This window comes from Nicotiana tabacum, chromosome 4 (genome assembly GCF_000715075.1).
Source record: "Nicotiana tabacum cultivar K326 chromosome 4, ASM71507v2, whole genome shotgun sequence".
In the NCBI taxonomy this organism is placed as follows: domain Eukaryota; kingdom Viridiplantae; phylum Streptophyta; class Magnoliopsida; order Solanales; family Solanaceae; genus Nicotiana; species Nicotiana tabacum.
In genome coordinates this window covers 65976715-66048803 of record NC_134083.1, presented here as the reverse complement: position 1 = coordinate 66048803, position 72089 = coordinate 65976715, and the positions used below count along the sequence as shown (strand labels likewise).

Below are 72089 nucleotides of genomic sequence, written 5' to 3'. Positions count from 1 at the left end.
GATATAAGTTCACTACGGAAAGTTCAAAGGGAAACCTACTTATCCAGATGTAATTAATTCTTGCATGTAAAACACACACGCGTCCGTGCATTCCTTTATTTTATAGCCATTCCCCATTCATGTGGGGGATTGTTGGGATTTTAAGTTTGTGTAGCTTAAAGAGGGTGAATGAGAAATGTAGGGAAAATGAAATATTTGAGTTTCCCTTGGGAATTCCCTGGGAAAGGGACATTGTCCCATATCGGAGGAAGAAAAGGCTTTTGATAGGTATATATATAATTGCTCTTCTTCTAGCTCTTAAAGAGTTAAGAAAAAGGCAAGCCTCGCGCCGCCGTCGTCGCTTGCTCGGCTCGGATTCGGATTTGGATTTTGTCAAAGATCGATTGATTGATTAATCTTTTTGGACAAAATTCCTTTCAATTATTTAATTAATTAATTAAATAATTAACGAAAAATTCAATCCGGAATAACCCATGACCCGCGACCCGGTTCGGTCAGGCCCGTTTTCTTTCCCGGATTATTTTAAATATATTTTTTCCCGCAATATTTCCAAACACCCATTTTCCAACAGCCATGGCTATTTCTGAAAGGTTGCAACCCTTTTCAGAAACAATGCTAGCAACTCTATAAATAGAGTTTGAATCCCAGAATCTTTCTTTACGAAATTTTCTGCGCTTCTTCTTCTTCTTCTGCACAATATTTTCTAGTGTGTTTTACGACCATTGAGTGGTTCGCAGTTCATCAGAGTTTGGGTACCAATATACTGGTGAGTTAAATCGTTCTATCCTGGGAGGATATATTCCAGCAACTCGGGTACTTGAGGGGAATAATTTCCTTAAGGACACACTGTGTATTCAGTGGGCTCGATTTATTCCTATACTGTTTTTTTATTTGTTTTCCAGAATCTATTTCGTTAAACAAGTATTACTAACTTTCTGTTTTGTTTTTTCCAGAAAGTTTAATTGTTTATTACAGCAATACAGAATAATAACAGATATATCAATGCTCATTTTTAATAATTTTTTAATTATCCCATGTTCTTTGATATATCAGTGTCAGTTGCTGGAGCTCATTTTTAGAATTTTTACCCATTAAATAATAGTCTTTGAAATGCTGGATTGCCATTACTTTGAATTCTTTTTTTGGACTAGTTCATAGGAGATTATCTTGACTTATGCAGATAATTTGCACGAATGAAGTGATTTACTAATTAATAAAGATAAGCATTGAACAAGCTTTTTTTTTCTTTGTTAAACACTTAGTCGACCGCTGCGGAGACAGCTTGCACAATACTGTTAGTACTTCGATTCAATCAAATACTAATCTCAACAAACAGTAATTGCTTATGATATAATATGAAACCAGTAAGGTAAATGACATCAGGAATTTTATACTGGTTCGGAACCAATTTGGTATCCTACTCCAGTCTCCTTGGGTTGCAAGGATGTTATCTCTTGATCTCTTTGTAATATGAGTTGTGTACAGCTTGTGTGATTTTCAACGTTCACCACCAACGTTTACAAGGTTGGTTTTCACTCACCAACAACGACCAAGGGTTGGTTTTAACACGCTCACCAACAACTCAAAAGGTTGGTTTTTACTCACTCACCAACAACGATTCTTTGGCTTTCACTCGCTCACCAAAGTACTGAATAATGACACAACCTCTAAGGACACACTACCTCTCCAATATTTTTCAGTCTCTCTTCACTCTTTTGTGTACACAGTAAATCTACTAAAAGTAAATTTCAATGCTTGTTAAGAGTAGAATAAAGAGCTTGTAGTTGGATAGACAATTGTATAGAAGGCTGCATATTTAATCCTTGATTTTGCCAATCTTCTTATAGTAGAGTTTTGAGAGCTGTTGTAGATTGATCTTTTTGATTGAGGCCCACAATATTCTAATGATATTTGACCCAAGAGGTGCCTCTGAATCCTTCATGAGAGATGAGTTGGATTCATTTAAGTGCTTGCTTTCCATACCCGAAATCCAGGGAGTGATTTGTGGTTATTGCACTTGATTTGTTTCCCTTTCTTTTTTGATGGCTTTAAGGGAAAAAGGACAACACTCAAATTGTCTTCCTAGAAAAGATTGGACTATTCCCTACCGAGACAACATAAACTCTTCAACGCATCCTCCTTTTTTCAACTAGTAGATCATGTAAAGGATTACTTTTGCATCGGCTCTCTCTCGTTAGGTAATTACCGAGACGAAAGCAGCTCTCTCGGAAGTCAGTTTCCCTGCACCTCATTAAGATCATATTGGCATACTCTCCCAAAAAAGAAAGTTCCTCTTTGCTTAGCTTGGTCTATTCTGGCTAAGCATTCACGGTGCCATCCTCGTCTCTAGCTCACTCCACCTTATTTGCTGGAGGGAGGATACGATTGTCGAAGCTGAAGTCATTCAATTCATATAATTTCGCCGACTACCTAGGTTCCTAAACTTTGAATGGATGGCAGAGCGTAGGTGGCAACTATTATGTTGTGTTTCCCTTCCATTTTGAATCTCCTGATTTACTGCAATCATGTCTATTATATCGTTTCACTTTGTTTTGGATCTCCTGAATTACTTTTCCAACGGTTCATTCTTTGCTTCTGACAGCTTACACCTTTTAAATCTAATGGAGATTAGATTTGACCAAAAAGATATTTCCATAAAGAAGCTTTTCACATGGGCTTTTAAATACTACAAGGAATTGCTTTTGGATCTTTTTCTCCATGTGCTATTCAAGAACCCATGATTGACTTTCCATAATTCTTGTTTATCAAAGATCACTCTTCAATCATCTTTTCTTGTAGTTTTTCAACGTGATTTTCTTTCCTTCTTCACTAGATCAATTTATTTGCTTCTTAAAATATTCCATGTTATCTCCTTCTAATAAAATATTTCTTCCTTTGTGAAAGACTTTTCCTTCTATTGTATCTCAAAACTTTAGTGCTCTATTTGATTGTGATAGTAAAATAATACTAGTGACCCACGTCACATCCGTTTGCCCATTTGAATCTTTTCTCAATTCATCCTTCCTTTATGCTTTCCAGATTCCATCTTGGTTGATGTGCCCATTCAGTCTTGCTAGATTAGGGGTAGAATTCTCCTCCTCATCTTCATTCTTTTTACTTCTATGATGATTTCATAAAAGCTTCTTTTCCATATTTGTCCGGGTCTTCATCAAAATAATCCTTCTTTGTAAATGTCTTCATTCCTGTTTTGTCCAAGTCCTTACACAACTGACAAACCTGCATAAAATAAATTTACCATAAGTAAATGTTCTTTGATTAAGATATGTTGGTTTGATATCGTATGTGAAACCTTGGGGCTAACAGGACAGACACTACCAAATATGTGTTGTCTGTTTATAGGGATGCACTTGATTCAATGACAGAGGATCAGGTAAGTTGTCGTATTAGTCTAAGTTTATTTTTTATGATTTTAATTGTAAACACTTATATGAATTAATTTTTTGTTGTAGTTTATTTGGGAGCCATATTGTGATGACTTAATTGGGAGCCTCCCTGATTTTTGTCGCCTTGGGCGAGACTTATGGCGTGCTAGAGTCACTATTTTTTGTTGGGACGGGGTTGAGGTTCACTTGCCTGATCGAGTTGTGAGGCAGTTTGGGTTTATGCAGCGGATACCGGATCATTTCCAGTTTGATGTTTTACACTTTCACCACGATCGTAGAGGAAGGAAGAATAAGCATTGGGATCAGGAACATGCACAATGGTTACCTTTTTGGAACCAACGACACCAATATGTTTATAATGCACCAGTCAGTCAGGGACCACTCCAATTCGATGACATCTACCTTATTTGGTTCAGACGCATTACCCATCTTCTTATTGGAAATCCAACTCATCGTCCGCAGCGGCATCAAGGTTATGTGCCTAACTCGACAGCATATGAAGCAATGGTAAGTATATGTAATCGTAGTTGAATAGTTAAACTTTATTTAGGAAGGAGGAAGTAGTAATTTTGTATCTTCACTATGAAGAGATCAACTAATGGAACCAGTGGGCATGATTAAAGAGGATTGAGTTTCTTTGTACTGGATCAAATAATGGAACCAGTGGGCATGATTAAACCTGTGTGCCTTTACTAGTGATATATCATGTTAAGATCTTTTTTCTTCTTGTTTTTAACTCTCTTTTCTTTAAGTTTTCCTTTTTCTCATTTCTTGTCCCCTTATTTCTGTACCTATGATACAAGGTATAACAATGTATCCGCTGGGATAATTAGTTTGATATAGTTAAGTGTTTATAAGATCTAGAAGCTGCACGGCATGATTTTACAACTGGAAATAGCTTGTTCCTCTTTGACCTTAAGTTACTCACGATGAATATGTGACCTCTTTTCCATTTTCATTCTTTGGAAAGGGCAGCAAGCTTCTTCCTTTTTGTGGTTAGACACGAATTTACTTGATGTGATGCGATCTTCTTGTTTCCTGTTGCTCTCAAACTCTCATTATAGCTTAATTCTATTTTGTCTCTGCAGAGGAGATCTTTAGCTTCTGGTTAATTTCGAAACTTCTGCTTTTGCATTATAAATGACAAAATTTTCTTTGTACTAGATTTTACTAGTGATTAAATTTTCTTTGTGGGCATGTTAAATCTGCATAGATTAATTTATATAATGAAGAATGATAGAGGTTGCAGTTTTGTTGTATGACGGATGAAAGAATACATTTAGAAGTCTTAGTCAAAGATCACTTTGTTTGACTATAGAGAAGCAAAAGTGGACAGCTAGTTTTGGTAAAGGTGGTAACGAATATGATTGTCATATTGTCAACCATTTGAGTCGGCAGACAATTCCATTGTTGTTACCTTAATTAAGAAGTTCATAGCAAGTTTAGAGCTCTATAATTATTGCTCGTCAATTCATCATAGTATATGTGCTCAATTAAAATTTCCTTTGCATTCTATAGGTGCAGCATATTCATTTAATGGTTGATAGCGCAAAATCCCTGGGTGATCAGCCAACATATGAGGATTTATACATGTTTCGGGCAATGGTACGGGATCAAGGGTATAGTTGCTTGGCATATGTGCATGAGGCTGATAGAATTCAGATACCAGTAGATTATAGAAGGGATACGATACAGACAGAACATTTACACCACCCTGTTCATAGGCGAGGAAAAGGTGGTGTTGCTTGTAGGAGGGTCCGGGCTGTTGAGAGGGGACGAGAGCCTGCTGCAAGGATGGAAGCGGCAGGAAACATTAGATGATCATGAAGCCTATGTTGATCCGACAACCTCTAATGATCAGGCAGCACCTGATTATGATATTGGATCCACTTCAGGGATGCACAATCAGGATGACAGTCAGGCATCAAGTATGACATATCAGAACATAGACACTCAGATTGTGCCATACATGACGCCACAGACTCCTCAATATTCTGCGAATCCGCATTTTTCATCAGTTGCGGATGTCTATGCTAATTTTCGGGCTGAACAATTTGAGCATGCTCCACAATTTAATTCGTCGCCTGTGCCACTATCTATTGAGCTTCCTGGTGTTGTTGGTGAGGGTGGTATAGATGATATTAGTTTGGAAGATGCTAGCGACGATATAGAACGTAACGATTTAGATGATGCCAACGACTATGTAGATGGTAACAATTTGGATGATGCGAACGATGATGGAGATACAAGCCATGCGTCTGTGACTATTTGGCCTGCTGGACTATTGCAGAGGCCGAGGCGTAATATTAAGCATACACGTTGTAGGACTGGTATTTTATTTACTTAAGCACATTTAATCTAATTCTTGTGGTATTGATTAGTACTTGATTATATTACTTTATTATAATAGGAGTCACTATATTTACAAGCACTGACGTAGGAATGGACCATTGATCGCTCCAATTATCATTTCAGGGCATCAGTTTAGTATGGGCAGCCTATATCAAGCTGTTGCAGAAGAATGCCTACATGCCTACAAGCTTCTTCCTGATAGTCCATTTGTTAATCAAGCTGATACAAGGCATATCATTTTTGTTCAAGTATCTAAAACTTTGTGGAGAAACTTATAGACACATCTTGTGCCTTATTATAGGTGTACTCTATTTTGTGTATAGCAACTGAACAAGTGAAGAGCTAGATTATATTCTGTAATTTATTTTGCGTAGAGCACATGAACATAAAATTGTGTTCTGCACTCCATTAGGCATTAGCTATAACAAGTTCAGTTTTTTCCCACTTTAATCCTTCTGCATTTTCTGTTCAGCTGGTAAGATTATCAAAATTACTTAAAGCTTCATTCTTTTTATTATATTTTTTCATTTTGGGTTCTGGATTCTCTAAATGTTCATTTTTAATTCTGGAGTGATTTTAGCATTTGGAATATAGAAAAAATGAGTTTATGAGATAAAGGTGAGTATAACGTGAAAAGAATTTTGTTTACTTCAACTTTTCTACTGATGCCGAGTTAAGAAGCGAAAGTCATGCATAACAACTACAATTTTCTCTTTGTATAACAACTACTGAAAAGTGCAGGTCCCACAACAAAACATAGAGCTTACACTTCGACCTAACACATGGAAAATAAAACAGAAGGCTTTCATTGCAGCTAAAAACTTTCAAATAAAACAAATCCTAATAGATTTGGAAAAGAAAAACCTATAGTCCTTATCAAATTGGGAAATTTTTCTCTTATAGGTTTAGGACTATTTGGGATCCATATATAGGGGTTGTAGTTGGGAATTCTATAGATTGTACTGTGCTTTTCTTCTCATTCATAGTGGAAAACTCTCTTTGATTTTACCCGAAGGGTTAGGCTTAACCGAACCTCGTTAAATCTTTGTGTTGATTTTTCTTCTCTATTTGCTTTGTGTGTGATTGTGTGCTAGTGAACCCACGATCTTCCGCAACAATTGGTATCAGAGCAAGGTTCTGGCTTCTACATATAATCTAGGGTTAAGATGTCTTCATCATCTTCAACAAAATATGAAGTAGAGAAATTTGACGGGGATTCTAGTTTCAGTCTATGAAAGATTAGGATGAAATCGCCCCTGGTGTTACAAGGGTTGTGGAAAGCAATTGATGAGCATTTTCGTGAAGAGATGAAAGAGACAGAGAAGGCAGACCTGAAGGAGAGGGCTTTGAGTGCGATCTTCATGAACGTTACAGATAGCGTTCTTCGGGAAATTGCTGAAGAAACTTCTGCAGCAATGGCATGGAAGAAGCTGGAAGATCTGTATTCTAAGAAATCGTTGACAAATCGCCTCTACTTGAAAAATAGGTTATACAATCTCCGTATGAACAAAGGTACACCTGTTAAAACTCACATTGATGAGTTTAATTCAATTATAATGGACCTGAAGAATGTGAATATCAAAATTGAGAGTGAGGACTAGGCCTTGATTATGTTATGTCCTTTACCGTCATCTTATGATACTTTTGCCGATATGCTGCTATATGGGAAAGACAGCATTTCACTGGAAGATGTTAGTAATGCACCAAAAGCTAAAGAGTTGAAAAAGAGCTTTCCAGACAGCATAATTGAGGGCGAGGGTCTTGTGATTAGAGGAAGAACACAACAAAAGAACTTTAACAGAAAAAAGTCAACCGCCAGATCAAAGTCTAGAGCAAGGAAGCAAAACTGTTATGAGTGTGGGGAGCAAGGTCACTACAAGAGAGATTGTCCTAAGCTGGAGGAGAAAAGAGGGAAGCAAAAAATAGATAATGCGGCAAATATTGTTGCCACTGCAATAATTCTGATGATAGTGACTATGTAGGGGAAGTCTGTATTGTGAGTTCTAGTCATGGGCATAATTCGTGGGTTCTTGATTCTGGTGCTACCTTCCACATGTGTCCACACAAGAATTGGTTTGAAAATTACAAGCAAACGAGTGGGACTGTCTACATGGAAGAAGATAATCCATTACCAGTAGAGGGGATTGGTACCATCAAATTGAGAATGTTCGATAGAATTATCAGAAACATTGAGCGTTGGCATGTTCCTCGGATAAAGAGAAATTTGATTTCTCTTTCGACTTTGGATGATCAAGGGTATAAATTTTACTCCGAAAATGGAATACTTAAAGTGTGTAAAGGCTCCATGGTACTCATGAAGGGTAAACTGCATTCTAAATTGTATCATCTTCAGGCCAGTGTTGTTGAAGGGGAAGTTGTTGTAGCTTCTGGGAAAGTGATCTGAATCAGTATCAGTTGTGGCACTTGCGACTTGGCCATATGAGTGATAATGGATTGTCTTTATTGAGTAAGCAGACTTTACTAAATGGGTACAAAAATCAAGTTTTGAATTTTTGTGAGCATTGTGTGTTTGGTAAACAGACAAGAGTAAAGTTCAGCAAGAAGACCGAGCACAAGACTAGAGACAAACAAAAGATGAGGCATTTCCGACATTTGTTAAATGGAAGACGATGGTTGAGAGGCATACGGAAAGAAAAGTTAAGTGTCTTCGAACTGACAATGGGTTAAAATTTTGCAATTCTGAGTTCTATAATTTCTGCAACAGAGAGGGCATAGTGAGACACCGCACTTGTGTCGGAACACCATAACAAAATGATATTGCAGAACGTATGAACAAAACGCTTTGTGATAGGGCAGGAAGCATGCTTTCACACTCATGTGTTAGCAAGGATGTTTGGGCTGAAGCAATCAATACCGCTTGTTATTTGGTCAACAGATCTCTATCCGCAGCTATTGAGTTCAAAACTTCTTTTGAGGTATGGTCCAGTTCGCTTGCTGATTATTCAAATTTAAGGATATTTGGTTGTCCTACTTATGCTCATGTGAGGGATGGAAAACTTGAGCCGAGGGCAAAGAAGTGCATATTTCTAGGGTATGCAACTGGAGTGAAAGGTTATAGGTTGTGGTGCACAGATCAAAAGACTCCAGGGCTAATTATCAGTAGGGATGTAACATTCAATGAATTTGCCTCACTGGACAGTCAGAGGGAGAAGGCAATAGCAGAAACAGATCGTGGTGTCAGTGATCGCATAGAGTTAGAAATTGAATCTCCACTAGCTCAGCCTAATAGTTCTGGAATACAAGAAATGGAGGAGGTGCAAAATATTGATCAAGATGATAATGTTGATGCACCTGCGCAACAACAACCATATAGCATTGTAACATATAGAGAGAAGAGGGTGATCAACCGATCGCAAAGGTTTGCAAACGTAGTTGATGGGAATCTTCTTGGACATACGAATCCTGTGGGATTTGCTTTAGCAGTTGCAGAGACCGTTGATGTGTTTGAGTGTTATAGCTATCTAGAAGCTATTCCGGGTACAGAACCAAATCGACGGATTAGTTCTATGGCTGAAGAGATTGAGTCTCTTAACAAGTTTAGGTATTGCCTAGACTTGGTTGATGTGTGCTGCATTGGGTAGAGCCCTCGTGAGGACTGAGGGCAAGGTAGAGAGACGTTGTTCCTGTTAATAAAGAGAATTCAAGCCAAGGGGAAGATTTATTATTTTGTGACTTGAATTATTTCCTTGTATTTTTAGGAAATCCATAATCCCTACAGGTTTAGGAAAATTTATTGTCCTAATAGATTTGGGAAAGGAAAACATATAGTCCTTGTCAAATTGGAAAACCTTTCTCTTATAGGTTTGGGACTATTTGGGATCTATATATAGGGGTTGTAGTTGGGAATTCTATAGATTGTATTATACTTTTCTTCTCATTCATAGTGGAAAACTCTCTCTGTTTTTGCCCCGAGCATTACGCTTAGTCGAACCTCGTTAAATCCTTGTGTTAATTTTTCTTCTATATTTGCTTTGTGTGTGATTGTGTACTAGTTAACCTACGATCTTCCGCAACACAACATATCAAACGTTATTTGGACATTGACGCCCATTGTGCCCGATCTGCCTGCATAACGTGCAAGCCTTCCCATATATTGCAGGACCACGATCCATTTCATTGGGAATTCTAGTTGTCCTTTTCCGACCGTGTTTGTTGGGACGACGATAAAATTCATTACTTTTTAATTTAAAACTTGGATCTGGTCAATGCCCCTCGTGCCCAACTGGTCAGAAAGACCCAGAATATGTTGCAACATAACTCTGAACCGTGAAGAGCTCGCTTACAAAGGTCCTAGCTAACTCTCCCATTATTTCTGTAACCTTCATGACATGTGAACATGGGAAGTGTAAATTAGTCCATTTTCCACAATCACAGTTTTTGGCATTCAGTTCAACTCGATGGGCATTACCACCAGTATTGTCCAACATCATTGACTTAACCTCATATACCCCTGTAGCAATATTCCAATCACTAACAAAATGCCTTTTCGAACTTTCATAATTCTTCTCCCAATTGATTTTGAACCTCCTTGTCCATAATTCCTCCTGCTCTTGAAGCTGCACCACCTACGGGTGTACCGTTCAACAGTTTGCTTTAATAAAAGTTTAACCATCACGGTAATTGGTAAACGTCGTGCTTTCTTCAACAGCCCATTGAACGACTCCGAAAGATTAGTTGTTAGTACTCCCCATCTTTTCCCATTATCATGACTAAGGGTCCATTTCTCCAATGGGATGTCCATTATGTTCTTTAATTTGCCACATCAAAACTTCAAATTTTCTTAGTTGATTTGTTGTGTTGTAGCAGCCATCCACATAAGGTGACTGAGGGCCTTATTTGGATAACGAGATAGAAAATTGCTCTTTTGATGTCTAAGGCAGATGAAAGGCCCTAGGCTCCCTCCATCGACGCAACTCCGGCAAACTAGTCGAGATTCCTTTTGCTCGATCAGAAATCACACATATATCTTCTCTGTCCTTTACTACATGAGTGCTCAAGTTTTTAAAAAACAACTTCCACGCCTTTTTCGACTCTCTATGAACAATAGCAAATGCAAGAGGCAGAATGTTATCATTTCCATCAATTCCAACAACAATTAGTAATTTGATGTCATATTTGCCATACATATGTTTCCATCTACGAACCATTGCCTCATCCTGAGTGACTGTGAGGATTGAGTGAAGGTTTTGCCCCATTTACCGTTGTTATACGGGGCATAAGGGTGACATCTCACTATTATTGAATGTACGGAGTGATAAGGGTGGCTATTGTGTTATTGTTCGGATGGAGTAATAAAGGTGGCTATTGTGTTATTGTCTGAGCGGAGTGATAAGGATGGCTATTGATATGGGTGTCTATTGGAGAGATAAGGGTGGCTAATGATATTGTCAAGGCAGAGTGATAGGGGTGGCTATCGGAGAGATAAGGGTGGCAGTGCCAGGATGATGCATGATGGCTTGGGGACATTGTATTGGTGATTTTCGTGTGATGGTGTGCTTTTTCTTGTGTATGCCATACACCTTACGTAACTTCTTGTGTTGTTTCGATGAGTACTCGATGTCTTTGATGTTACTTGTTGACTTGGGCTGCAGTAGTACACTCGCACAAGCATACACCATAGCATGCCACTTATACTAGCTCAGGAGTATGAAATTTTTCACTTATTGATCATACCCATATGTTCTCATATTACATGTTTTCATGTTGATATTGAGCATGTGACCATGCTGGCCAGATTGTGATTGTGAGCCTGTGATCACACCGGATGAATTGTGAATGTGAGCCTGTGATTATGCCGAACGGATTGAAATATTGGCACGTGAGTTGTCCGTATGGTTGTGATTTGAGATATGGGCACTAAGCGCCATGAGTATATGATGGTGGGTTAAGACTCGTGACTTATGACTATGAGATGAAGTATCACGGAGTGATTGCGTTGTGAAACTTGTGTAGAACGGCTTGATTAATTGGTTGTCCCGTATTTCTTAATTGGTTTCAATGATACTTCACGGTGTTCTTATTGCTTTACTGTCTATATCACATGTTGATTTTGTTGCCATTTACTGATTTCTACTTTCCATTATTAGCTTTATACTTCTATACTGCACATGTTATTTTATCTAGTGAGTGTCTTGACTTATACCTCGTCACTACTCCACCGAGGTTAGTCTTGATACTTACTGGTTACCGACCGTGGTATACTCATACTACACTTCTGCATATTTTTGTGCAGAACCAGGTATTGGAGATATCGAACTCGGGCAGAGTTATCTTGTTGATCGCGAGGATTCAAGATAGAGTTGTTTGGTCGTCGCAGACCCTTGGAGCCCTTTCCTTTCATTATAATCTCAGCTTGTATTTGAACAGTAATGCATATCGATCTTTGAGGTATTTACATATATCTAGCTAGAGTTCATGACTTAATATTACCAGTCTTGGGAGGTTGTTATGATTATTGTTGCGTAGGCTCACTTCGCTCTTGTGTCGGTATTCATATTAAACTATGTTTCAAATTATAATTGTTAAAACTGGCTTAATTGTATAGTAATCGGCTTATCTAGTCTTAGAGACTAGGTGTCATCACGACATCCTATGGAGAGAGTTTGGGGTCATGACAAGTTAGTATCAGAGCCATGTGTTCATAAGTTCTACGAGTGACGAGCAAGTTTAGTAGAATCTTATGGATCGGTACAAAAGCATTTGTACTTATCTACGAGAGGCTACGGAACTGTTAGGAAAACTCCACTTCTTTCATTCTTGTTGTGCGGATTTGTTGATTTCAAAGTTTGAGCCTTTGTATCTTTATTCTCTCACAGATGGTAAGGACACGCGCTATCGGATCAGTTGAGCAGACACCCGCGCCCCCATCTAGAGATGCAAGAGGCCGGGATCGAGGTAGAGGCCGAGAAATGGCACGTACTGCAATTAGAGCACCTGCCAGAGCAGCAGCTGAGGAGCCACTAGTAGCTCCGGTTGGGGGATAGGCACCGTAGGTGCCTGTTGTTACCCCCGGACTTCAGGAGACTTTAGCGCAATTTCTGAGCATGTTTGGTACATTGGCTCAGGCAGGATTGATCCCCGTTGCACCAGATACTTCGCAGATTGGGGGAGAAGCTCAGACTCCCACCGCCCGTACTCTAGAGCAGCGGGCCCACATTGGTCAGGTTCCGGGTGTGGTGCCGGTACAGCCTGTTATTCCGGTTCAGCCTGAGGTCAGGCCAAGGGCATCAGAGAAGGAGCAGAAGAGGCTTGAGAGGTTCAAGAGATACAGACCACCTACTTTTAGTGGCACATCTACCGAGGATACACAGGGATTTCTATAGAAGTGTCACTGTATTCTCCGCACCATGGGTATTGTGGAGGTGAGCAGAGTTGCTTTTACTACATTTCAGCTTTCGGGAGTAGCGTATCAGTGGTGGAAGGCTTATAAGGAGGGTAGACCAGTCGATGCAGCACCACCCACTTGGGCTCAGTTTTCAGAGATGTTCTTGAGGGAGTTTGTTCCCCAGATCCTCCGGGATGCGTGGCATACAGAGTTTGAGCAGTTGCGTTAGGGCACCATGATGATATTAGAGTATGCCATTAGGTTCAGTGAATTATCCCGTCCTGTACCTACTTTGGTTCCTACACTCAGAGACTGAGCCTGCAGATTCATTAAGGGGCTCAGTTATGATCTTAGGTTCTGCATGGCTCGGGAGTTACAGACTGATACTCCATTTCAGCATGTTATGGAGATTGCCAGGATGTTAGAGCGTATTCGGGGTGAAAAGAGGGAGGATAAGAAGACCAAGAGGTATCGAAGTTCTAGAGGGTTAGTGAATTCTACTCTTCAGCTATGACTCAGCATGGCGGAGGCTCGGCCAGTCGGCCAGTCCAGTCCGCACTTCAGACTACTCGTGGTGCTCTAGTTAGTCAGGGTACTCATGTGGGGCAGTCATCTTTTAGTGCACCACTGGCACGGGGTTCCTACAACGGTTATTCTAATTATCCGGCACAGATTTAGTACGAGCAACCATGCCTGCATAGGGGTTGTTATGAGTATGGTGATACTAGCCATATCATGAGAGATTGTCCCAAACTCGGGAGGGGCGAATTTCATCGAAGCACCCAGGCTACGGGCCCCATTCCAGTTGTTACTCCACCTACACAGCCAGTTAGGGGTGAAGGACAGGCGGGTAGAGGGTGACCTAGAGGGGGAGGCCCGGCCCGTTGATATGCTTTCTATGATAGGGCTGAGGTTGCTGCACCAGATGGTGTCGTTACAGGTATGATTTCGATTTGTTAACGAGGAACATCATTCTTATTTTGATTTGGTTCTGCTTAACGGGCGAGTCCTCTTATCTTGCTTCACATATGGGTGAGTTTCGTAATTTTGTACTCTACTTATGTGTTTGCCCATGTTGGGAGTTTCTATAGTGGTAGCCCATGTCTATCGTTTTGCTTTGTTCACTATTAAGAGCTATGACACTAGAAGTGACTTTCTGTTACTCATTACGGTAGGTTTTGATGTGATTTATAGATGGTTTGGTTATAATTTGTGATTTAGGTACTCTACCTGTATGGGAAATCTGTTACGTGTTGTGATTTTATTTTGCGAAATTGAGTTAGTGGAAGTTTTCGGTTAGTGTGAGGTGTATTTTACTTGTGATTCATAGCTGAGGATGGGATCCTCGCGTTTTCATGTGGTTTGATATGATTGAATTGGGTTGTGTGCCGCGGTGGGGCTATATTAGGATAAGATCCTTGTGATTAGTTCATATGATTTAATTCTCCCTTGTAGGATTGATTCGTAGTATGGTACTGATAGGGAGTTATGCCTGTCGGGCTTGTTTGATAGTTCTCTCATGTGTTTCTCTTTTCATATTCAGTTATATTCGCGTTGTGCTTATTGGGTTTCAGCTTGTAAGGTGTGTTCCTAGGTGGCATTAGATGTGACTGGTTGATTCGGGTGGATGGTTATGAGATTCTCATGTTTCTTGCATCATTGTCAGCGTTGTGAAGGTTTAGGACAAGGTTTTAGCTGAGATGAGGTTATTTGTGGGTGCCATATTTGATTATGGATAGCTATGGTGGTAAGATATGTTATTATGGGCATATGTGTAATGTGTTATGTCATGTGGTTATACCTTGTGGGTGTATGCAGGAGCTGTTACAGTTGGTTGAGGTTGATACCTTATGTGAGAGAGGGAGCCGGGTCTTTGGGAAATGATCGAATGGTGAAAATTTTGGTTCTAAGGTTTATTAGTGTGTGGAAGGAATAATTCTCAGTTGAGATGGTGTTTTCGGGCCTATGTAGATTGGGGTGACATGGGATCAACCGCGAGTATATGTATGGTGAGTTCATTCAGTGACTTGATGACTTCGGAACGGTTATTAGCATGTTCGAGGATGAACTTTTGTTTAAGAGGGGGAGAATATAACGACCCGACCTGTCTTTTTGAGAATTAATGCCCTGTTCGGTGGCTTAAGGTCTCGAGTAGCTTCGGGTTATGTATTATGACTTGCGTGTGTGATCGAGTTCGGTTTTTCGGATAATTCTGGATTGGTTTAGAAGGATGATTCTTGTTTTAGAGGCTTAAGCGGTAAGAATTGACCGAAGTTTGACTTTTATGTACACGACTCTGGAATAATATTTTGATGATTCCAATAGCTTTGTATGGCGATTTTGGACCTAGGAGTATGTCCGGATTTGGAGGTCCGTAGATTGATTGGATGTATTTTGGCAAAAATTAAAAAGTTGAAGGTTTTGAAGGTTGAGAGGTTTGACCAGGAGTTGGCCTTGTTGATATCGGGCTCGGATTACGACTCCGAGAGTTGTATTAGCTCCATTATGTCATTTGGTACTTGCATGCAAAATTTGACGTCATTCCGAGTTGATTTGATATGTTTCGACGCGAGTTGTAGAAGTTTAAAGCTCATAAGTTCATTCAGTTCGATTTGAGGTGCGATTCATAGTTTTAACATTATTTTATATGATTAGAGGCCTTGAGTAGGTCCGCATTATATTATAGAACTTGTTGATATGTTCGGACGGGGTCCCGGGGGCCCCGGGTGTGTTTCGGACGAGTTTCAGATCATTTTTATTTTTTTGGCAAGTCTGGTTCTGGTGCGTCGCATCTGCACATTTTGGAGCGCAAGAGCAGGGCCGCTTTTGCGTGATTTTTGTCGCTTATGTGAGTTGGTGAATGTCCTATTGTTTCACTTCTGCGGAAGGGGCATCGCAGGTGCGAGATCGCATCTGTGGAATAATGATCGCAGATGCGAAATAGAGGCTCCAGATGGTCGTTCGCTTCTGCAGAGTTTTTGATGCTTCTACGAGATCGCAGATGCGATGGGTCGCTCGCAGGTGCGATTTCTGGGCTGTTAAGTGAAGGTCGCAGATGCGTGATTTTGCTCGCAGGTGCGCTTCGTTGGTCCGCAAATGCAGAAGTTCTGGGCAGAACATATTATAATTCGAGGGTTTGCCCATTTTTATTATATCTTGAGTTGTAGACCTCGGTTTTGGGCGATTTTGGAGGGGTTCTTCATGAGTTGGATTGGAGTAAGTATTCTTTATCCGGATTTTATTATATTTCATGATTCCATAATTATTTGTATCATTAAATTAGTGATTTGAGTTGGGAAAAATGAAATTTTTTGTAAAATCTTTTTAAAATGTAAAATCAGGATTTGAAGGATGATCTATTGTCGGAATTGGATAATTTTGGTATGATTGGACTCGTATCGGAATGGGTGTTCGAATTTTATGAATTTTATCGGGTTCCGAGGTACGAGCCCGTGGTTGACTTTTTGGGTTGACTTTTTAGTTTTCATTAAAGATCGAAGCTTTATTATCCAGAACTGTTTCATATGGCTTTTATTTATAATATTAAGTTATTTTGGTTAGAATTGAGCCGTCCGGAGGTTGTTTAATTTGAGAAAGTCATTTTAGTGTATCGATTTAGCTTCTTTGAGGTAAGTATCTTGCCTAACTTTGTGTGGAGGAACTAAACCCTTAGGATTTGAGTCGTTGTGCTAATTGTGTTATGTGAAAGCCGTGTACGCGAGGTGATGAGTACGTACTCGGGCTTATTTGTGAAAATTGACTGGTCTAGTCTCTTAGGCTTCTTTCATGTGTTTATTTGGAATTGTTAGCACATGTTATATTTTTTTTATTCGCCATGTCTACTATCACATGCTATATTTGAAGTTGTCGTTACATTTCACATCCTTTACTTGTCGAGTTTGCTCTTATATGCTTTATTTGAAGTTATTACCACTTTATCATTTTCCGATCTTTTTTATTATTGAGTTACTCTTAGTTGAAATTATTATTACATGATATCCCTTTGTTGCTGGGTTATTCTCATGCATTTAGACGTAGTACTAGTTTGTGCCATCTCTTTCATTGTTAGCCTAATTCATACACTAGGATCTGGAGTTTGTCATTTCATGGAGATACTTTCTCTATTGAGATTGTCCTTAAACAATTAATTGAAATTGAGATTACCGAAAGTCATTAATCTATTTTAATTGAAGTTGTGTTGAAAAGGGATGTTGTTCCTTGTTGAGTTACTTTCCCGTTCATTTGTTGTTATTGAGATTCTATACACATCGTATTTGAGTCGCGTGCTATTTGTCGTGAAAATATTGATATTGTTGGATCTCTGGAGAGGTTGTGGCTTATGGGCACTTGTGACACGAGTTGATATATCATGTTATTGTGATGCTAGCATTTGTAAATTGTTGTATGGTTTAGTTGTTGTTGTGCGGAGTTTAAGGGTGGCACTTTACCGTTGTTGTTATGCGGGGCATAAGGGTGGCATCTCACTGTTGTTGAATGTATGGAGTAATAAGGGTGGGTATTATGTTATTGTCCGGACAGAGTGATAAGTATGGCTATTGCATTATTGTCTGGGCGAAGCGATAAGGGTGGCTAGTATACGGAATGATACGGGTGGCTATGGGAGAGATAAAGGAGGCTAATGATATTGTCAGGGCGGAATGATACGGGTGGCTATCAAAGAGATAAGGGTGGCAGTGTCAGGGATGATGCATGATGGATTGGGTATATTGTGTTGGTAATTTTCGTGTGATGGTGTGTTTTTCCGTGTGTATGTCATACACCTTACATGACTTATTGTGTTGTTTCGATGAGTACTCGATATCTTTGATATTACTTGTTGACTTGGGTCGCAATAGTACACTCGCACAAGCATACACCATAGCATGCCACTTATACTAGCTCATGAGTATGAAACTTGTCATTTATTGATCATATCTATGTGTTCTCGTATTACCTGTTTTCATGTTGATATTGAGCCTGTGACCATGCCGGGCAGATTGTGATTGTGAGCCTCTAACCATGCCGGGCGGATTGTGAATGTGAGCTTGTGATCATGTTGGGTGGATTGAGAGATTGGCATGTGAGTTGTCGGTGCAGTTGTGATTCGAGATGTGGGCACAAGGTGTCGTGAGTATATGATGGTGGGTTGAGACCCGTGATTTGTGACTATGAGATGAAGTATCACGGAGTGATTGCATTGTGAAACTGGTGTAGAACGGCTTGATTAATTGGTTTTCCCTTGCATTTCTTAATTGGTTTCAATGATACTTTACGATGTTCTTATTGCTTTACTGTCTATATCACATGTTGATTTTGTTGCCATTTATTGATTTCTGTTTTCCATTATTAGCTTTATACTTCTATACTGCACATGTTATTTTGTTTAGTGAGTGTCTTGACTTGTGCCTCGTCACTACTCTACCGAGGTTAGTCTTGATACTTACTTGGTACCCACCGTGGTGTATTCATACTATACTTCTACATATTTTTGTGCAGAGCCAGGTATTAGAGATATCGGACTAGGGCAGAGTTAGCTTGTTGATCGCGAGGATTCAAGGTAGAGCTGCTTGGTCGTCGCAGACCTTTGGAGTCCTTTCCTTTCATTGTACTCTCAGCTTGTATTTGAACAGTATTGCATATCAATCTTTGAGATCTTTCCATGTATCTAGCTAGAGTTCGTGACTATGTATTACGAGTCTTGGAGGTTGTTTTGATTATTGTCGTGTAGGCTTATTTCGCTCTTGTGTCGGTATTCATATTAATCTATGTTTCAAATTATCATTGTTAAAACTGACTTAATTATATAATAATCGGTTTATCTAGTATTAGAGTGTAGGTGTCATCATGACATCATACTAAAAAGAGTTTGTAGTCGTGACAATATATTATGTATTTTGTCTTTTGCTACTAACTTATCAGTTTAGAATTAAATCATTTTACTGAAAATTTAATTTGTGCTATACTACAGATCGATTCTAGAACGTAAAAGATGAGTGAATAGGTGATCTGTGGTTGCTAATATACGCCGGGTATGATTACTTTATCAGCTTGTGTGATAAAAAAAGTCAGAAGACTAAGATGCACCCATATTCTTTTCCTTCAGTTCTTTCACTCTGTTTCTTTTTTTTTTTTGTGTAATTTTACTTTTTATAATGTGATTATTAATAATGATCATTGAAGTGGATTATGCATCCTAGATGTTTGACGATATGCTTGACTCAGCTTATTTAGAGTCATTAAGTCCACAAATTTTATTTCAGCCTTAGTAATAGGAGACCTGTGCTTTTTTAATACTGGCGAACTGATTTAGCTGCTCCGAATGCTTCTTTACTCGGTGAATTTTTATGAATCTATATTTTACTTATGCTAACTAATAGTATTGGATATAAAGAATAGTTTTTTTTACCTAATTACAAGTTTTAAAATATTACTTAATAATAATAATGTGTCGTCACTATGTTGTCTACATTTACTTTACATTATCGTAATATGGAGATAAACAAGTAAAGCAATAAGGTTTGTGTCTTTTGATGTGGAGATGCCTCAGTTTAGACAATTCTATGAAATGAAAATCAATAAGAGGTTTCTTTAGTTTTTCTCAGAGAAGAGTATGACATTTCAAATTAGTCTGAATTTGCTTTAAATGTAATCCAAAAAGAATATATGAAAAATGGTGAAACTTACATAGTGAGGGAAGGATAGTCAATGTTTCATCAGAGGCTCATTGTATTGCATATCGTGAGGGAATTCAGTTTGACAAAATTAATGACCAAGAAAGATAATATAAAAAAGTTTCGGTGTTGAAACAAAAGAATTCCTGATTATAAAATAAACCTCTGTTTGCTTAGTGCTTCAGTCGCTTGATAACTTTTTTCAGCATATTGTTATATTGCAATTGCTATGTAACAACTGAATATGTAGAGAGTTCTAGTATTGCAGAACCCCTAAGTGCTTGAAAGTAAAGTTGTGGAGTGCTGGAAGAGATATTAAAGAATCATATAGCCGACCTAACTATGATTGAGGAGTATAATAGTAGTAGTTGTTGCCATCATTTTTTTTGATAAGGGGGAAACCCACAGTCGCTACAACCTCATCCCCTATGTAATAGCCTGCAAACCACACAGAGGATGTAAATCACACTAGGCAAGCCATGTGCGACAGCCTCAATCCAGAAGGCATTGAGGGGGGATTCGATCTCATATCATCCATATGGATGACCACCCTCCAAACCAATTGGGCAACCCCGAAGGGTGTTGTTGCCATCATTGTAGTGCTATCTTACATCTCCTTAAGTTGTATTTGTAAAAGATATTTCCTAATGTGATCATGCCACGATGAGTAGTTGCAATTTTTGCAAGTTCTTGGTTGACGCCCCGCCTCCCTCTGGTTACCTCTTGGTGTATGATATTTCTGATAAAACCTTGAAGTTTCTTTGGAATATGTTTAGATATGTTGTTGTCACCTGGAGACTTGTTTATATTCTCTGTATTTGATCCTTCCTATGAACTATTATGGTTATCTCTAATTTCAAACTGATCAATGATCTTATTTGGTTTCCCTCAATCTAAGTTCAGTTAATATTCTTCAACTAATTAAAGATGATAAGCTTTTCATGCCCAAAGTTGAGGATTCGTTGTGATTTTTTTGACTTTACACTGCTGACTGCACAACATAAGAACAATTACAAGATAAAACAGATTTGTGATCTATTTCAACTGTCTTTGTTATTTGTGATCTATTTGCAGCTACAACAGGTACTGGGCATACGGCCAATCAAAGCTGGCTAACATACTGTTTACAAATGAGCTCACGAAACGGTTAAAGGTGATCTTCTCATAACTAAATCTCACATGCTGCTTTCCCTTCTGATTTCATCTTGGGTTCTTGTGCAAGTAATATTTTGTTCCATTCCAAGATACAAACTGATATGTTGCTTGGAGTGGATTTTTGGGTATTTCTTTTTTTTTTTTACCTTTCACAAAGCCTGGTTTGCAGTTCCTCGCCCCAATCATAGCTAGGGTTGAAGGGTCCATGCTATGCAATTAGTCCCTTAAGAATTTCAGTTAATCTTCAATTTGAACATATTGATTTATGTACTCCATCAAGGTGCAATACTGTTCCTCTCGTTAACCAACATTTTTAATGAAATTCTCCCACGCAATAAAATCAGTGGCAACTAGCCACAAGTTTGTAAAATTTCCATATATGTATATCTAAAGCAGGTTTTATATGAATACATCTATTTTGATTTATTACATCAACTTGTGTATTTCAACGCATTAATGTGAAAATTAAAATTGGTTTAGAAGCATTTCTAATTGATTGGACACCTTATTCTGTTTTAATTTCTCCGTGACAATAGAAATGCACTATGTGAAAGACAATTGTATACGGGTAGAACCGAGCTCTATGCTTGATCGAGGCATCTAGAACAATAGGTCAAGGCTCGGCACATACGTAAGAGATCGAAGTTACAGATGTAACTGAGCTCGATATCGAGAATCGAAGTTCGAACAAGACCATCATATTTGCCCTCATGTTTATCGGGAGCACGACCGACCCCGCTTCTAACGACCTCGAAGAAAAGATTTCCCAACTCACACGACAAGTATCCGTGATTCTCGCCATTAATCAATCATTATGGCAAAAATTACGGGATTAAGTCAAAAAGGGAACCAACGGTCTACATAATTTCTTATAAAATAATGTCTTAAAGGTTTCATCTCCCCGTATATATAAAGGGAATGGAGTAATCCATGGCACACATTGTAACATACTTAAGACAAGAAGATATTATTTTTTCCATCTTTGTTCATATTATTCTGGCTTCAATAATATCACATCTAGGTTCGATGGAAGTTAACCGTGCGAGGCTTAAGTCGTTCAAACTGCATGATTTGCATTTATTTTTCTACTTATTCTTCCATATTAAATCTGATTCCTCACTTTGTATCGAATTAGATCACATATCCTTAAGACCGCGTATAAATTCAATTGTTATATGATTTTGGGGGTAAACAGTTTGGCGCCCACCGTGGGGCTAAGGATAATAGTGGTTATTTGATACAAATCTTCATGACACACACTACTTTACACTTGCTCTTTGAAGTATCTTTGATTTTAGGCCAAAAATGACAAACTCTCAAATAGCACCTCTACGTATCGACAACGAGGCCGGTCATCAAGGTGAGAATAACAACATGGCGCCCGCTAATGCAAGGCCACCCGTTGATGTCGTTGGAATTCAGACTGCGGATCCAATTGATGTAAATTCACATGTGGCCATCGACGCGAACTTGCTTACCGACCCTGAAAATAGCGTCCCTGGTGGAACCCGATCAGCAGCTCAAAACACACAAAATATTGAAGAAGACGGGATTAATCCACGCATGATCTTCGAAAAGTTGCAAGCTCAATATGTGGTGATAGCTCAGCTACAGAGCCAAGCCCAGGCACCGAGCAGGGTTGAACCCGATCTGCCCCAAGAAATCACCCGTAAAACGGAACCGGTCATGGTAAGGTCGAATGAACAAGAACCGGGGACTAACCCCAAAATTATAAAAATGCTCGAGGAGCTAACAAAGCGGATAGAGTCAGGGAAAAAGAGAATCGAAGCGAACGATAAAAGGGTTGAAACCTATAATTCCAGGATAGATCAAATCCCAGGAGCACCCCCGATATTGAAGGGACTGGATTCCAAGAAGTTCATGTAAAAACCTTTTCCCCCAAGCGCTGCCCCAAAACCGATCCCCAAGAAATTTCGTATGCCCGAAATACCTAAGTACAACAGAATGACCGATCCAAACGAGCATGTAACCTCTTATACATGTGCCATCAATGGGAATGACTTAGAAGACGATGAAATCAAATCTGTTTTGCTGAAAAATTATGGGGAGACTAGGGCTGCTTATCAGGCGGATTGAGCGGTTAATTACTCTTAACGGTTTGGCTTAACGGTTATCGGCTTTTAAATGTATTAATCCGCTAGCCACCCGATAAGATATCGGGCGGATTGGTATCGGTTTAGCTCTTATCGGGCGATTTATCAGCCTAATTAAATCTATATTGCGTGCATTAATTATTTGTTGACCGCCTAGCATACAAATTCATAATAGAAAATTACACATTGAGTCCCGACAAACATGTCTGCTAACGCCTACATAAGAATGATGTAGTGTGTCATGTGTTGTAGAGTAAAAAAAGTAGAACACATTATAGGCTAGATTACATCCCAAAGCAGACTACATATGAGTCCAGACATACATGTATGTTAACGCCTACCATTAAATCCCAAAGCAGACTACATTACATGAGTCCAGACATACATATGTCTGTTAACGCCTAGCATACAAATTCAGAATAGGAAATTCCAGTCTATATTCAAAGTGAGTCCAGGATACATATTTCAAAATGATTAATCCATAAGTGAGCAGAATACACAGAAATGTTTGGCCTGCAGCTAACGCCTAACAGAGCTTGAATTTATGCAGCTTCAAAGTTCAAACAACAACTTCAAATTTCTAACTTAAACTCTCAACCAGGCATTTCATGCTATATCATTAACCATACAAACAACACCGAGCAAAAGGCAGTTATGTATAGAAATAGGGATGGATTATAAGTAGTAAACAATTTACAAGAAACACAGATGCGCTATTTCCCCAGAACATAATTTAAGACAGTACTATCGTCAATATTGTGGGATAAAAGTTGTGGCAACAACACTGTTGTTCTTCTATTAAACATAGACAACAGGCATTAGTTTTAAAAAAACAAAAGCTGAGGTGAACCATAGACAGCAGCTTAAACAATCTTATAGTAGGGTGGGAGAATAAGCTAAGCAAATAGCTGGAAGAAGTGGAAGAGTTTTTTATATTTAATATATATATGGATAAAAACAAATTTTATATATATATATATATATATATATATATATATATATATATATATATATATATATATATATATATATATATATATATATATATATATATATATATATATCTTAACGGGTTAACGGATTATCCGTTAAGAAAATTGAATAATCCGCCCCCAAACCGATAAGTCGTTAATAAAAAAATTTCAATTTGTTCCCCGTCCGTTAAACCGTTAACCCGATACCAATAAGCCATTAAGCTTCGGTTTCGATTCGATTTTCGGTTTCGGTTTGGTTTTGAACACCCCTAGGGGAGACCCTGTCGAAGGGAGCCATGATATGGTATCACAACTTACCTCCTAATTATATTGACTCATTTGCTATTCTTTCAGACTCTTTCGTAAAAGCACATGTCGGTGCCATCAAGGTCGAAACCAGGAAATCGGACCTTTTCAAAGTCAAACAGAAGGAGAACGAGATGCTCAGGGAGTTTGTGTCCCGTTTTCAAATGGAACGAATGGATCTGCCGCCGGTCGCTGATGATTGGGCTGTTCAGGATTTCACTCAGGGACTCAATATTCGAAGCTCGGTGACTTCACAGCAATTAAAGCAAAGCCTGATAGAATACCCTGTCGTTACCTGGACCGATTTACACAATCGGTATCAATCGAAAATCAGAGTCGAAGATGATCAACTCAGGGCACCTTCGAAGTCTATATATCCCACCAGGACTCTCGATAGATCTAAGAGGAACATCGATCGTGAATCAACATCAAACAGGGATCAATATCGGCCTTATAATGGAGATCGAATGAGCAGTGGGTCGGGGTAGAACCCCGTAAGAAATGATAGGAGAATTGATCAAGGTCAAAGCAACCGGGGGCTCATGACCCAAAACGGCTTTGACAGGTCCCTCGAGCCTAAAGAAGCACCGAGGCTATCGGAATACAACCTTAATATCGATGTTGCCGCCATCGTATCTGCTATCGGACACATCAGTGATACCAAATGGCCTCGACCTCTACAATCTGATCCATCTCAAAGGGACCCTAACCAGATGTGCAAATATCATGGCACTCACGGTCATAGAACGGAAGATTGTCGACAACTGAGAGAAGAAGTAGACCATTTATTCAACAATGGGCACCTTCGAGAATTCTTGAGCGACCGAGCCAAGAACCACTTTAGAAACAAGGATTCTAACAAACAGACAGGACAAGAAGATACCGAACCTCAACACGTCATAAATATGATCATCGGTGGAGTCGACATCCCACAAGGGCCAATGTTAAAGCGCACCAGAATCTCCATCACCAGGGAGAAACAAACTCGAGACTACATACCTGAAGGAGCCTTATCCTTCAGCAACGAGGACGCAAAAGGTATCATACAACCTCACAATGATGCAATGGTAATATATGTACTCGTAAATAAAACTAGAATCAAACGTATGTTAATTGATCCAGGTAGCTCGGCCAACATTATTCGATCAAAGGTCGTAGAACAGGTCGGTCTACAAGACAGGATCGTGCCAGCAGTCCGAGTCCTAAACGGGTTCAACATGGCATGTGAAACCACCAAAGGGGAGATAACGTTACCAGTCAATACCGTCGGAATCGTACTAGAGTCCAAGTTTTATGTATCGAAGGGGACATGAGGTACAACGCCCTTCTCGGAAGACCATGGATCCACCACATGAGGGCAGTACCCTCAACTCTTCACCAAGTGTTAAAATTCCCAGTCCCAGGAGGGATCAAGACAATCTACGGGGAACAACCGGCCGCAAAAGAGATATTTGCCATCGAAGAAGTTGTTCAGATATCAACACTCACAATACCAAAAGAAGTGAATTCTGGTGCTGACCCATAGGCCAAATAGCAATTACCAATTCCGATAACGATCCAATTAGATAAGCAAAAGACTTACGAAATCGATGATTACGGGGTTCCCCGATCTTTCATAACCACCGATGACTCTAACCAACCAAATCGATAGTTAAAGAGATGGAACATGTTGTATTAATCGAGCATTTGCCCGATCGAAAGGTATACCTGGGCACGGGACTAACTCCCGAGCTCAGGAAAAAATTTATTCAATTTCTTATAATTAACATAGATTGTTTTGCTTGGTCCCATCTTGATATGACAGGGATCCCACCAGAAATAACCACTCACAAACTAAGCATGGACCCAAAAATTAATCCGGTCAAGCAGAAGAGGAGGCCCCAGTCTGAGGTCAAACGTGCTTTTATCAAAGACGAGGTATCTAAACTCCTAAAAATAATGTCCATTCAGGAGGTTAAATACTCGGATTGGTTAGCAAACATAGTGGTAGTCCCTAAAAGAGGGAATAAACTAAGAATGTGTGTATATTACAAAGATTTGAATAAAGCATGCCCTAAAGACTCTTTTCCTTTGCCCAACATCGATCGTATGATCGATACCACTGCCGGTCACGAGATCCTCAGTTTTCTCGATGCCTATTCCGGGTACAACCAAATACGGATGGATCCGGGTGATCAGGAAAAAAACCTCTTTCATCACCAAAAATGGCGCATACTGTTATGATGTAATGTCGTTTGGATTAAAAAATGCCTGTGCCACATACCAATGCCTAGTAAATCGGATGTTCGAAGAACAAATAGGAAAATCGATGGAAGTTTACATTGACGATATGTTGGTTAAATCCCTGCGAGCAGAGGACCATTTAAAGCATTTGCAGGAAACCTTCACTATATTAAAGAAGTACAACATGAAGTTGAATCTGGAAAAATGTGCGTTCGAAGTTGGATCGAATAAATTCCCCGGGTTCATGGTATCCAACCGAGGAATCGAGATCAACCCCGACAAGATAAAAGCTATAGAGGATATCACGATCGTAGATAACGTAAAGGTCGTGCAAAGGCTAACCGGGCACATAGCCACTCTAGGACGATTTATTTCGAGGTCGTCCGACAAGAGCCACCGATTTTTCGCACTACTGAAAAAGAAGAAAAACTTCTCATGGACCCCGGAATGTCAACGAACTTTGGAGGAGCTCAAAAGATACTTATCGAGCCTACTGCTGCTTCACACTCCAAAGACAGACGAACAACTATACTTGTATTTGGCAGTATCAGAGATAGCGGTAAGTGGAGCCCTAGTCCGGGAAGAACAAGGTACGTAATTTTCGATTTATTATGTTAGCCGGACCTTGGGTGAGGCCAAAACTAGATACCCCCACCTGGAAAAATTGGCGCTCACTTTGCTAAGTGCCTCGAGGAAGCTAAAACCATACTTCCAATGTCACCCCATATGTGTCGTAACTACTTACCCGTTAAGGAATGTTATGCATAAACCCAAACTCTCGGGGCGATTGGCCAAATTAGTCGTGGAAGTAAGTGGGTACGATATTGAATATCGACCTCGGACCACCATTAAGTCCCAAATATTGGCATACTTCGTGGCCGACTTTACACCGACTTTGATACTTGAGGTCGAAAGAGAGTTATTGGTTAACTCAGGGACATCTTCGGGAATCTAGACCCTCTTTACAGACGGGGCCTCAAATGCCAAAGGGTCCGTACTTGGTAGCGTACTAAAGCCATCAATAGGTAATATAATTAGACAATCTATTAAGACTGTGAAATTGACTAACAACGAGGCCGAATATGAGGCCATGATTGCAGGTCTTGAATTAGCCAAAAGCTTGGGAGCAAAGGTGATCGAAGCCAAGTGCGACTCCCTCCTTGTGGTAAACCAAGTTAAGGGAACATTTGAGGTCAGAGAAGAGCGAATGTAGAGATACTTAGATAAGTTACAGGTCACATTATATCGGTTCAAAGAATGGACTTTGCAACACGTACCTCGGGATCAAAACAGCGAGGCTGATGCCCTCGCTAACTTAGGATCGTCGGTCGAAGATAACGAGTTTAATTCAGGAGAAGTTGTGCAGCTTATGAGATAGGTGGTGGAAGAAGGCCACACCAAGATCAACACGACGAGCCTAACTTGGGACTGGAGGAACAAGTACGTCGAGTATCTCAGGATCGGAAATTTGCCATCGAAACCATATGAATCGAGGGTCTTGCGTACAAAAGCAGCCCGATTTAGCCTGGCCGAAGACGGAACCTTGTTTAGAAGAACATTCGATGGTCCACTTGAAAAATGTCTAGGGCCGGGGGATACTGAGTACGTTCTGAGAGAAATCCACGAGGGTACTTGTGGAAATCATTCAGGCGCCGAATCACTGGTTCAAAAATTAATTAGAGCCGGTTATTATTAGATCGACATGGAAAAAGATGCAAAGGAGTTCGTTCAAAGATGTGATGAATGCCAAAGGCACGCTCCAATGATCCAACGACCTGGGGAGCCGCTACATTCGGTTTTGTCACCATAGCCTTTCATGAAATGGGGGATAGAAATTGTCGGCCCCCTCCCTCGGGCACCCGGTAAGGCTTAGTTTATTTTGTTTATGACTGATTATTTTTCTAAATGGGTGGAAGCACAGGCATATGAGAAAATCAGGGAAAAAGAAGTCATTGATTTTATGTGGGACACATCATATGCCGATTCGGGATATCGTCTAAGATTGTGTGTGACAACGGGAAATAATTTATTGGCAGCAAAGTAAGTAAGTTTCTTGAAGAACCATAAGATCAAAAGGATCTTATCCACTCCTTACCACCCCAGTGGGAACGGACAAGCAGAATCCACCAACAAAACCATAATCTAAAACATCATAAAGAGATTGATCGTCGCCAAAGGAAAATGGAAAGAAGTGTTACCTGAGGTCCTATGGGCGTACCGTACAACCTCGAAGTCCAGTACCGGATCCACACCATTTTCTTTGGTTTACGGCACCGAAGCTTTAATACCGGTCGAGGTCGGAGAACCAAGCATCAGATTCTGACATACAACAAGGGAATCGAATGACGAGGCTATGAGTACGAGCCTGGAACTATTAGATGAAAGGCGTGAAGTCGCCCTTGTCCGTTTGGCCGCCCAAAAACAGCGGATCGAGAGATATTATAATCGAAGGTCCAACCTTTGATATTTCAATACTGGGGACTTAGTATTAAGAAATGTTACACTGAACACCCAATACCCGAACGAAGGGAAATTGGGGCCGAACTGGGAAGGACCGTACCAAATTATCAGGATCACCGGAAAAGGATCCTACAAGCTCAGAACAATGAACGGCGAGCAACTACCAAACAACTGGAATATATCTCACTTAAAACGATATTATTGCTAAGGTACGACCCCAATTCTTTCTTCTATTTTTCTTTTTTACATTTCAAATTGATACTTGCAGGCAACTTACAAAGGATGATACGAGATCCTAGGTCTGAAAGCACGCGTTGCACTCTTTTTCTCTTGAACCGGTTTTGTCCCAAATGGATTTTTTGATAACATTTTTAACGAGGCAACAAGTAATCGTGCTAACTTAGAATCAAAGGCAGGCTACGAACTGATGACAATGATCACGACAGCATTCGAGGCCTCTCATCGGTCAACCTCAAACACTTGGGGGCAATATCCTCGGGTATCGGATTTTACAAGGCATTTCGACTTCGTGATTGAAGGGCCTCGATCAATGGGATTTATTGTAAGGGCCAAACGATCAAATGAACCGTGCCCGCTCAAATCACTCGAGCCCTAGCCCAAAACGTGTATACATGTACAACTATTATGCAAAGGAATAAAAAAGGAGAATCTTATTTGCATATAAACATCTCGTCGCCTACGTCACTTGCATTTTTCAAGGAATTTTCTACACCTGAGCCCCTAAAGATATTGAGCCCAAGGGCTACCTTAATCCGAGTTCGAACATTCACTGCACTCGGGGACTGTGGGCATTGCCTAACTTAAAAGGCTAAGGTCATCCCGAGTTAATAAAACTTGAGGTCATAAAGCTTATTTGGCATGCCCGAATCTAAAGGCTAAGGCCATTCCGAGTTAAAGATACTCGAGGGGATAAAACTTATTTGGCATGCCCGAATCTAAAGGCTAAGGCCATTCCGAGTTAAAGATACTCGAGGGCATAAAGATTATTTGGCATTGCCCGAATCTAAAGGCTAAGGACATTCTGAGTTAAAGATACTCGAGGGCATAAATCTTATTTGGCATTGCCCGAACTTAACAGCTAAGGCCATTCCGAGTTAATAACACTCGAGGACATGAAGCTTATTTGGCATGCCCGAACTTAACGGCTAAGGTTGTTCCGAGTTAATAAAACTCGAGGGCAGGAAGCCTATTTGGTATGTCCGAACTTAACGGCTAAGTCCATTCTGAGTTAATTACACTCGAGGGCATGAAGATTATTTGGCATGCCCGAACTTAACGGTTAAGGTCGTTCCGAGTTAATAAAACTCGAGAGCATGAAGCCTATTTGGCATGCCCAAACTTAACGGCTAAGGTCGTTCCGAGTTAATAAAACTCGAGGGCATGAAGCCTATTTTGCATGCCCGAATTTAAAGGCTAAGGCCAGTCCGAGTTAATAAAACTCGAGGGCATGAAGGTTATTTGGCATTGCCCAAATTTAAAGGCTAAGGCCAGTCCGAGTTAATAAAACTCGAGGGCACGAAGTTTATTTGGAATTTTTCGAATTAAAGGCTAAGGCCATTACGAGTTAAAAACACTCGAGGACATGAAGCTTATTTGGCATTGCCCGGTTCTAAAGATTACCCTTGGCAAGGCTATAAACTTAAAATATTTCAGGGAAAAATTATCGGTAACACCGAACCCCTACAAAGCCTTAACAAGGCAATAAAGGCAAGGTTTATTTGAACCTTCGAACACAACCTAATTATTTCATGCTAAGACATCTCGACCTTTGTGAAAATAAATAATAAAGCAAAGAAGAAATTTGAAAGCTATAAAAGAGGCCTTATATATATATATATATATATATATATATATATATATATATATATATATATATATATATATATATATATATATATATATATATATATATACACACACATATAAAGGCTGAATAGCCCCGTTACATGTCATATACAAAGGCCAAATTGCCTCAACAAAAGAAACAGTACAAAATTTGCACGGCCTAATCTTCACCGGGGGCTACGTCATCGCCTTCGGAGTCTCCCTCGCCACCGGACTCGTCCGACTCTTCAGACGTATCAGAATCCTCCTCGGGAAAAGCTAGCCTTCAAGCATTGGCTTCGCATGTCTTGGCATTCTCAATTTCGTTCAATATGTCAAAATTCTGGGCATGGACTCCCTTGAGGGTCTTCCTTCGGGATTCCCACCACGTATGCTTCACCATACTTTTTTCATGCTCATGTATATCCTCGGCATCAACTTTGAGATGGGCCACCCTTTTATCAGCTTCATTTCGAGCCATAATGACTTCTAACTTGGCAGCCTCGAGCTCCTTGACCAGATTCTCTTGGCCAGAATCAGCTAAACTCAGCTGAGATTGGAGTTCCTCGATCATTTTGGCCTACGCTGAGTTCTTCTCCTTTGCAACCCGAAGCTGAACCTCAACAGAAGCCAATTGTGCTCGGGCAGTTTCTTTTCCCGATGCCAGACGGTTCATATTTTTCTTCCATTTTTTGGCCTCGACCTTCACCACGTCCACCTCTACCTGAAGTTGCCCGACGTAGTCAAGTCTCTTTTGAGCCTGTAGTTTTGGGTCGTTAGCCAAAGTATCTGAATCAACATCGCTAAGATCGAATATTCGTATTACCTGCTCGAGCAAACCGACATGCTCCTTCCGAACCGCTTCTAACTCGGCCTGAAGCTTCTTACTAAGAAGCTTGTAAGTATCCTTCTTCTCGGCAAGATCCCGAGTCTCGGCCTCGTGACGCTTGAACTCTTCCCGGTATCGGAGAAAGGCCTCATGATGAAGCACCAAGGCCTGCAAACACGAAGGAAGATGTTAGTATTATTCACTATTAAAGCTAAGTATATAACAAAGGGATATGCGAAATTACCCAATTCGGCGCCTGTTGAGCTTCGTTGAAAAGGAAGAGCGCCTCTACCTCGTTCATTTTTATTTGATCCTCTTCGGTCACCAAGCACCGAAGGTAACTAGCAATTCCCACCGGGGCGGAAAGAATCCGGGCGTCCCCCGGGATGGACATATAAATTTCTCGCCTCCGAGTAGGATCAACACTCGGAGCAGGGAACTGATTCACTAATTTCGGGCTCGAAGAGGACCCGCCAGCTCCCGGGGACGGTATCTTCCTTGGTACCAGTAGGTCGCCCAAACCGGTAGCATCCTCCGAAGCAGTGGAATCAAGGCCATCGAAAAAAATTTAGAAAGAATCGGCTACTCCTTGGGCCCATTCGTCGAGGTTACCTTTCAATGCTTGGGCCTCGTTTATCATAGAAGTTGTAAACGAAAGCGACCCAGAAAGGTCAATCACCCCAAGCGCCTCTTTGGGTACGTTATCTTCTGACCGGGATGTACCGGTCACTTTTTCTTTCCCGACCTCACTGGCTCAGACCAAATCGATCTTGACCCTCTCGGAGACTTCAGCCACTGTTTCTTCTACGGCCTCCATGGCTTGAGGCACTTCGGAGTCGCAGGCCACTAACTCAGAATTTTCTTCTTCCTTGGACTCATCCCTCAAACGATTGAGTAAGTCCGATGAAAGTTCTCGGGCGCTGGTTTTCTTAGGGTTCTGCGCAGGTCGCTTCCTCGGTCTTTTCCTTTCAGGGGCCGAGGGACTCGGGGCTTTTCTTTTCTTCTTCTCTTTGCCCTATTTTGAAGAAGGGGGATCAGTGTGTATATCATCATCAGCTGATGGAGGCCTCATCTCGACGTCCTTTCCTAAACCTACAAAATGAAAATATAACGGATCAGAGACTGATGATGAAAAAATGAGATCAGATGCATTATTAGGAGAAAATCCTTATCATGATTACGGGCCTCCCATCGGACCTTCGAGAGCTCACGCCATAAGCGTTCAGAATAAGGTCTCTGTGTCGCAATGCCCTCGACCCACTCTTTAAGTTCGGGAACGGGGTTCGGCATCTGGGCAACAACTGCATCACATAACATCGATAAGAAACCAAACGGAATGAAAAGCAATAAAAGGAATACCAAAGGCAAAGCTAAACTTACGTTTCATGTTCCATTTCTCAGGGAACGGAATATCTGCAGCCGGGATTAAGTCTGAGGTCCTCACTCGAACAAATCTACCAAACCAGCCCTTGTCTCGATCCTCGTCGATACTCGAGAACAAGGTCTTGGTGGCTCGGCATACAAGCTTAATTAACCCTCATCAGTAAAGTCAAGGGCTATACAGGTGCATGAGATAGTCGATGGTGAATGGACATCCCTCGACCTTGCTCACAAAGAATCGAAGCAGAATAACAATCCTCCAAAATGAAGGATATATCTGCCCGAGCGTCACAACATACCTTTTGCAAAAAGCTATGATAACCCGGTCTAGAGGACCCAACGTGAAAGGGTAAGTGTAAACACTTAAGAAACTCTCGTAGGTGGTAATTGATTCTTCAGGCGTAGGAACAATTACGTGTTTGCCTACCCAGTTGCAATCCTCTTTAACCTTATCGAGGATGATGTCTGTGATCGTACATATGTACCTCGAGACCGGTTCACATTGACCCGATACCATGGGTGTATTCTCAACCTTGAAATCAGCCACAGTAGGGCACCCAGTAGGGATGTATGATTTCAGAGGGGGTTCCTCAGTAGCAGCGTGAGGAGCGTTTTTAGAAGGTTTTGAAGAAGAAAGTGTTTCTTTTTGAGGAATAGACTTTGAAGTTTTTGCCATTTTTATAAAAATAAATGAAGGAAAGAGATTGTTAATAAGGGGAAGCTTTGAGGTTGGCATTGAGAAAACCAGAAGATGAAGTTCTTATAACGCAAGAAGGATTTGAGCGCAAAAGTTCTAACAAACGGATTAAAGGGTATTTATAGGTTCCTCAAGCGGCGGTTCATCTCCCGAGGTAGCCGACCGCCAACTGACATACATTTAATGCCTCGAAGACTGTACTGATGGGACGTTTCCACTATTCTTATCACCTACGTCATGTACCTGTCGTCATGATTTATCAAAGTAAGGACTGAGGGTTCATATCGTTTTTAATCGCTTACTCTCCAAAAAATGAGGGGACTATCGGTATACTGGTAGAACCGAGCTCTATGCTTGATCGAGGCATCTGGAACAATAGGTCAAGGCTCGACACCTACGTAAGAGATCGAAGTTATAGATATAACTTAGCTCGATATCGAGGATCGAAGTTCGAACAAGACCATCAGATTTGCCCTCATGTTTATCGGGGGCACGACCGACCCCGCTTCTAACGACCTCGAAGAAAAGATTTACCAACTCACACGACAAGTATCCGTGATTCTCGCCATTAATCAATCATTATGGCAAAAATTACGGGATTAAGTCAAAAAGGGAACCAACGGTCTACATAATTTCTTATAATATAATGTCTTAAAGGTTTCATCTCCCCGTATATATAAAGGGAATGGAGTAATCCATGGCACACATTGTAACATACTTAAGACAAGAAGATATTATTTTTTCCATCTTTGTTCATATTATTCTGGCTTCAATAATATCACATATAGGTTCGATGGAAGTTAACCGTGCGAGGCTTAAGTCGTTCAAACTGCATGATTTGCATTTATTTTTCTACTTATTCTTCCATATTAAATCTGATTCCTCACTTTGTATCGAATTAGATCACATATCCTTAAAATCGCGTATAAATTCAATTGTTATCCGATTTTGGGGGTAAACAACAATGTTCAAATCTCATAAAAAATTAATCTCAAAATGTCCATCTTAAACAATTGAGCCTCCAGGGCCGTCCACGCATTTCTATTTTCATATTCTTTTTGTACATCACATTTCGAATTTATGCAAAATGGATGTGTCAAGTGATCTCTACAATATCCAATTAATTGTAATATTCTTATTGTACCGAGTATTTATCGAAAATAACATCTCTACCTTCACAAAGTTAGGTTGCATATATCCTGTCCTTTCAGACCCCACTTGTGAGATTCTTACTGGGTTTGTTGTTGTTGTTGATATACAAAAATATTTATAATCATTTTATTTTATAAAAAATTAATTGTGTGTAACTCCCTAGTGTTATAATAAATTTAATCATTAAATTACTTGGTAGTCTAAAAATTATAAATAGGTCACATTTATCTCATTAATTAGGCCAGTAGGCGCCCAGTAAGCCGCACCTGCCCAAAAGCTGGCTAGAGAAAAGAGGATAGCTTAAAATTCTGTTTTTACAGTTTGCTGAGTGTTGTATAGCTTTGAGAAAGAAGAAGAAGAAGAAGAAGAAGAAGAAGCATATACTATGTGGTTTCTAAGCAAAAAGGGTGCTTCTGGGTTCTCTGCAAATTCAACAGCTGAGGAAGTAACTCAAGGAATTGATGGCTCTGCTCTTACTGCCATTGTTACTGGTAACTAACTCTTTCTTTCAATTTTTCCAAACTGAGTTGTGAGCATAGTATTTCTAGGAAAATTCTACCTGCCAACAGAAGTTTCTTGGTTTAGTGTTTAAATAGATTTTGCATAGTTCACTTCTGGTTTCTAATTCTGTTGTTGAGTCAGAAATTAAGTTATTGAAACTAACTTAGGGTGCATAAAATCTGCAGGATTAATAGATTGTTTGTTTGTCCTCAAATCTACAGGCTTGGTGTCATACCATTTATTTGCAGGTAGTAGCTTTTTTGAAGTTTGAATAGACATTCATTTAAATTCGTTTTGAAACACGGACACTGAAATGGGCCTGCAGAAATGCCATCGTCTTGCGTCAAAGCTCCAGTAGAATATAAACTCATTGGCAAAATTATCAGGAGACAATTGAGTTTGGTTCATTTCTATCGGATAGCAACAACACAAAAACTGTCCATCCGGTAGCAGAGAGGATTCTTAAGCTGACTCGAACTAGTCTGGAGTTGAGATGCAATAGTTGTTGTGGTTGTAGTATCTGAAAAGTGGTAATAATCTGTCACTAAATGCTCTCTTTATCTTTGTGGATACTTGCTATCAAAGTACATGCTTATATTTCTGTTGAGGTTAACAGGAGCATCAAGTGGAATTGGTGCTGAAACTGCACGTGTTCTTGCATTGCGAGGTGTGCATGTAATTATGGGGGTCAGGAATATCTCTGCTGGAAAACAAGTTAAAGAGGCAATAATTAGAGATGTTCCACAAGCTAAAATCGATGCCATGGAGTTGGATCTTAGTTCACTTGCATCAGTGAGGAATTTTGCATCAACTTACAATTCCTTCGGCCTTCCTCTAAACCTGCTTATGTAAGACGGAAATGGATAAGTGTAGACTTTCTCTTGTTTTAGTTACTTTCTATACTCTCCGACGTAAATTCATAGCAGAGCAATTTCAAGTATTCCTATTTATGCTTTCTTTTTTTGATTTGAATTTAGTAAACTGTGTTAGGCGAACTAACATACTTATGACCGCTTCATTAGTTTCAACTAGGAGGACGTAGTAATTCGTAAAGATGGAAGTATGTTAACTACTGATGTTGAGAAAGTTAAAGCACCATATTAGAAAGTATGTATATCTGCTGTGGGTCTTATGCGAATTTCTACCCTAAGTCTCATTAAATGTGTGGTGGCCCGGGCATATAAGTATGTATGTATGTATGTAACGATAGAAACAAGAGAAAATAAGAAGTTAAAAGAACATAAAGGGAAGCTAACCATTGTTATGTGTTAGTTTCCAAACACAGCATGCTTTGGTAACCTAATCTAAAGGTTGAAATTGAATGTCTTGAATGATTAAAAAATGTAAAAATGAGATTACTTAATACATTAAGTTCCAAATTGTATTATATACAAGTTTTTTAAGTCAAAATCACTAGACTTTATCACTAAATTGAATAGGTGAGTCAATCTTCATCAAAAGAAGCATCTCCAATGAACTGTAATATTCCATATTTGAATGTGACATATTGGACTTATTTGTTTAATCTCAGGGGGTTTTCTTCTCTGCAGTACATAAGATAAGTTTTATGTTTCAATGTTTCAATATAAACGGAGATCACCGTTTCATTTTCCAATCAATCGACTCAGACAATACAAAATCAACATGCAATTTCTAAAGGTTAGCAATTTATATTACCAAGTAATGTGAAGTTACTAGGAAATTCACAAAATTAATGGGTCAATTCTTGAAAATTAGAAGCTTAACGTAATCATTCATGCTAATTTCAGAGATCAATTCTCAATCCTATCAAAACAACCCCTGATTATTATTTCTTCGCTCAAGAAAGCACCATAGTTCAAGTAATTATGGCTGCATATTCCTTTTAACTTTATACAACTAAAAAGGGTGACAGATTGAATCCAAGGCCATCCGTATTTGGTTGCTGATATAGCGAAGTTCATTGTGCTGGTAAATAATATTCAGATGATATTATCTTGTTAAACCCTCCTCCCACCACCATTAGGGTGAACAAAACTTGCATTCATATTCATGAGTACTTGTGCTTTAACTTGCTTATAGACAGACTTTTGAGCACGGAAATAACTAGATCATTGTAATCTGTGGCAAAGTAACAATGCAGGTATCATGGCAACCCCATTCACACTTTCCAAGGATAAGATTGAGCTGCAATTTGCAACAAACCATGTTGGTAAGATGCAACACATTTCCTACTTAATACTGAAATGAACTAGTCAAGGAAAATGAGAAAAAGACTGGGTATTTTCTATGGTGGCAATATGGTTAATATAGGGTAACATGAATCTCCAGTCTTTGGGCCTTAACACTGGAGTGATGAGGTCAAGTGTTTTGGCTAAGTTTCTATCGTCTAATAATCTACGTCCTGCTTGTTAGACTGTCTGTGATGGCCAATTCTTGGTTTGCTTAAGTTTGGATGATCACCTGGTCTTTACAGCCAAAATTCACTCGGTTTATGTTTACATTATTACTCCCTTGCCGTGCTCATGTCCTTAGTTTGCGAAGTTGTGTGTTCTTAGATTTTTGCATAACTTTATGACATCTTTTCTAGTTTAATTATCATTTAAAGCAGGCACCCTAGTGGGCATTTGTAGTGTTGGATGCTAATTGTTTTAATGCCATACTCCTTCGCTTGGCATGGTTCTGTATTCGTAGATTTCTGCATAACATTATGACATCTTGTATTTACATTATATTTTTGGTGATACTAAGGTCAAATTTCATCACTCTTGAGGGTGATTTCACGGGTATATTTATTTGCAGGCCACTTTCTTTTGACAAATTTATTGCTGAAGACCATGAAAAGAACGGCTAGTCAGAGCAGAAAAGAAGGGAGGATTGTTAATGTCTCCTCACGACGCCACAAATTTTCGTACCATGAAGGGATTCGGCTTGACAAAATCAATGATCAATTAGGGTGAACATGCTATAGTCTGACATATCTGTCATGTGCTAATTCTTTAATTATTGAGTCTTTAATTTTCTCCCCAAAAATTTGATAAGTTGGATTAGTTGGATTAGAGTATCTGCAAAGAACTAAAGTGATAGAAATTTGTTTTTGCCGTTTCTCCCAATCTTTCTCTTATAGGGACTGAGCATCTGTTAGAAACAGGCCCTGATTTCCTTGTTGTGTGTGTTATCACTGACCACATCAAATGAAGAAACATTATAAGGATGCCATTTCCATTGACTACTGCAAAATATTTGTTCCCTACACAAATTTAAAATTTTTGGATAAAAGTTCTTGGTGATGGAGGACAAAAATGTTTTAGCCAAAGGAGTTGATCAATTATTTGCAGTCATAGGAAGTACATATTTTGTTGTTTTCAAAAATAGATGAACTATGCTTATGTCCAGAAAAGTTGAGACCAGGGCTTTGTCTTATGCGGATGAATGATCCTCAGGTATAATGGCCTGTCTGCCTATGGTCAATCAAAGCTTGCCAATGTGCTGCATGCTAATGAACTTGCTAGACGTCTGAAGGTACACAACTGATCTACTAAACAGTTTAATGTGTTTGATGATTGCTCTTTTCTAATACATTTGGTAAAAATATTCCACTAGATCATTGTAAAGGCATGTCATATAAAGATAATAAATCTGAGACTGACACTAGACCTAGTAATTTTCGGATGGATTTACCATGATGAGTAAAATCTCCTCGACGAAGTGGCATACCAAATGGTAGGAGGCTTTTGGCTTTGCGCTTTCTGCTAAACAAGTACTTAAAGCACACCTTTAAATTTCAGCATTTGCTAAAAATGTTCTCACGAAAACATCATCCATTGCAGTCCCTGTGATATTGCATTGCAACACTTTTGAGTTACAATTTTTATCTTAAAAATATATTAAAGCCCATAGTCCCTGAATAGATATTGGCATAAGTATCCTTTCTTCTTTTCTGATTAGGCGTGCTAACCTAACCAGTAGACTTTGAAGTAGTTAGATTGAATTCTCTCTTTAACTAGCATTGTTAGGCTTAAAGAACCTTTTGGTACTCTGCTTGTCAAGAGTAACAGCCTAACAGTAGAAGATAAGCTTTTTATCCATTTTAAGAATAATAATGTGGCCATTTCCTTTAAGAACAATAATGTGGTCATTTCCATGAAAAGGAAGGGGGCGTGGAGATTACAGCGAATTCTCTTCACCCAGGAGCCATTGCCACTGACCTTTTCCGTCAGCACAGCATTATCAGTGGTAATCTCTTTGACTTTTGAGTCATGTATTCTGTCTATCTCTGTTGCTTCATGACTTCATAGGCGAGGATTTAAGTTAAATTTGGTGGTGTTGATATTAGCTAGGTAAGCATCTAATAAGCCAAATCCGTTTTTGGAGCCCTTGTAAACTGTCCATAGTGGATCTGCTCGTTTCTTACATGTGTTGCTTATGTCTTGTTCTTTACTAAAGTTTGTGAACCTGTTACTTACATTTTCTGGAACAATATGATCAGGTCACTGCCTTTGGTCTAAATTATAAGCTTTATATGGCTGCGAGCTTATTTATCTTTCATCTATTTCTCTTTGAGGGCATTTTGAAATTACCTAAAGATTCTCTCTCAGATCTTTCTGCCATGTTGTATTTCGGGTTCTGTACTCTGAGTAACCAATAGTAGAAATGAATTAAATATACTGCAGGTTGGTATGTTCATTAATCTTTGAAAACTTGGACTAATGGATATGTTCTTTGGTCTTGTGACTAGCACCCTTTCTACATGGTTCTTATTCACGTTTTACTCTTTTTTAAACAATGGTTGTGAATTTTTAAGCCATTTTCCCTTTTCGATGTGATGCAGGCATTGTTAATATCCTTGGTAAGCATGTGATGAAAAATGTTCAGCAGGTAATTATGGGAGTAGTGGAAGTTTTATTAAATTCTTTTGTATTAAACTGCAAGAAGAAGAAAAATGGACTGCAGAGAAATGAGACGTCTAAATTACCTTGTTTGTTAGAACTTGAATTTTAACTTCCAAATCACGATTCATTGGGTTATATTCCAAATGGAGTATGATACAAAGAGTCTGCTATTATTTTTCCTTGAACAACCCTTTCTTCTGACTATTATCAAGTAGTACTTAAAAGAAGAAAATGAGGTTTGTCATCATTTGTGTTCAAAGTGGTTTCTTTTCTCCATTTCTACTGTTATAGCTTCAAATCCACAATCTTATAGAAGTAGCTTTGACATGTATGAATAGCTTTCACAAATGAAGTTTCAGGAGCCAAAAGAGAGATCTGGAGACAAAATATTTTCTTTAGTTTTGGCTGTTCCATTCATGCACCTTTTAACTGTTTCATAGGCAAATAATGTTGTCACCATAAGATTCTTGATATAATTCTATATTTGCTGATGTTGCCCTGTGAAAATTGGTCTCAGGGGGCTGCAACAACATGCTATGTGGCTTTGCACCCGGATGTTAAAGGTGTAAGTGGCAAATATTATTCGGACTGCAACATAGCTGAGACAAGCCCACAAGCTAAAGATACTGAATTGGCAAAAAAGTTGTGGGATTTTACCATGAGTTTAGTTGACTAACATAAAGTATACTCTTTTAAACCTTGCTACTAGAGTGAAGAGGAGACTCATAGGCTACCACGCCAAACAAATATCCGATTTTTTTTCAAGAGGAGCTCTAGGTCAAGCTTCTTATCAGCATTATAAGCTTCATTGCAGTTACAGTTCCACCGGGTAACTGCCTCATTTTATGGTATAACCATGTCATTTGACTTCGCTATCTTGTATTGGGATTTAATTTAGTCCCAACCAACTGATACGGTTCCCAACACTCATAAACAATTGGAGCACGCATTAAAAGTCTTTTAAATCAAAACATACTTGAAGTTTGGCTCAGTGAGACACCAGCTGCAGTCGAAGAAGCAAAATATAGAAAAGAAATGTGCTGTCATCTCAGATTGTTTAATCAACAGTATCTGCAATATTTTCAGTTCATTGTTCACTGTACAACAACCTCAACCTCCATCCCCAAAAGGGTGAAAGCGGAGGAGATAAAGGGCCCTAAACCTATTTAATTTGCAAGCTTGCTTCTTTTGTACTCTCTTCTATGGGACAGCATAAATATACATGTTTGGTACCACAAATGTCTTGTTGAAGGATCAGCTATACATTGAATCACTTGAAGCTAGCTTCCACGAACAAATGACTCCTTTCATGGCTCAGGGTTGGTTATAAAATTCGATCTTAGGCACTCAACATTTTACAAACAGCTGTAGTGACCAGAGATGCTATGGTGAAGAAGGCCAAAAGATTCACTGGGAAGTAAGCTTCATCTTTGAAACACTAGACTCGAGGCCGGGCAGAGGTAATATTGATCAGCTGAACGACATCGACAATGGATGAAGTTCTGCTCAATAAGCTATTTTATTTCCCAAGTCCCCAACCCCCACCCTTCCACGGGATCCTTATTGCACAAATCAGCTTCCTTCAAAGTTACAAAGATAAACAGATTTACAAGAAAACCCAGTAAACAATGAAACTGGAAAGTTTCCCGTGAATGTTGTATCTTTTAATTTTTTCAACCTCGAATGTTGTATCTGACAAATACAACATCATGCTTCACCTGTGCGACCTTCCAAAGGAGGGCATGGGTTTAGATCTAGTGAAGGAACCAGTTTCACATGATCCCTTAGGAGTTGCTGAGACACTCGATTGGCCAGCACCGACTGCCCATCGAAAAGCTCTCCTGTCGTAGGCCTCCCGAACTGCTTTCCAAGAGCATCATTTTGAGAGGATGCCAATTCCCGGAAAGCATGAGATCCTGATGGTGTCCCTCGTAAAACATCAGGATCCCAGTACGAAGGCCCATTCATATAAGGACTCTGTGGAAGTGGTGCTGCCTCCTGTAAGTAAACTGACTGATTAAGGTGATGAAATGGGATAGCACCAGTCCCTCCAGAGAGAGGTGTTGATGAGCCAGACATGGTGATAGGACTTGATATGGGTGAAGGAGACATCCTCCCATTTAGGTGTTGAGGTGACCTTGGATGTAAAAGAGGGCTACCAATCGGCGAGACAGGGCATGATATGTTCCTTGTAATGTTGATATCACTGGAGATCAAAGAGGAATATCAGTAATCACAAAGATAAGTACTGCCTCCATTCTTTTTCTCTATTATATTCAGAATTATAACTTGAATGGCAATTGCTTTCTTCAGAAAGAGACTCAATTAAAAATCAAAGAACTAAAGAAATTTGAAATAATCAAGAGAAAAGAACCTGCAGTGAAAATTAGATTTTGAAACTCTGGATGAATGGATTGCAAGTCTTTCTGATTCTGACGTAGGTGAGTTCCTTGCCTGTCCAATGCCCTAAGATTCATAAAGAACACACCCGTAAGTTTAAACCATGCCACATAAGTCCAAGATGAAGATGTATAATGTTTTCGATCTACTGTAAGTTTCACTTGGAATTACTTTTTTGTGCATTCAGACATCATGAATTTAATATGCAGTTATCAATCTTTTGCACTCCCTTTTTTTCGGATATGCTGCACCATGAGCATCCTCCATCTAGATCTCCTTATGGATACCGACACAAGTCAATTTCATTTCCTTTAAGCATAAAAGTTTCACTTCTATTTTCTTTCTGTCTCTCTTCTTTCAAGGGTGAGCAACTTACTCTCAAATGAATCAAGAAGCTAAAAGCAAGTCAATTTTTTTTTTCAAAGTAGAGGTTCACTTCTATTTTCTGTCTCTTTTTTCTAAGAGTGAAGCATCTTACTCTGTTATGAACCAAGAAGCTAACAAGAACTAGGCTCACCAATCTCGATTACCTTCAAGGAAAGCAATGACAAAAGAGATGGCATTCTAACATAAAACACATTTATGCTTAAGAAGGCACATGCACAGACATCAGAGGTAGCTCACTGCTTTTGTTTGAATACAGGGGAAGAGAAGCAAGGATGGGGAATGACAGGACTAAAATTTTTAAGTTTGGTCATCCAAATGAACCTAGCTTGTTAATCTCGTCAAAAGAAGCAGCTTTTAGCCACACGACAGAATGCAATACAACTGGTCAGCAAGTAGAAAGTTTCTCACTGTTCCTCTTTTAACTTGTCTAGTAAATCCATTATCTTTCTCTTTTTAATTTTAAGTACTTCGATTGCTAAAAGATTCCTATCTGAAGGAAAAAGGAAAGGAAAAAAAAAGTTCATGGTTCCAGAAAAGATAACAGAAACTAATTGGTGATACCCAAGGAAAATATATTGTAAGAACCCGTTTCCTCCCCTAGCCACTGTAGAGAAAAGCTACAAACTCTACTACACAGATTATTTAGCACACATCCAACAATATAAACCTTGACCATATTTACATACCAGTTAAATCACATCTACTTTTCCAGAATGAAACGATCTTTTTTCTAAGAACTAGCCATTCTCTGAGTCCTATGTGACAAGTTCATATAACTGAATTATTATCGGCATATGAGATTGATTACTGTATGAACTCCAAATATAGACGCTTGAACTAATCTTAACCAGGAATGAACCTTAACAATATACGCGGTCAACAGATTTAAAATAAAGAAAGCCCGCCTGAATATTGGATACATGTACCCAATCAGTTAATTTTGCCAAAACTAATTGCTGATTCAGAATACATCATATTAATGATCATTTTACTGATAGAAGAATAAATGTGCCAGTGTACTTTTACCGGTACCATCATCACAACTTTCCTGTTTCTGAAAAGCTAAGTTGCTCCGACATGGCAGTTTAGATGCCGCACCCGTGTTGACACGACACTAGTATTGGTGTGAGTATGGGATCCATACCGGATCTGGTCAAATAATTTTGGGTACTTTGACCACGACGGACGGAAATATTCGAGACGAGATACATTTGATTCCCAAAATCAGAACCAAAACTAGGGTAAATTTTTAAAAAATAGCATATCTCATCTAGGAAATCAATCATTTACTTATCTACAACTCGAGAATAAAAAAGAAATCCACATTTTACAAGCTATACATAAGTATCCCACAAAATTTCTCATAATTTAGATTTTTTTTTTTTTTGAATTATTTTAGCCGGATCCCCACACTCGTTTCCGTACTAGGATCCGCATCCCCGAATCTTAGAATTTACATTTCAAAGATCCGCACATGTATCGGACACCCGCACCCCTGTCCGAGCAACTTAGCTGAAAAGAAAGAGAAAGGACTTCCAAAGTCTTATTGATGGGAAGAAAAGAAGACTAAAATAAACAGAAGTGTACCTGAGATTTTACGCCATTTATTCCTGCATATGGAGGATCAGAAGATGCAGGAGAAACATTTGGCTTCTCCAGAGTTGCAGCATTTTTCACAAAAGGATGCTCTAATAGTTGAGCAGCAGTAGGACGATGACGGGGCTCACGCTGCAAGCACTTCCTCACAAAATCTTTTCCTTCATCTGAGAGATGTTCTGGTATAGCTGGGAGTTCTTTACTATTCCCAATCTTAAACATAGCAGCAACCTTTGGGCCCATCAAACACCACATATTAGAGGTTAAGGGAATAAATTGTGTTGTACAACTTGCAATCTCAAATTAAATTACAGCAAAACTCAATCCCCAGACAAATTCCAGAAGAAAAAAAAGACGAAATGCTCAACTAATGTTCTCTAGGCCAAATTACTCACCCCTTCGTACTGGCTAAAAGGAGGCTTGGATGTAGCCATTTCTAAGACGGTGCATCCAAGGCTCCATATATCAACAGCAAGGTTGCACCCACTAGAATTCTTTATAACCTGAAACATTAGCAAACAGGCACTTTGAAGTCAAACTATAAGCAACCAAGGCACATGCAAAAATTTTAAGTACTGCCCAAATCAAATCCTCACCTCGGGGGCCATCCAGTAAGGGCTTCCCTTGAATGATAATGGACATGATTGTCCTGTAATCTGTAAATTTGCGATTGAAAAATTAAAGACATGAGGCTCAGCCTGAAGAGCACACCTACAGAGGGTAAAAGTGTTCCTGATGGTACAGTATTGACAATAACACCAGCGCATGACTTAATGGATTAAGTTACTGTATTTATCACTCCAGAAACAAGAAACAAAGCTAGATGATTAGAAAAAATGTTGTCTATTCCAACAGCAATAATTTAGAGATTGAAGAGCAGATTTGAATAAAAAAAAGCCATATGATGTCTCTAATTGATTATATCATACAGCAAATTGCGATCATCTAACATATAACTCCTTAGAAGTCTATGGGTAAACTTACATGTTTTGCCATTCCAAAGTCTGCTAACTTTATGCGCCCGTTTGGATCAACAAGAATATTTGCTCCTTTAATATCTCTGTGAAAATGCAGAGTTAGGCAATCAGGGTACAAAGGTAAAGACTGCTAAAAGAATGATATTTTACGAAAATGATCCAACCAAAGAACATAATTACCTATGCACTGTGTTTTTAGCATGTAAATATGCAAGCCCTGATAAGATTTGTTGAGTATAACTACGGATCGCTGTTTCTCCAAATGCACCATATTCTTGTAAAAGCTTATAAATGGACCCGCCGGATACATATTCCAAGTAGATATACAGTTTATCGCCAACCTGATAGAGGTAAACAATTCAGAAAAAAATGTCAGCTCAAAAAGATGATAAAATTTCGGAGCTCGAGAAAGTCTCTTCTTTCCTTTCGGTTTATTCACTACTCTGAAACTTAGCACTTGTTTTATTGATTCACAGGACGGAAAAGTATATGGCTCTCATATGATCAGGTTTATAGTTTCTCCAGACTTAAATCTCGCGACTAAGCTTTGGAGTGATAGGATTATGAACCAAATTCTTTAACAGTAATTAACATATCAAGCTCTCAATTGATAAGGCTGCAAACTGTGTCCGAAGCTCACCGTTTCTGTCCCGTAGTACTGAACAATGTTTGGATGCCTCAACCGGCTTAACAATGCAATCTCCTGCAAAGTACTTGAATATAAGAGCATACTCAAACATGAACATATAAATATATTATGACTCGGGAATCAACAACTCTAAGCAGTCCACAAACATTAAACCTTCAATAGACTGCTCCCTATTGGATAAACTTACTTGAGCCAACTGCTTTGCACTTTCTTTTGACTTTGCATCATCTGAAAATAATGTAACCTCCTTCATTGCACACATTTCACCACTATCACTGCAGAATAGACAAGGCCAGGTATTAAACAAAATCTTCAGACGATCAATAGTATAATTGGACATGTCAACATGTTGGATTTGTATTTACTTCAGAAGGCCATGGTCAGTGAATGTACCTGTTAAAACCAACATAAACATGTCCAAATGTGCCTCTACCCAGCAATTTTCCCTTTTTCCAACGAGAGCCAGGGCTAGCAAGGTTCTGGTATATTTGGAGTAGATCTCAATAGAATTAGTCATGTTTGGAATGTGAAAAGGGCGAAGAGTTGGAGATTATCAAAGGAGGAAGAGGCAAAGGGTGACTTTGCGGTTTTCCATCATCAGGCCAACTAGACTGCAATTCAGAGGCTCCACCTACAGCCCTAGGATGAATTGGTGTGACGGCGCCACTGTGAATTCTCGAGCTAGGTCCTGGACTTGTCATCCTAGGACTAGGAATTGGTGAGTACTCTGGACTTCCTCTACAAGGCTGCCAAAACAGTTGTCCTGACATATCTCCTCCCATTGAATTATGCCCAGAATTCTGACCAGACCCTGGGCTTGAACAATGGCCAGATCCAAGTGAAGGAAGATCTGGATAAGCCCTTCCTGCCCATAGAGTAGAACTAGTAACTTGCTCACTTCCAGCAGTTCTCATAGGACTTCTAGAAGGACTTGACATAGAACTATCAGGAGCACTGCAAAAAGCTCCATGAGGAGGGACCTGTATATTGGTCACATGACTACTTAAAGGTCTTCTTTTAGGAGATACAGAGGAAACATTTTTACTTGGCAAAAGACTAACGGGTCCTGTTGTTTCTTTCAAGCTAATTTGTCCAGCCGCAGATTGATCCCTAACAATCAAACTTCAAAACCAACAAGAAAAAGAATTGTGTCAATCAGGGTACTACAATTACATATCAAAAGAAAGCATCAAAGTTTTTAACAAGAAAAAACACTAGCCAAAGCAATTAAGGCCAGCCAAAGGTAAAAGAGATGACTTTTGAAAGAAAGGAATCGATAATGACCAAATTTTCCTCTGAATGACCTTCTACATTTGCTAACCTGGAAGGACTACCAATAGCAGTTCTGCTCCCAGTTTCATAATCAGATGCAAGTGGACTACGTTGACGTGAATCAGTAGGATCATCACTCTCAATAGAGCACTCGCTTGAAACAGATGCAAAGACAAGCTCTCCATCTGTATCTGCAGGGTCCAGTCTGTGCCTGATGCATGCAGGTTTTGGGAGAGGCAGAAACAAGGATGGCCTTGAGCCCTTCTCCACTCTGGACTTTGCGGATGCACTGATTCCAGAGTCTGACCGACCTACATTTGCTGGGCGCAGACCAGGAAGTGGTAGTGGTTGGGCCAGAGGCCTTTCAGCAAAGCTTTGACATCTTGCTACATGTTTGGAAGGTGATGATGCTCTTGATTGTGCTTGGGACAGAGAACCCTTCTCAGAAGCAGTATCACTGCTATGTCTTCGAGAACCTCCTGATTTACTGGGAGATTTAATTTCAGCTGGACTCTTAAACTTGCGATGCAATGTGTCAATAAAACTTTCTTTTGTTGCTTTCTTCTTAGCTTCTTTTGATGATGACTTCCACCATGAAGGCATATTTCCTTTTGCTATAAAATAGCAAAATCAAACAAATTACTACAACATTATTTTCAAATATCCAGCCTTGTATAAGACAATAAACCTGCAAGCAGAAAAAGACTGGCACGATCTAGTTAAGAATAATAGAATCTCAAGCTGTTGCTACAATCCATATGTCAATCCCGCCATATATTTGCAAATCAAGATTTGTGAAGATAAATATTACATAAATGATATTCCAACAAACAGGCATAAAGTTAAACAGGACCAAGGACATACTTATAGGTGATAGAATTAGCCAACTAAAGCAGTCAGCTTCATAATACAACCATGGTAACCAATAGTTATGTCAGTTCATCAAAAAGAACGTGGACAATCAATTAGAGGCCAAGTGGTTAAGACTTTAGACAAGCATAACTAAGGTGACATTATCAAACCTTGTTTCACCTTACTATTGGTAGGCGTAAACAGATAGTTTTGTATCAACAATTTAACTTTCACTTATAAATCATATGCATAATAAAACAGAAATTCCTACCCCATTTCTTTATTTAGTTGATCCTTCGACAGGTAATTAATCATTTTCCACTACGAGAAACTTCCTAGCAAACCGATTAAACACAATATGGCCTGAACATGAAATAGTACACATGATCCAATTCGAAGGAATAACTCCCTTTTATCCTTATACAATTTCAAAGATTGATGGGTCTCCGGATATTAGAGAACCCTTGACTCACTCACGCCAAGCAAAACTGGTGAGAGGAAGTACGACGAAGTCTCCAGTACCCAAATTCTTTTTAGAATCACAACAGAAAAATATTGTTCTATTCACTTCTTGCCATCTCCCGGTGTTTGCATCAAACTAATAGATGCATAACACTTGCATTTTACATATATCTTTTATCACTTATTCACAGTTAATCAATGTTTCAATATGCAACTAGTGCTTGTTCCTCTTAGAAATAAATCAACTACTGATCTCTCAGTGTTGAGTTACAGTAATCAGCATGATCCCAAAAACTCGAAATAGACAGATTTTCCAGGCAGATCTAAAACACTAACAATGCACTTAAACTAGTAAAAAAAAGTACAGATTTTAACAAGTTTAATAGTCAGAAATTTGTTAATAAAATTGAAAACAAAGATCACGAAAATCTCACCTGTAAAGTACTGAGCTGTCACACATCGAGCACGAAACAGCTCGCTTTCAGATTTGGCCTTCTGAATCCAACTCAGATATTATCTCAAACGAAACCCTAGAAAAATCTCGCTACCTCTGTCCCCGCTCCGAGATTTAACTGAGAGGCAGAGATAGAGAGAGAAATGAAGATATAAAAGAGCGTCGAGAATTCGAATCGGAGAAAGTGATTTTAGAAGAGATCGCGTAAGAATGGAGATGACAGTTGAGAGAGAGGAGTGAAAAAAGCCAAGTATAGGAGAGAGAGAGAGAGAGAGAGAGAGATAGTGGAGTGGAAAAAGAGGTGTTACGAGTTAAAGAATTTAATAATAAATGATACTAGTAGTTACTATATTTTTTAAAATAAAATAGTGTATTTTTGACTATTTTATTATGAAACCAATTTGCATCTACAACTCTTTTTAAATCAATTTACGTCTACTATGCATAGCATCTTTTTTATTAAAACAACAACAACAACAACCCACTATAATCTCATTAGTGGGGTCTGGAAAGAGTAGTATTTACGCAGACCTTACCCCTACCATGAGGTAGAGAGACTGTTTCCAATAGACCCTCGGAACTCCCGTGGAGGTTGCTTACCATCTGAGCAACCCCTCTTGTCCATCTTTTTTTTTTTTTATTAACCTTTGCTAAATTATGTCCAAAAATTTGCAGTGAACTATTGAAGCTATAAAAAAGAAAGAGTATTTCAATTGTTGCCGATGACAAAGGTCACTAGATCGAGTGTTGCAGTAAGAATTCGAACTTAGAAATTTAGGGTGTGTTTGGTAGAAGAAAAATATTTTTCCATGTTTGGTTGGCTTAAATGTTTTGGAAAATATTTTTCTCGTAAACTCATTTTCCTCCAATTGGAGGAAAATATTTTCCCGAGAAAATATTTTCCAAAACTCTTTTCCAACATTCCCCTCATTCCCCATCCCCACACCCCACCCCACCCCATCCTCACATAAATAGAAATATTATTAATAGTACTTTCTTTTCATATTATAGATAGAGTACTTTTTTTTATTTCAACAAATAAGTATTTTCTTTTCACGATATAAAAAATATTTTATATATTTTAACAAAAAAAATACTTTCTTTTCGTGATGTAGAAAATATATTTTCTTTCATTTCAACAAAATAATGTAGTAAAAAGTATTTTCTTTTATTTCAACAAAAAGAGTATTTTCTTTTCATGATGTAAAAAAAGTTTTCTTTCATTTCAATAAAATGAATATTTTCTTTTCATGATATAGAAAAAGCATTTTCTTTCATTTCAACAAAATGAGTACTTTATTTTCATGTTGTACAAATAGTACTTTCTTTTTCAACCAAAAAAAGAGTGTTTTTTTAAATTATGGACCACAAGTTCAACGTTGTTTTTGCATAAAATAATAAAGCAACACATTAGTTCCTTTGGGTTTGTGTGAATTTTTTTAAGAATAATTAATTTCTTGAAAAAATAGTCATGAAAATGTTGGGTATTTAGGGGGGGGGGGTGGAGTGGAGGGAGAGCACATGAAATATAGGGACTTGGGGAGGGGATGAAGTGAGTAGCATAAAAAATTATTTTTCTAAAATATTTTCTACTCTTTAACCAAACACTAAAAAATATTTTACGGAAAAAAGCTTTCACTCACCAACCAAACAAGAAAAAATAAGTGATAACACCACTCATTTTCCATTGATACTTTTTCTAGGAAAATATTCTACATGGAATATTTTCCTTCATACCCAACACACCCTTAATTACTCGATCATTTTCAAAAAAACTAATGCATTTGGGACAAGGCGAAAAGAGTTTGGCCAAAAATATTTTCATATTTGCTTGTGTTTGTTTGACAGATTTTGCAAGAAACATTTTTGAGTTTTTGAAAACTTGAAAGAAAAATTGTAGGTATTTTGAAAAAACTTAAAATTTTTGTTTTGTTGCAAAGACTATCAAACAACACAATTTCAAGACTTCTCAAATATTTGGCCAAACATTGTTTCACAGGATTTTCATTAAAAAAACAACATAAATGGTAGTAATATAATGTAAGAATTTAACAATGAATGATAATTAATGTTATAAAGTACGGAGATAATTTTTTTAATTATGAAATAATTAAAGTTGGGATTCCATTGTGTGCTCTTTCTTTAATTTTGTATGGTTTCCTTTATGCTTTTTGGAGGTATGGCTCACGCACGAAGCAATCAACGTCTGCCGTGTACGTGGGATTATGATCCAACGGTCAATTATTTTTTTCATTTTCTCTTTTGGTTGGTATTATATTTATTTTTATTTTCTTGGTTGGTATTAGATTTATAGCTCTGTGAAGAGTAGTCTTTCTTTGATACGGACAATGTAGAGCACCTTAGTACAGTAGTACTTTGAAAGTGACAGACAAGTAAAATAACAAATAATTTCGTTTTATTTCTCTTTTTTCCGTTCTGGAACAATTACACAAACCTCCCCTGAAGTTTGAATTTGTACATGTGCTTGCCTTGTGATTTTATTAGAGTCTACACAAACATCCATTTTTATTGTTTTATTACCAATAAAATGTCTAATAAGATTTGCTTCATATTTCCTACCACAAAATGGCGTCAATTACTCCCTGTAATTAGTTTTAAATTGTATAATATATAGTTAACGAATATAGAACTGTCTTGGCAAGAGAAAATAATTAAAAAAGAAAAGAGGTGCATGAAGTAATTAAATCACAGCGAATTAAATAGTATATTTTGGTCCCTTTTCTGTCGGAATCTGAAAAATTAGTTGTATAAGCTAAATTAATAGGGCATAAAGAAAATTTCCTTTCGGTTTAATTATAATCCACGTGGCAATAATCATTGATAAATTAGTAGGGTCCCTTTCTTTTTTCTAATCTTAAGATTAAGGGCCGTAAAAAGCAAAAGAAAACGGAAGGCTATTAAAAATATTAAGAGGCAATTTCCCTGGAAGATGCAATAAATCCTTTTTTTTTTAAATCAGTTTGTAGAACATCAAATTGACAAGAAAAATGCCCTTAAAATTCAAGGAGAGTATCTAAGCTAAGGACATAATGGCGAATCCAAGTAGATACACTGTTGTATTTTTACCAATTTTTAAGTACGTGAAATAGACATATTTAAGAATCAAAATCAGCAAGATGCCAATATCTTTAGCACAATAGTTAAAGCGATCCAATCTCCTCATTCTTCAGAGTTTTTTAATAAGTAAAGCAGGTGGATATATGCTTTTTACGAACGCCTTATAAAATGATCATGCATATTGGCAAGAAAATACTTGCTCGGTAATTTCATAAAATCGGTATTGATTTGATATAAACGTCAGATATGAATAAGGGTTTTGTCCAATTAATGACTCATGCTAGTCAAGACTTTAGGATGCTTATTACAATTTGTATTAGCTTTATTATATCAATGTACGTGTTGCCTAAGTTTATTAAAAATATAAACTATGTTTAACTTTTTTCTTAATTGGAAAATATTTTAGATATGTAGGAAAGATCTCAATAACAACATGTCAAATGTTATTATGGTTAAGACATTATGCTTAATTTGATAGGATGAAATTTGTTCTAACAATAGATCGAATTACTTCTTTGTTGCAATCCATGTTTTCGTACGTAAGAGTATGTCATAAGTCAATCGATGTAAGCTCAGAAATGAGATCATCCTTGAAAAAAATATAAAAATAAGCTAATCATGTTACCTTGGGGGTTACAAATATTTAAAACTATGAATAACAAGTACCAAGAGGATTGGAAGGCTTAGAAGCTAAATGAATTGAAGAAAATAAGTTTCGTCGAAAGTCGACAAGTTGGGAATGTTATAACATGTACTTTGGGGGTGAGACTAGGGTGTTTAACATGATAAGGTGATTTTGTTATGAGTTATTTTAGTCATATGATGGTCGTGTGTTATGTTTTGAAGTCAAGCGAGTTGTGGAACAAAAGTTGGCAAAGGTCATCACAAGTTACATTCATAAATGTGATAAAAATTAGGTCAAATATAGCAGAGCTTTTCTATAAATATAATAAGAATTATGGGGTGATCAACCTATTAAATTGAAGGTCTATGAGTCTAGTTTCCAGTGCATTAAATTGTTCATCAATACGAGATCAGAATAGAGAGATATTCGCATTTTTGCGAGACTACACAGGCAGCCCCCTATGGGACCCACATAGGCGGTGGATGATTCTCCCACCTTTAAAAATCGGGGCAAGGCTCATTTGTTTTATTTTTCGACCCAATCGGACCTTATACTCTCTCAAATCACTCTCAAAGTAGTCTCCATGACTCTAGAGTGAAGACCAAAGATAAAAATATGAATCCAATGCTAGAAATCTCGTGATGCTTGCTAGATCGTAGTTCTTCATCTTGTGGCTGTTTTGAATAGTTCTTCAAAGTTAAGTAACCTCAAATTTAGTATATTTCTTATTGATTAAGTTAAGAATCAGTCCCTCCTTCATATATATTAGAGTTTTAAGGCGAAATATAAGTGTTTACACACCAACTTGAACACCAAAAGTTAATTCAATAAGAGAATACAACTCATATAGTGTTGTGATGTGATTGAGGGTTGTTGTGAGCTACACCAGCTGGGATTTCAAGTTTTATCTACTTCCTAAGATAGTTAAATCATATTCTTGGTTGTGCTTAAGGTTAATCATATGTTGTTTGAGTAAAAATCTACAAGATAGTAATTGACATGGCATAAGGAATCATTATCTTTTTTTTGTGGGGTGTGTTGAGGCTATATATATAGTTCATTGTGGTTGGAAATTGTTAGGAATAGTTTGATTATGTTATGGCTGTTATTCTTAAGCTTATCTATGTGCTAAATAAGTTGATTGAAGAAGATAACATGAAAAATAAGAGGTTAACGATAAATGTGCTAGGCGTGTGGACTATTTTTGAAGATTATTCTTATGATGTTTTGGGATGAAAATGATATGGTAAGCATAAGTATGATGTTATAGATATGGTAGGCAGATTTATGGAAAAGGAATTGGATTCAAACCATATTTTGTTAATTGTAAATCGAGCTTGCCGTTCAAAATAGTTGTTGAAGTAATCAGAGAGCTTATTGTGAATTATATTATTGTTGTTTGGGCTATTTGATGACTTTTAGTAACTTATGGGATGTAGTACAAATAGGAAAGGTGCTGTCCATTTTCTTGTAGAATATTGGTTTCGAAATATAAGAGTTACAATGCTTATATGATAACGACAAAGTCGGTTTACTCATTGTAGACGTAAGAAGATCATATTAAGCTTTGTTGACGATTGGAGAGAAGATTGCAAAGGTATATTAAGGCTCTTCCTTATTTCTTTTGGCATAATCTAAGGTGTAATGAACGTAAACGATATGCTATTTCATAACGGATCTACTCCTGGAAACTAAGGTTGTTCATGTTGTTCTTTCCTTATAAAGTTATTCTAAGCAAGTATGTATGGTCCTTGAATCCTATTTAGGTTCATATTGATGCAATGGATTTCCATAATGTTAATCGAAGGTGCGACGATCTTACGTCACTCTGAAAAGTTTAGAACGTAATTTCATGAGTCCAGCATACATGCTATAATCGGCCGGGTATGGCACCTATTGTTCAACCACTAATCAGTTGGGTTTTACCGAGCTCCACGTGGTTGGGTACAATTCTACCGAACCTTATGATGGCTGGGTACATTTTTACCGAGTCCTCTTTGATGTCGGGTACGATATGATGATGATGATGCCCACAGAGGCGTATGTTTTTAAAAGTTTATGTATATATATATATTATGCATTTCATGTCAGTATCCCCAAAGTCACTCAGATTTCATACCAGTCGCCCTCAAAGGTACTAAGATGTTACATGTTGTATCTTCTCTATCTCTCTTTACATTAGTGTTCTTATTTATGCTTTTCTGCCTTACATACTCGGTACTTTATTCGAACTGACATCCTTTTTGCCTGGGGATGCTGCGTTTCATGCCCGCAGGTCCCGATAGACAGGTCGACAATCCACATAGTAGGCTATCAGCTCAGCGGAAGGTGTTGGCGCACTCCACTTGCTCCGGAGTTGCCTATTTGGTCAGTATGACTTGGACATGTAATGATTGGTATGTCGGGGCCCTGTCCCGATATTTATGATATTTATGTACTCTTAGATTCTTGTTGATAGATATCATATATAAGGATACTTGTATGGCCTTTTCGGCCTATGTTTTGAGTGTAAAAATGATCATGTCGGCCTTATAGGCCAGTATGTCACATGTATAAGTTTGTATATCACGTTAGGTCGTCCTATGTCGAGTATTCCCTTGTGTTTTATTATCTGGTTATCTCATGACGGCCCTTATGGCCCATTTACCTATGATGGTATGATAAGAAAGATATGTTACGTTGGTACTCATTTGAGTAAGGCACCGGGTGCCCGTCCCGGCCCTCCGATTTGGGTCGTGACAAACTTAGTATCAGAGTAGTTTTGTCTAGGGAGTCTACAAGCCGTGTTTAGTATAGTCTTGTTTATGAGTGTGTTGTACTCCACACTTATAAGCAGGAGGCTACAGGGCATTTAGGACTGTCACTCTTTCTTCTTACTCTTGATCGTGTGGTAGAGCCCAGTTGTAAGAATTCAAAATTCTAAATTCCATTAATATTCGTAACACAACAATACCTACATCCTGAAAGACAGTTGGTAAGAGATTGAATGTGGTTGTGGAAGAGTTGAGTCAGAGGAACTCAATTTTGCATCATGCTTATGATGAGTAAATGTGAGGTATTCAGCAGATCATGTGTGCACTAAGATGTGTAAGCTTCTTGATAAGGAGCCCTAAGGCATAAATATCTATCCACCCATATGGTAAAAAGCAATAAAAGAATCAGAAGATGAATACAAGTTTCAGCAAGTAATAGAAGCAATGTGAAGAAGGGTACGAGGTACCTAGTTAGTAAAGATTATCAATATTTACAACTCATGCAGAGAAATATAAGTATTCTGAGTTACCTTCAACAGTAACAGAGGTATGTACAATTAGCCACACCCATCTCAGTTATGCCATACGGGAGCTAACAAATATAGTTTAAGAGACACATGAGATATTAGTATCCAGATGGGATTAGAGTAACCCAAAATGGTGGATGGATTATTAGCATTAGCTGACATTTCTGAAGGATATTGCAAATGTGATAGTAGTTCTCCTTGTGAGACACTCAGGTAGTGCACTCTAGAATAAGTACAGTCAGGTATGAATACTAGAATGTTCAGAAAATTCAGAAGATAGGCACTAGAATCCTAGAAGGGATAAATATTTACCTTAGTATAACTCTCGTCCCTAGTAAAGAGAGAACGTTAGGCAACCGAAGGGCCATCGGATGGAGAAAGGGGAGTTAAAAGTGAAAGAATTTTTTGTTGAAGTTTTCATAATAAGGTGATAGACAACAATACTAAAAGGAGAATAAGAAGTGAGAAATGAAGCATTATGATTAAGATGTGATAAATGGTTGGTAACGGTAAATCAAAATATGATAGGATGACAAAGTCTATATTCAGTGAATAAAAGTACAAGAGGAGACATGCCTTGAGACAATAAAAGAGTATAAGTCATAAAGTCGTATCCTCATTTTGAAAAATGAGTTGGTAATTCCAACGTGATTACCAAAAGGCTAAGTTAGACCCCATAGTAATAGAAATTTATATGGGCTAGTAGGCAAGATGAAACCGAACATGAGTTAGGGATCAGAGTGTTCGATAATAGTCGGCATCGTGAGAATTTCAGAGATCGCATTCCAGCGATAATAGAATGGACAACAGAAGAATAACCTTTAAAGGTCATTCAGGAAGACGCTTCCCTAAAGAAAGCATTGTGAGCAGAGTTAAGCTTCAGGGACTAAGTGTGTCAGTTACACTACGTGTCACTCTCGTGCGCAAGAAGTTCAGTTATCCTGGGTACATAAGAGTTACTGCAAGGCGAGTAAGAGTCAGTGAAGATGTGAAAAAATGCCAAAAATGAAGAGGTAACTTTAGAATAGTAAAAGATAAATCATGTAAAAAGGCGAAGGTAATGAGATTACATTTATTCAGATCTTACAAATTTGTTACGACTCCAGAACATTATGCAAGCATGACGTCGGGGAGAGAAAGTAAGGGTTCCCGCACATGATGTTATTGATAAATAAGTGTGAATGAACACTCGATACATAAGGAGCCAGTGCGAGAGGTTAGTTAAGACAAATAAAATAAACCAAGAGAGATTACACGAAATATAGATATGAGAATGGACCAACGAGTAGTTAGTAGTTGATTCAGGAAGAGTCTAGTTATGGTTAGTCAATAGGATACGGATAAATCAACAGATCGTGTAAGATAAACGTAGTGAAACCCAACATAGGAAATTCAGTCTTGCAGATATGATGACATCGTGATCCTTGAGAAATATTCAGATAGGAGTTGGGGTAGTTAAATGTACCGTATAAGTGTTACAGAAATAAAAGAGAGTGCCACTGGGGAGACAGTCAAAATTTCAGTTCAGAAGAAACCCTACGAGCACAAGGGCATGGAGGTAAGTAACTAAGGATAATTATAGGCGAGTAAGAACATAAAAAATTCCTTCGGGTATACGATGTAATAAGCTCGCAACATTATAGGAGTTAGAGGGTCCCCCCTAAGTATTACCGCGAAAGACTAGTTGAGGAAATAAGGAAGAAGGCTTCAACCTAAGTATAGTGACCTAGAGAAGAAATGATCTTGTAACAATAGTCTCACTACAACATCGTACGCACACCGTTAGAAAGTGGCGCCTATCATAACTAATGAACGGGAAGTAAAAATCAAAATTAATTTTCGCGATCATATGGGTTGCATGAAATTCCAATACGTGTGGGCACTAAGATAAGCCAAGTATTCATGCAACAAGTGGCAGAACTACCAGGCAAAGTAATTGCTTATATTTAAAGACAACTGAGAAGACACAAAAGAAAATCTATGGTGCTAGCAAGTTAAAGGAAGGTTGCAAGTAGTATAAACAGATACATGTAGGTCGCAAGCTAAAGTATGGTGGAGCGATAAGGTTTTAGGTAGATAGGAGTAAGAATAAAAAAAAGGTGAGTGATAAGGTGACAAGAATAGGTAAGGCCTCGGGATTAAGCCTATCAAAACAAGAGAGCTCATGGTTTTCGTAAGTTATAGAAAGCTCAGTATAGCCTGAATGAACTCGAAGGAATCTAAGACTAGGAGAATTTAGAAGAGATGGAATGCTGCCCTGATAGTTGAATAAGGGTGTAATTATGATAGATAAGAGGATGACGTTTAAGCCTTTGATTGAGTAATGATATAAAAAAAGACATTTCATGAATTGCACGGGACTAGAATACCCTATAAGATGAATCATGTTGGGATGCTATGAAATACAGTTATTGAAGTATAGTATCGTCCATAGGTAGATCAGGCAAATCACTTCATATGTTCCTCGATGAGACGTCAGCCCTAGTGAAAATGTATTACGTAAGAGGTTTCAAGTTATTAATGGTAGATTATAGATCAACATTAAGGTAAATCAAAAATAGATAGATAAAAGTTACAAAGTATGAGACGAGATTAGACTGTTATTCTTAAGATAAACAGTAATGAGGAAGCATTAAAGGACTTGGATTTATACATATAGGATAAGTAGCGAGAGCGTAACCTAGATTTGGGTGGCAAACCTCAGTAATAATAAATCGAAGAAAGTGTTATGGTATAGTATGACCTACCTAGATGCAGTACAGTCATAAGAATATATAACCGAGGCTATAAAACAATATATAGCAATAGTCGTAAGTTAGACAAAGTACCAACCGAAGAACTTCAGTACACCTATAAACGCCCAAAGACACAGTTTGTCATATTTCTGTATATGTTCACAAAGTGAGGCCTAGTGATTGTCTAAAAGCTGGAGGAAAAAGAAGAGAAAATTCACATAGCGCACATATAAGGACAAAGTCATACATGCTGCATGACAGAAGATAGCAATAGTTACGATATTGGAAGAATTCTGACCACAAGTAGTGGTGTGAGAAAGAGGCCTAAATGGGGGAATGTCCTGGCCTTTGGATTGATTCACAGAAAAGTTGCCTAGATGGCAAGGACAATATAAAAGTATTCATAAGATCTATAGGTTATGAAACTGATAAGCGCATTAGTCAACATTCGAGGATGAATGTTCCAACGGGGGGAATGATGTTACACCCCATATTTTCGTACGTAAGAGTACGTCATAAGTCAATTGATGTAAGTTCAGAAATGATATCATCCTTGAAAAAACATAAACTAAGTTAATCATGTTACCTTGGGGGTTGCAAATATTTAAGATTATGAATAACAAGTACCAAGAGGATTGGAAGACAAGCTAAATGAATTGAAGAAAATAAGTTTCGTCAAAAGTCTACAAGTTGGAACGTTATAACATGTAATTTTGGGGTGAGACTAGGGTACTTAACGTGATAATATGGTTTTGTTATGAGTTATTTTAGTCGTATGATAGTCGTGTGTTATGTTTTGAAGTCAAGCGAGTTGTGGAATAAAAGTTGGCAAATATCATCACAAGTTACATTCATAAATATGATGAAAATTAGGTCAAATATAGCAGAGCTTTTATATCAATATAATAAGAATTACGGGGTGGTCAACCTATAAAATTGAAGGTATACGAGTCAAGTTTTTAGCATATAAAATTGTTCATCAATACGATATCGGAATAGAGAGATATTCCCATTTTTACGAGACTGCGCAGCCACCCCTATGGGACCCACTTAGGTGGTGGATGATTCTCCCATCTTAAAAATTTGTGCAAGGCTCCTTTGGGTTTATTATTCGACCCAAAAAGACCCTACACTCTACAAAACACTCTCCATGATTCTAGAGTTAAAACCAAAGATAAAAACATGAATCCAATGCTAGAAATCTTGTGGTGCTTGCTAGATCGTAGTTCTTCGTCTTGTGGCTGTTTTGGATGGTTCTTCAAATGTAAAGTAACCTCAGATTTCGTATATTTCTTATTTATTAAGGTAAGAATCAGTCCCTACTTCATGTATATTAGAATTTCAAGGCGAAATACAAGTGTTTACATACCATCTTGAACACCAAAAGTTGATTCAAGAACAAAATATAACTCCTATAATGGTGTGGTATGATTGAGGGTTGTTGTGAGCTACACCATCTGGGGATTTCAAATTGTATCTACTTCCTAAGGTAATTAAATCATGTTCTTAGTTGTACTTAAAGTTAATGTATTGTTCGAGTAAAAATCTATAAGATAGTAATTAACATGGCATAAGGAATCGTTATCTTTTTTTTTGTGGGCTATATTGAGGCTATATATATAGTTTGTTGTGGCTGAAAATTGTTAGGAATAGTTTTATTATGTTATGGATGTTATTATTAAGCTTGTCTATGTACTAATTAAGTTGATTGAAGAAGATAACATGAAAAACAAGAGTTTGACGATAAAGGTTAAGGTGCTAGGCGTGTGGACTACTTTTGAAGATTATTCTTATGATATTTTGGGTTGAAAATGATATGGTAAACATAAGTATGATGTTATAGATGTGGTAGGCTATATTCATAGAAAAGGAATTGGATTCAAACCATATTTTGGTTAATTTTAAATTTGAGCTTGCCGCTCAAAATAGTTGTTGAAGTAATCAAAGAGCTTATTGTGAATTATATTGTTATTGTTTGGGTTATTTGGTGACTTTTAGTAACTTATGGGATGTAGTACAAATACGGGAGGTGCTATCTTTTTTCTTGTAGAATATTGGTTTCGAAATATGAGAGTTACAACGCTTATATGATGACGACGAAGTCGGTTTACTCACTGTAGATATAAGAAGATCATATTGAGCTTGATTGACGATTGGAGAGAAGATTGAAAAGTATGTTAAGGCACTTCCTTCTTTCTTTTGGCATGATCTAAAGTGAAATGAACATAAACGATACGTTATTTCATTACGGATCTACTCCTAGCAACTAAGGTTGTCCATGTTATTCTTTCCTTATAAAGTTATTCTAAGCAACTATGTATGGTCCTTGAATCCTATTGAGGTTCATATTGATGAAATGGATGTCCATAATGTTAATTAAAGTTGAGACGACCTTACGTCACTCCAAAAGGTTTAGACGTGATTCCATGAGTCCAAGATGGCGTTATATATATATATATATATATATATATATATATATATATATATATATATATATATATATATAGATAGATAGATAGATAGATAGATGGCCGGCCGGGTACGACAGCTATTGTGCAATCACTGATCAATTAGATTTTACCGAGCTCCATATGGCCGGGTACGATTCTACCGAGCCTTATAATGGCCGGGTACGTTTTTACCGAGTCCTCTTTGAGGCCGGGTACGATATGATAATGATGCCCACATCGTCGTATGTTTTTAAAAGTATATGTATCATGCATTTCATGCCAGTCACCCTCAGAGGCACTCAGATGTTAAAGGTTGTATCTTCCCTATCTCTCTTTATATTATTGTTCTTATTTATATTTTCTTGTCTTACATACTCGGTACTTTATTCGTACTGACATCCCTTTTGCATGGGGATGCTGCGTTTCATGCCCGTAGGTCCCGATAGATAGGTTGACAGTCCACCTAGTAGGCTATCAGCTCAGCGGAAGGTGTTGGTGCTCCGGAGTTGCCTATTTAGTCAGTATGCTTTGGACATGTAATTATTGGTATGGCGGGGCTCTGTCCCGACCTTTATGACATTTATATATTCTTAGAGGCTTGTCCCGACCTTAAGGTTAATGTATTGTTTGAGTGAAAATCTATAAGATAGTAATTAACATGGCATAAGGAATCGTTATCTTTTTTTTTTGTGGGCTGTATTGAGGCTATATATATAGTTTGTTGTGGCTGAAAAATTGTTAGGAATAGTTTTATTATGTTATGGATGTTATTATTAAGCTTGTCTATGTGCTAATTAAGTTGATTGAAGAAGATAACATGAAAAACAAGAGTTTGACGATAAAGGTTAAGGTGCTAGGCGTGTGGACTATTTTTGAAAAGATTATTCTTAATGATGTTTTGGGTTGAAAATAATATGGTAAACATAAGTATGATGTTATATATGTGGTAGGCTATATTCATGGAAAAGGAATTGGATTCAAACCATATTTTGGTTAATTTTAAATTTGAGCTTGCCGCTCAAAATAGTTGTTGAAGTAATCAGAGAGCTTATTGTGAATTATATTGTTATTGTTTGGGTTATTTAGTGACTTTTAGTAACTTATGGGATGTAGTACAAATACGGGAGGTGCTATCTTTTTTCTTGTAGAATATTGGTTTCAAAATATGAGAGTTACAACGCTTATATGACGACGACGAAGTCGGTTTACTCACTGTAGATATAAGAAGATCATATTGAGCTTGATTGACGATTGGAGAGAAGATTGCAAAGTATGTTAAGGCACTTCCTTCTTTCTTTTGGCATGATCTAAAGTAAAATGAACATAAACGATACGTTGTTTCATTACGGATCTACTCCTAGCAACTAAGGTTGTCCATGTTGTTCTTTACTTATAAAGTTATTCTAAGCAACTATGTATGGTCCTTGAATCCTATTGAGGTTCATATTGATGAAATGGATGTCCATAATGTTAATTAAAGTTGAGACGACCTTATGTCACTCCAAAAGATTTAGACGTGATTCCATGAGTCCAACATGCATTATATATATATATATATATATATATATATATATATATATATATATATATATATATATATATATATATATATAGATAGATAGATAGATAGATAGGTACGACAGCTATTGTGCAATCACTGATCAATTAGATTTTACCGAGCTCCATGTGACCGGGTACGATTCTACCGAGCCTTATGATGGCCGGGTACATTTTTACCGAGTCCTATTTGAGGCCGAGTACGATATGATGATGATGCCCACATCGTCGTATGTTTTTAAAAGTATATGTATCATGCATTTCATGCCAGTCACCCTCAGAGGCACTCAAATGTTACAGGTTGTATCTTCCCTATCTCTCTTTATATTTCTGTTCTTATTTATATTTTCTTGCCTTACATACTCGGTACTTTATTCCTACTGACATTCCTTTTGCATGGGGATGCTGCGTTTCATGCCCGTAGGTCCCGATAGACAGGTTGACAGTCCACCTAGTAGGCTATCAGCTCAGCGGAAGGTGTTGGTGCTCCGGAGTTGCCTATTTAGTCAGTATGCTTTGGACATGTAATGATTGATATGACGGGGCCCTGTCCCGACCTTTATGATGTTTATGTATTTTAGAGGCTTGTCCCGACCTTAAGGTTAATGTATTGTTTGAGTGAAAATCTATAAGATATTAATTAATATGGCATAAGGAATCGTTATCTTTTTTTGTGTGGGCTGTATTGAGGTTATATATATAGTTTGTTGTGGCTGAAAATTATTAGGAATAGTTTTATTATGTTATGGATGTTATTATTAAGCTTGTCTATATGCTAATTAAGTTGATTGAAGAAGATAACATGAAAAACAAGAGTTTGACGATAAAGGTTAAGGTGCTAGGCGTGTGGACTATTTTTGAAGATTATTCTTATGATGTTTTGGGTTGAAAATGATATGGTAAACATAAGTATGATGTTATAAATGTGGTAGGCTATATTCATGGAAAAGGAATTGGATTCAAACCATATTTTGATTAATTTTAAATTTGAGCTTGCCGCTCAAAATTGTTGTTGAAGTAATCAAAGAGCTTATTGTGAATTATATTGTTATTGTTTGGGTTATTTGGTGACTTTTAGTAACTTATGGGATGTAATACAAATACGGGAGGTGCTATCTTTTTTCTTGTAGAATATTGGTTTCGAAATATGAGAGTTACAACGCTTATATGATGACGACGAAGTCGGTTTACTCACTGTAGATATAAGAAGATCATATTGAGCTTGATTGGCGATTGGAGAGAAGATTGTAAAGTATGTTAAGGCACTTCCTTCTTTCTTTTGGCATGATCTAAAGTGAAATGAACATAAACGATACATTGTTTCATTACGTATCTACTCCTAGCAACTAAGGTTGTCCATGTTGTTCTTTCCTTATAAAGTTATTCTAAGCAACTACGTATGGTCCTTGAATCCTATTGAGGTTCATATTGATGAAATGGATGTCCATAATGTTAATTAAAGTTGAGATGACCTTACGTCACTCCAAAAGGTTTAGACGTGATTCCATGAGTCCAACATGCATTATATATATATATATATATATATATATATATGGCCGGCCGGGTACGAAATCTGTTGTGCAATCACTGATCAATTAGATTTTACCGAGCTCCATGTGGCCGGGTACGATTCTACCGAGCCTTATGATGGCCGGGTACGTTTTTACCGAGTCCTCTTTGAGGTCGAGTATGATATGATGATGATGCCCACATCGTCGTATGTTTTTAAAAGTATATGTATCATGCATTTCATGCCAGTCACCCTCAGAGGTACTTAGATGTTATAGGTTGTATCTTCCCTATCTCTCTTTATATTACTGTTCTTATTTATGTTTTCTTGCCTTACATACTCGGTACTTTATTCGTACTGACATCCCTTTTGCACGGGGACGATGCGTTTCATGCCCGTAGGTCCCGATAGACAGGTTGATAGTCCACCTAGTAGGCTATCAGCTCAGCGGAAGGTGTTGGTGCTCCGGAGTTGCCTATTTAGTCAGTATGCTTTGGACATGTAATGATTGATATGACGGGGCCCTGTCCCGACCTTTATGATGTTTATGTATTTTAGAGGCTTGTCCCGACCTTAAGGTTAATGTATTGTTTGAGTGAAAATCTATAAGATATTAATTAATATGGCATAAGGAATCGTTATCTTTTTTTGTGTGGGCTGTATTGAGGTTATATATATAGTTTGTTGTGGCTGAAAATTATTAGGAATAGTTTTATCCTATGTCGAGTATTCCCTCATGTTTTATTATCTGATTATTTCTGTTGAGGTTTTATTTTAAGATGTAATATTCTTAAAATGAGGGTGAATGGAAAATGGAGGGAAAATGAAATTTTGAGTAAAATTTTAAGTTTCCCCCTCTTAACAATGAGACATTGTCCCATATTGGAAGTGGAAGACATTTTTGGTGGGTATATATATAATTGCTCTTCTTGTAGCTCTTAAAGAGTTAAGAAGAAAGCAAGCCTCGCGCCGTCGTCGTCGTCGCTCGCTCGGCTCGGCTTCGGCCACGGCTTCGGCTTCGGCTTCGGCTTCGGATTCGGATTTGGATTTGGATTTGGATTTGGATTTGGATTTGGTCAAATGATCGATTGATTGATTAATTTTTTGGACCAAATTTATTTGTTAATCCGTATTTGTAAACGGATATTTTCCAATCCGTGTATTGATAATTTGGCAGCCGGATAATGGTCTTCCCACCATGAAGTGCTTGCTCCACAAACATGAAGTGCTTGCTCCACAAACATGTAATGCTTGCTCCACCATGAAGGGTGGACGTTTGGTCTTGCACTCCTTCTTGGCTGCTATATATATGAGCAGCAAATGTTGAAGAAAGATACTCAACTCAACATACAATTCGCTCAACAAATTGGCTATACATTGCACTCCTTCCTCTCAGAACTTCCATACGTTTTTCTGAGTATATACTCCTTCGTTCTGCATTGTTTTTTAACTTCAAACAAAGCAACTGTAAGTGTGATTTGCTACCGAACTTTGTGTTCGCCGAAACACTGGGGTTTGAAGTACCGCTACACCAGTGTGTTATTCGTTCTATCCTGGGAGGAAATAATCCATTACCTTGGGTACTAGGAGGGGATTAAATTCCTTAAGGAAACACTGTGAATTCAGTGGGCTCGAATTTATTATTATTGTTTCATTACGTTAACTTATATTTTGCAGAATTAATATTTACAAATACAGGAATATTGACGGGAATAACAATCTTAAGGAATTTAATATTTATTTCTGTACTTGTGTTATTCTTATTATTCTGCAAACTAAAACCTTTGTGGTTTGTGTACTCCCGTTTTGGAGAGTTAAGCCTTCGTGGCGTTTTGTTGGATATTAAAATCTACGTGATTTTTACTCCAGTTTGAAAACGTGTATTAAACGTTTGTTTGTGTCATTCTTTTCTGAAAAAGATGATGACTGAAAATGAAAACCAATCTGTTCCGATGGCGACTGCCAACGCAACGACAAGCCGAACACCGGCGTTGGCACCGGCAGAAAAACCCGAAAAATTTTCCGGGATTGATTTCAAACGCTGGCAGCAGAAGATGTTCTTCTACTTAACTACGTTATGTCTACAGAAGTTCATCAAGGAAGATGTTCCTGATCTGCCGGATAAAACTCCAGATAATGAACGCTTTCTCGTGATTGAAGCGTGGAAGCATTCTGATTTTTTATGCAAGAATTATATTCTTAGCGGACTGGATGATAATCTGTATAATGTATACAGTAGCATGGAGACATCCAAAGAATTGTGGAATGCGCTTGAAAAGAAATATAAGACTGAAGATGCCGGGATGAAGAAATTCGTTGCCGCAAAATTTCTGGACTACAAAATGATAGATAGCAAGTCTGTTATTACTCAAGTCCAGGAATTGCAAGTGATTATTCATGATCTACTTGCTGAAGGTCTTGTAATCAACGAAGCATTCCAAGTAGCAGCAATGATTGAGAAGTTGCCTCCGTTGTGGAAGGACTTCAAAAATTATTTGAAACACAAACGAAAGGAAATGTCCCTTGAAGATCTCATTGTTCGGTTGAGAATCGAAGAGGACAATAAAGCTGCTGAAAGGAGAGGCCGTGGAAATTCAACAATAATGGGAGCAAATATTGTTGAAGCTAACAAAAAGAGGAAGAAGGCTTCTGGTCCGAAATACAACCCAAGCAAGAAGCGGTTCAGTGGAAACTGCTACAACTGTGGGAAAATCGGACACAAATCTACGGAGTGTCGTACTCCGAAGAAAGACAAGAAAAGGGGTCAAGCAAACATGGTAGTAAACCATGATGATGTTGATAACTTGTGTGCCATGCTCTCTGAATGTAACTTAGTGGGAAATCCTAAACTGTGGTGGTTTGATTCAGGAGCCACTCGCCATGTTTGTGCAGTTAGAGAGGCTTTTGCTACCTATGCTCTTGCTGAACCCGGAGAGACAGTTTATATGGGAAATGTTTCAACAACAAAAGTTGAAGGATATGGGAAGGTATTTCTAAAAATGACTTCTGGCAAGGTCATGACTTTGAACAATGTCCTTCATGTTCCCGAAATGAGAAAGAATTTAGTCTCTACTGGACTTCTTGTTAAGCACGTTTTTAAGTGCGTTTTTGTATCCAACAAGGTTGTAATTAGTAAGAATGAAATATTTGTGGGAAAAGGTTACCTCACCGAGGGCCTTTTCAACCTAAATGTAATGGTTGTTGAAAATAATAATAATATTTCAGCTTCTTCTTACTTACTTGAGTCAAATGATTTATGGCATGTACGTTTGGGTCATGTCAATTATAAAACCTTGCGGAAAATGATTAACTTGGAAGTACTGCCCAAGTTTGAATGCGAAAAATCAAAATGTCAAATATGTGTGGAATCTAAGTATGTTAAACATCCTTATAAGTCAGTTGAAAGGAATTCAAATCCTTTAGACTTAATTCACACAGATATTTGTGACATGAAGTCAATGCCATCTCGCGGTGAAAAGAAGTATTTCATAACTTTTATTGACGATGGTACTCGATATTGCTATGTTTACTTACTGAATAGTAAAGATGAAGCAATAGACGCATTCAGGCAATACAAAAATGAAGTTGAAACGCAACTTAACAAGAAAGTAAAAATGATAAGAAGTGATAGGGGTGGTGAATATGAATCTCCTTTTGAAGAAATATGTTTAGAATATGGAATTATTCATCAAACAACAGCCCCTTACACGCCCCAATCTAATGGGATTGCGGAAAGAAAGAATCGCACATTAAAGGAGATGATGAATGCGTTGTTGATAAGTTCTGGTTTGCCACAGAACTTGTGGGGGAAGCCATTCTTACGGCTAATCGAATATTAAATCGAGTGCCCCATAGCAAAACACAATCCATTCCTTATGAACAATGGAAAGGAAGGAAGCCCAACTTGAATTATTTTAAAGTGTGGGGGTGTTTGGCAAAAGTGCAAGTTCCTAAACCCAAAAGGGTAAAGATAGGACCGAAAACCGTTGATTGTGTTTTCATAGGATATGCGACAAATAGTAAAGCATATCGATTTCTGGTTCATAAATCAGAAAATCCCGACATTCATAATAATACAGTTATAGAATCAGATAATGCTGAGTTTTTTGAAAATATATATCCGTATAAAAAGGAATGTGAGTCGTTTGGTGAAGGATCTAAACGACCTCGGGAAGAAACAAAAGAAAGTACATGTAATCAGGAGAATCCAAGACGTAGTAAACGTCAAAGAACGTCTACTTCATTTGGACCAGATTTTGTGACTTTCTTATTGGAGAATGAGCCTCAAACATTTAAAGAAGCTATGACTTCTTCGGAATCATTGTTTTGGAAAGAGGCAGTCAATAGTGAAATAGAATCCATATTGAACAACCATACATGGGAATTTGTTGATCTTCCTCCTGGAAATAAACCTTTAGGTTCTAAATGAATTTTTAAGAGAAAAATCAAGGATGATGGCACTATTGATAAATTCAAGGCAAGGCTCGTAGTCAAAGGGTATAGACAACGAGAAGGTCTAGACTACTTTGATACATACTCTCCAGTTACAAGAATTACGTCCATACGGATGTTAGTAGCATTAGCTGCAGTGTATGGTCTTGAAATTCATCAAATGGATGTTAAGACGGCCTTCTTAAATGGAGAGTTGGAGGAAGAAATTTACATGGAACAACCTGAAGGGTTTGTGATTCCAGGTAAAGAAAAGAAGGTATGTAGACTTGTTAAGTCTCTTTACGGACTAAAACAAGCACCCAAACAATGGCATGCGAAATTTGACCAAACAATGTTGTCAAATGGTTTTAAGATAAATGAATGTGATAAATGCGTGTACATTAAAAATGTTCCAAATCACATAGTCATTGTTTGCCTATATGTGGATGATATGTTGATAATGAGTAATGACATTGCCAACATAAATGCTACTAAGCGTATGCTCAATAGCAAGTTTGATATGAAAGACTTGGGAGTTGCTGATTTAATTCTGGGAATTAAGATCAATAAGACTCCTCAAGGTCTGGCATTGTCACAATCTCATTATATTAAGACAGTACTTGAAAAATTCAAGCACTTGGGCTTTAAAGTTGCAAAGACTCCAATTGACGTGAATCTTGCATTAGCAAAGAACAAAGGCCAAAGCATATCACAATTGGACTATGCTCGTGTATTGGGATGCTTAATGTATATCATGAATTGTACACGACCAGACATAGCTTGTGCTATAAGTAAACTGAGTCGATATACGAGCAATCCAGGCCAATCTCATTGGATGGCAATGAAACGAGTTTTGGGATATTTAGAACATACCCAGAACTTTGAATTGCACTACAGTAATTTCCCTGCGGTGATTGAGGGATACTGTGATGCAAATTGGATCACCGGTTCAACTGATTCTAAGTCCACGAGTGGATATGTATTCACTATTGGTGGAGGGGCGGTATCTTGGAAGTCGTCCAAACAAACATGTATTGCCCGCTCTACAATGGAGGCTGAATTCATAGCCTTAGATAAAGCCGGTGAAGAAGCTGAATGGCTCCGGAATTTCTTGGAAGACATTCCATTTTGGCCCAAACCGTTGGCACCAATATGCATACATTGTGATAGTCAAGCGGCAATTGGAAGGGCTGGGAGCGTCATGTATAACGGTAAATCTCGTCATATACGACGGAGACATAAAACCGTTAGGCAATTACTCTCTAGAGGAATTATCACAATTGACTATGTAAAGTCAAGTGATAATGTGTCGGATCCACTTACAAAAGGCCTAACTAGAGAGGTAGTTGAAAAATCATCAAGGGGAATGGGGCTATGGCCGAGAACAAGTCATTGTGGCGGTAACTCTACCTAGAAGACTGGAGATCCCAAGATCTAGGTTCAAAGAGATCAAACAAAGTCATTAATGACGGTTCAACATTGTCAAATAAAATTTTAGTCCATTCTCGTGATGAGACAATGTTCAGTACCAAGGATAAAGCATTAAGGCTTTTTAATGATTTCTAAATTTGATACGGGGTATATCAAATAGTGTATCTACAGGATGACACGTTTAGGAATCACCTATTTAAGTGTGAAGTGTGAGCCGCTTCAAGGAGAACTTTGTAAGGCCAGTTTTCTACGCACTTATGAAACCAGGCGGTGTTCATGGCTGAAACGAACACAACAATGAGAACCAAAGACGGTTAAGGGTTGATTGTGTGACTTATGGTTGTCTAGGTATACACCAAAGATCGACGGTTCAAAGATATCAAATCTACCGATTGACCGAGTATATCCGACATAAGTTTACTACGGAAAGTTCAAAGGGAAACCTACTTATCCAGATGCAATTAATCCTTGCTTGTAAATCACACAGTTTTTTCATGCATACTTCCGTGATATAGCCATTCCCCATTCATGTGGGGGATTGTTGAGGTTTTATTTTAAGATGTAATATTCTTAAAATGAGGGTGAATGGGAAATGGAGGGAAAATAAAATTTTGAGTAAAATTTTAAGTTTCCCCTCTTAACAATGAGACATTGTCCCATATTGGAAGTGGAAGACATTTTTGGTGGGTATATATATAATTGCTCTTCTTGTAGCTCTTAAAGAGTTAAGAAGAAAGCAAGCCTCGCGCCGTCGTCGTCGTCGCTCGCTCGGCTCGGCTTCGGCTACGGCTACGGCTACGGCTACGGCTACGGCTTCGGCTTCGGCTTCGGCTTCGGCTTCGGCTTCGGCTTCGGATTCGGATTCGGATTCGGATTCGGATTCGGATTCGGATTCGGATTCGGATTTGGATTTGGTCAAATGATCGATTGATTGATTGATTTTTTGGACCAAATTTATTTGTTAATAGTAAATATTAACGTAAGATTATCCGTATTTGTAAACGGATATTTTCCAATCCGTGTATTGATAATTTGGCAGCCGGATAATGGTCTTCCCACCATGAAGTGCTTGCTCCACAAACATGAAGTGCTTGCTCCACAAACATGTAATGCTTGCTCCACCATGAAGGGTGGACGTTTGGTCTTGAAGATACTCAACTCAACATACAATTCGCTCAACAAATTGGCTATACATTGCACTCCTTCCTCTCAGAACTTCCATACGTTTTTCTGAGTATATACTCCTTCGTTCTGCATTGTTTTTTAACTTCAAACAAAGCAACTGTAAGTGTGATTTGCTACCGAACTTTGTGTTCGCCGAAACACTGGGGTTTGAAGTACCGCTACACCAGTGTGTTATTCGTTCTATCCTGGGAGGAAATAATCCATTACCTTGGGTACTAGGAGGGGATTAAATTCCTTAAGGAAACACTGTGAATTCAGTGGGCTCGAATTTATTATTATTGTTTCATTACGTTAACTTATATTTTGCAGAATTAATATTTACAAATACAGGAATATTGACGGGAATAACAATTTCATGACGGCCCTTCTGGCCCATTTACCCATGCGTTGGTATTCGGTTGAGTAAGGTACCAGGTGCCCGTCGTGATCCTTCGATTTGGATGGTGACATAAGACATTCTTATTCAAGGGAATAAATAA

The 72089-nt window shown here is 38.2% G+C and overlaps 1 protein-coding gene and 1 pseudogene across 1 annotated transcript; one reads left to right on the top strand and one right to left on the bottom strand.

Annotated features, from left to right (window-relative positions):
* Positions 1 to 35151: 35151 nt before the first annotated feature.
* On the top strand, positions 35152 to 41252 carry LOC107820935 (short-chain dehydrogenase TIC 32, chloroplastic-like). The gene is made up of 8 exons (XM_075251962.1): positions 35152 to 35398; positions 36025 to 36256; positions 37520 to 37599; positions 38190 to 38343; positions 38831 to 38909; positions 39539 to 39623; positions 40219 to 40265; positions 40797 to 41252. The coding sequence occupies exons 1-8, from the start codon at positions 35293 to 35295 to the stop codon at positions 40953 to 40955; spliced, it is 942 nt and encodes a 313-aa protein (XP_075108063.1). The 5' UTR covers positions 35152 to 35292; the 3' UTR covers positions 40956 to 41252.
* Positions 41253 to 41304: 52 nt separating this feature from the next.
* On the bottom strand, positions 41305 to 49636 carry LOC142180319 (mitogen-activated protein kinase kinase kinase YODA-like; annotated as a pseudogene).
* Positions 49637 to 72089: the final 22453 nt, after the last annotated feature.

Coding starts and splice junctions, on each gene's coding strand:
- LOC107820935 (XM_075251962.1), top strand. CDS start 35,293: ATGTGGTTTCTAAGCAAAAAGGGTGCTTCTGGGTTCTCTGCAAATTCA. Junction 37,600..38,189: donor ATTTGCAACAAACCATGTTG/GTAAGATGCAAC, acceptor ATTTATTTGCAG/GCCACTTTCTTTTGACAAAT. Junction 38,344..38,830: donor AAAATCAATGATCAATTAGG/GTGAACATGCTA, acceptor AATGATCCTCAG/GTATAATGGCCTGTCTGCCT.